This window comes from Cajanus cajan, chromosome 6 (genome assembly GCF_000230855.2).
Source record: "Cajanus cajan strain Asha chromosome 6, NIPB_CcT2T_4, whole genome shotgun sequence".
NCBI classification, from domain to species: Eukaryota; Viridiplantae; Streptophyta; class Magnoliopsida; order Fabales; family Fabaceae; genus Cajanus; species Cajanus cajan.
This window is the reverse complement of record NC_138522.1, coordinates 10,283,798-10,355,886: the sequence shown is the minus strand read 5'-3', so window position 1 is coordinate 10,355,886 and position 72,089 is coordinate 10,283,798. Positions and strand designations below refer to the sequence as shown.

The 72,089-nt window shown below is 35.2% G+C and overlaps 1 protein-coding gene across 2 annotated transcripts; it reads left to right on the top strand.

Moving 5' to 3' along the window:
* The first annotated feature begins 20,519 nt into the window (after positions 1 to 20,519).
* Positions 20,520 to 62,208, top strand: LOC145958952 (uncharacterized). Of its 2 annotated transcripts, none has more exons than XM_083076701.1 (3): positions 20,520 to 21,129; positions 21,240 to 21,348; positions 59,107 to 62,208. In XM_083076701.1, the coding sequence occupies exon 3, from the start codon at positions 59,762 to 59,764 to the stop codon at positions 62,204 to 62,206; it is 2,445 nt and encodes an 814-aa protein (XP_082932827.1). In that variant the 5' UTR covers positions 20,520 to 21,129; positions 21,240 to 21,348; positions 59,107 to 59,761; the 3' UTR covers positions 62,207 to 62,208. The 2 variants fall into 2 exon arrangements, with proteins under 2 accessions (XP_082932827.1, XP_082932828.1); XM_083076702.1 differs by lacking the exon at positions 59,107 to 62,208 and adding an exon at positions 30,975 to 32,793 and having other exon boundaries at positions 20,548 to 21,129.
* The last annotated feature ends 9,881 nt before the right edge of the window (positions 62,209 to 72,089 follow it).

Sequence of the window (72,089 nt, the reverse complement as noted above, 5' to 3'; positions counted from 1 at the left end):
AATGGACCAAAAATTCCAATAAAGATAGTGGACAATGAAGAAGTGGAGAAAAGTGAAGATTAATAAGATGAAGAAGACATAAAAACACCTGTAATTAGAAACAAAAGCAACAAATGCACATAAATTAGCTTCCCGTTGATCATGTATGGAAACTATTGCACTTGATTATAAAAAAATAAAATTATGGAATTAAAACTCAATATATATATATATAATATGTGTGTAATATTTATATTTACTAATAATAAGTTTTTAAATAAAAATTTAATTTCAAATCTTATAAGTTTTACTTGTAAGATAGGAAAGTTAATGCCACAAATATTCACTTAACTTTTTTATATTTATATATATATATATATATATATATATATATATATTTTTTTTTTTTTTTTTGTTTTCATTTTGTATCTTTCACTTATATGGAAGTACTGAAAATTTATTTGCTAAGTCAAGTCTCCTCCAGACAGAATTCTAGCTACTTTTAGTGACAATTTTTAGATTACTATCTTCAATTAGGTCGGTTTTCAGATTACTACCTTCAATTAGGTCAGTTTTTCAGATTACTACCTCCAATTAGGTTGGTTTTCAGATTACTACCTATTAATTTATTATTTTTTGTTTTAAATACCTGACTAATTCTTTTTCTTCAATTTAGTACTTGATGTTGGTCCCCTCTGTCAAGTGATGACGTGGCAGACGTTCTGCCACGTCATCACCCAACAGTGTTTGCCACGTCATCACCATGTCCACGTGGTAGTCCCTTGAATGACGTGGCAGTCCATTTTCCACGTCATCATTTAACAGAGGAAACTAACGTCAGGTACTAAATTGAAAAAAAAAATTTGTCAGGTAATTTTAACAATTTTTTTTAAAAAGTAGTAATCTAAAAATCGAGATAATTCGAGATAGTTTAAACATATGTAAGCCAATAAAGTTCAAACTAATTAATGCTAATTTCTTTAATTTGGATCGGATTTATCAAAAAATTTTGGCAATTAAAAAATCAAACAAATGTGATCAATAACAGATTAATTTGAATTATATTAATTGTTTTTTTTTAAAGGTAGATATCTAATTTTTTCTAAAGAATAAAATATACACGGTTTCTTCTCAATATTAAATATAAATCTGTTATTAAAAGAGTAATGTAGAAATTTGAAAGAAATATTATAAACAAGGTTAAAAACCTCTTTTGGTCCCTTATAATATTTTTTTATTTCAATTTAGTCCCACTTTAATTTTAGGTCTCAATTTGGTCCCCAATAATTTAAATCATTGCAATTTGGGACTTCCGTCTAAATGATTTAAACGGAGTTAACTGGTGGCCACGTGGATGCCAGGTGGATGCCACGTAGATGCCACGTAGGTGGATCCCAAAATACTTGAATACACCTGGAACCAGATCGGCCCGTTCTGAAACCAGAATGGCCCGTTCTGGTTACACTATTGGTGTGTAAATTTTGTACCTGGAACGGGCAATGCAAAATTAACACACCAACAGTGTAACCAGAACGGGCCGTTCTGGTTCCAAAATTTTTGTAAAAAAAACCAAAATACAAAGCATTTCAAACACTAGATTTGGTAATATTGTTAATGGGTATTGATAACTTCAATTGCTAAACATTTGGACTATACAATGTATCATTAAGGACGATGTAGTGTATCACTAAGGACAATGGTAACAAGTTTTATTTCATTGTTAGTCAAACTGGAGTGAACCACTTACTACCAAATTGACACTATACAGTCAAGGATGATTTCCTTTCTCAATAATTTCTTTGAACTTTTTTAGTATATGTTATGTTCTGAATTTTTGTTTTCAGTTTCTGAACCATGTTTCTATCTTTGAATTTATGATATATTATGAATTTTTATTTTCAATTTTTGAATCACATTGCGGCATTTTAGTCAAGATTTTGAACTGGATAAGTTCAAATCAAAGAAGGATTTTGGGAGGTCTTATTTTATTTGATTCTTTTTTTTTTTAGTTTTATTCATAAATGAATATTAATTTATTGTATTTTTTTAAAAAAATACAATAAAAAGTATGAAGTTGGCGATCTGGAACGGGGCGTTCTGAATTCAGAACGACCCGTTCTAACAGCAGAACAGCCCGTTCTGGTTTCAGAACGGCCCGTTCTGCTTCACTCATGTTGTGTTAAATTTGCATCTGGAACGACCCGTTCCAGTTGCAAAATTAACACATAACATGTGCATGCAGAACGGACCGTTCTGGTTCCAGGTGTATTCATGACATTTAGCATCCACCTATGCATCTACGTGGCATCCACCTGACATCCACGTCAGTAGGAGTTAACCCCGTTTAAATCATTTGGACGGAAGTCCCAAATTACAATGATTTAAATTATTGGGGACCAAATTGAGACCTAAAATTAAAGTGGGACTAAACTAAAACAAAAAAATATTATCAGGGACCAAAATAGGTTTTTAACCTATAAACAACATACACTAACATTTATAAACAAATATTAGTCCAAAATTCTAAGTATCCATTAAAAATATAATGGAGTTGTCTAACATAAATCAAATTGTTCAACATCTTAACCAAACTAACAATTTAATTTGTAACTTTTATTTTACACTCTTTCCATTTGTAAGCACTAATCATTAATGAAATAAAATATATAATAATAAAAATATAATTTAGTAAATGTTTGATTTGATTATAATATTAATAAATTTGCAAAATAGAAATTTATTATCAAAACCAATTAAAATATGATTTCTTTGATTTAGATTAGATTCAATCCAATCAAATAATAATTCAAACAAATTTAATGATTTAGTTCAAATTATCGGACTTATCGGATTATATGAACATAAAGACAAAAGATAAGTGGAAATTTTTATCAAAATTTAAATGTTTAGCTAGTAAAACTATTTAATTTTGCATTAAATACACCAATGTTTACATTTTCAAAAGAGAAAAGTTAAATAACCTTTTAGTTATGATAAAATAGAAGGTTTTTAATTTTAGTCCTTGATTGATTGTTAAATATAATGGAAAAAGTCAAGAAAAATTATAAGACTAAAATAGAACAGGACTAAAACAAAAATAACAAAAATTTGGGAGGACTAAAAAAATAACTAAAATTAAGAGAATTAAAATAAAAATAATTATAATTAAGAGAACTAAAATTTAAATAATATTATTTTAAAAGGACTAAACTTTTATTTAAACTAAATTTATAAAGTTTAAACTTAAATTTTTACTTATACTGAGTAAAAATCTTAATTTTGGGTGATTAATTATCTAAAAAATTTAAGCCTTAAATATAAAATTTTATAGAAGTTGTGCAATAAAATTGCTATCACTTTCAAATTATGAAAAAAAATATAACAAATGGAGAAAACATAAAATATGTCACAAATGTCAATTAACGAGTAGTATAACACATGAGCATATAAAATAGTAAGAAAAAATTGTGTGTTAAATGTAATATATAAGAACTATGAGTGTGATATATAAACGATCGATGTTATAATGAAATTTTTTTCATTCTTCATTTGATTTATTTATTATTTCATACACACGCGTTATGATTCATTTTACTATCTTTACTTTATTTTATGTTGATTTTTTATACTTATTTGTTATATTTATTTTTTGTACATTTGTAATGCTGATTGTGTCATTATATGACTTTTACAAAGTTGTGAATTTAATTTTTATAAAAAAAAATTTTCTTACTCATCAATGCATTTGTTATAAATATTTTTCTTATTTTAGTACATTTATTGTATTTAAATATTAAATTTCATAAATTTTACTAAAATAAATATTTAGTCTCTATAAAGTAATGTTAATTTTACTTGATCCTTCTAACTTACTCATTTTTATTTTGGCACTCTCAAATTTTGGCATTTTCATTTAGGCACTCTCAAATTTTAGTTGATTTTATTTTAGTCTCTATAATTTTTTTTTTTAATTTAACAGTCAATCTAACATTAAGGGCAAAAATGAAGTAATTTTTTTTACAAAGATGAAAATGAAAAAATAATTTTTAAAAGGACTAAAATAAAAAATGCCCTATTATATAAGGACTAAAAGGTTATTTAAACAAAAAATTTAAAACAATTTAATTAATTTGGTTTGAAATTATCGAATTTATCAGATTATTTAAATCGATAAACATCATTATTATCGAAACCTGACAAATTCTAATCTTGCCCAGAAAAATGGTTTGGATTTTGTTAAGTCAGACGAAGATGAAAGCAATTTCCAGCAAGGTTTTGAATGAGACAAATATAATACATGTTGTTATTTTTAACAAATGTGTTAGTGTTTCAAATATAAGTACAAGCGAGTTAAAGAATAGAGAATATGCATGAGTTACTGTCCACATCAGAACCAAGAGATAAGCCAAGCACTGGATAAAGGCTGATCAAATAGAGGGAAATACATCAGACGAAGATACCCACAAACATAGACACGAAAGAAATAAAGAAAAAAGGACATGAGCAACCAAGTTGAAGGGCAAAAGCTAATAACACGATCAAACGGAATCAAGTCTAGCACAAGAAGGGAAATAATAAAGCCTCAAATGATACAAGACCATGGACGTGGGACAAAACTAAGTCACAGCCAACCAGACGGAGACTTGAATAACACAGATGAAGATCAAGAATGCTGGATTGCGTTTGTAGATACAACGAGACGAACCACCTAGCATCCATACTCTTAGAAGAACACATGAAGACATCAAAATAGAAGAAGAAAGATAAGAAAAATGGATGGGCGCTTATCCACAAATCAAAACTGCGTGTGTCAGAGCAAGTACACCTACCAGTCATCAAAAGACAACGCCTCTATAGCTACAATACTGGGAAAGTACAGAGATATCTTAATGCCAGACATAGAAACAAATAAATGGTACAAAAGACCTCGTGGAACGCAGGTTCAGCAAGCAAACATTTAATGCAAGATCAACGATATTAAATGCAAGAATCCATGGTGCTTGTGCAAACTAAACAAGAATCAGATGATGGCTAGTCAAGCATCAAAATTAGGTCTGATCTAAGACAGAAGAATATTCAACAAACACGAGATGAGGACTACTATAGGTAAGAGGAAATTGAGTATCAGAAGAAGTGCCAAAAACAAAATCAAACATGGAACAAGGAAAGCTGTGTCAAACATCAGATGAAACCAGAAGATCAACTCTGGTAAAAGAACAGTTACGGCAAGGCATGTCATGAGAACCAATAGATGTGTGTCAAGAGCAACCTCTAGTGCAACATGAAGAAATGGACCAAGCATGAGACGAAGATAAGAAGAAAGACAACAACACATACGACCACTAGTGGAAAAAAGGCTTTTAAAATCGATTATTTTTAACTTTTAAAATCGGTTTCGTAACCGATTTTAAAAGAGCCGATTTTAAAAGTTAGACTTTTAAAATCGGTTAAATAACTGATTTTCAAAGTTAACTTTTAAGATTGGTTGTTTTATAACCGATCTTAAAACTCCGGGCTCCGAAAAAAATTAAATTGGAACGGGCCGTTCCAAAACTGGAACGGGCTGTTCTAGGTTGTGAAAAAAACTACTTGAAGAACGGACATCAAAACTATAACACCCCAGTTTTATTTCATTTTTATTTTATTAAATTGAGGGTATTTTGGTAAATTTTATAAATGTATAGGGGTGATTTAGTAGCTTGGAATGGGCTGTTCCGGAATTGGAACGGGTCGTTCCAAACTACCAAAATATATGCAAGTTTGTTGCCTAGAACGGGCCGTTCTCAAGTTGGAACAGGCCGTTCTGGACTATTAAAAACTGCCTTTAACTCTAAGTGGGAACGGGCTTGGAACGGACTTGAAGCGGGCTATGGCAGTTGTGACTAATAAATGCAACTAGAACGGGCCGTTCTGGTTTGAGAACGGGCCGTTCTGGGTGTGATTTTTACCCATGATTCAAGGGTGCAGAACGGGCCTTTCCGGCGAAGCTGGATGCCTATAAATTGAGCTCTCTGCCACTCCCAAAAAAACACACCTCTCATTTTCTGATTTCTTTTCTTCTACTCTCTCTTCTTTTCCCTCTACTTTATGCTTCAGACCGAGGGGAACCCAGCGAGGGAGACCAACCAGATCTCGTATAAATTCAGCTTCTACATATCCAGGTACGGGGGAAAAAGGAATTATTTATATGAAGAGTTACATGAGGGAATTGGGTAGAGGAAGAGTCCTTAGGATTATGAGTAATTTTATAATTATTTCTGTTTGGAGAATTATTGATTTTATGTGATTCTGTATGAATTTAGGATTATGAATATATATTTTATTTGTAAAAATGATGCTCTGGGAGAGAGAACGAAATTATAGAAAAGTGTCTGTAAGTTAGGTTTTAGAAAAATTGGATTATTTCTGTTTGGGAAATTGATGATCCCATTAGATTCTGTATGTGTTGAGGATTAGAAATATATATTTAATCTGTAAGAATGATGATCTGAGAGGGAGAACGAAACTGTAGAAAAGTGCATGTGAGCTAGGTTTTGGAACAATTGGGGGTTTTACCGTTATGTTGAAATTAGATTAAATTGGTAATTCTGTTGAGTATTATATTAATATTATTGTTATATTATTGATAAAAAGTGATGATCTAGATGTGAATTGCTTGATGTGTATGAAATCCATTATTTTGGACTTATTTGATGTGTGTATGGTATTGAGCTATGAGATGAGATGTTGTATGCATGAGATTATGATTGTGGTTCCTCATACTAATGACTAGGGATGGAACGGCCCCTGGGTAAGTGATGCTACAGGGAGGGCGTGACCCAGGCATGGTGTGGGATGAGTAAGACAGTTAACACGTATCACTTATGTCAAATATGGCAGCCCGGGCATAGGTTAATTGTAATAGATTGTGTGGATTGTGGTGTGATTGTGGTTCCTCACATCAATGAGCAAGGATGGCACGACCCCTGGGTAAGTGATGCTACAGGGAGGGCGTGACCTTGGCATGGTGTGGGATGAGTGAGGCAATTAACCCGTATCACTTATGTCAGTTGTGGCGTGGCCTTGGCATAGTGTTAATTGTAAGATTTTGTGAATTATGAATGTGAAAATGATAATGTTAATTGCAAGATTTGAGATAAATGGGTGTGATTGTGAATTATGAAGTGAAAATGAAGCATGATTGATAGAGTTATGATATATAGAAATGCTTGTTGATATGTTAGTGCAATGATTGATTAAGTTTGTTGTTTACTTATAATATAATTGTTAACTTTTCTGGAGATCAGAAAAGTAATGGCAGGAGGTAGGAACGATCGTGCAATCGCTGATGCTCTACAAGCGATGGCTCAGACTCTTGGTAATTTGAACCAACGACCAGAGGTAGATTGGCTGGAGAGATTTCAGCGAAATAATCCACCTAGCTTCCGTGGGGGTTATAATCCTGATGGAGCTGCTGACTGGATATTCGAAGTTGAAAAGATATTTCAAGCTATGAGATGTCCTTTGGTACAGAAGGTGACTTTGGCTGCCTTCATGCTTTCTGGAGAGGCTGGAATCTGGTGGCAAGATGCTTTGCAAAGAATGATAGCTGCGGGTACCCAAGTGAACTGGGAGAATTTCAAGCGGCTATTCTTGGAGAAATACTTTCCCCGGGATGTGAGACATAAGAAACAGGTAGAATTCCTTGAGTTGAAGCAAGGAGAAAATTTTATGGCTGAGTATGTGACTAAGTTTGAAGACTTGGTCAGATTTTGTCCTATGTATGATGGTGTGGGCAATGAGGAGGAAAAATGTGTGAAGTTTGTGAGTGGTCTTCGCCCTGAGATTAAACAAGTTTTCAATTATCAAGGGATCACTCACTATCATGAATTGGTAAACAAGTGCCGAGTATATGATGAGGACAACCGTGCTAGGGTAACTCATTATAAGAGTGGAGGACCCATGAGAAATAATAAGTTTGGTTCATCTAGTAAGGGTAAGCCTTACACCAAGTCTGTTGGAGATTCGAGTTCTAAAGTGAATAACCAAGGTTCTTTGCAACAAAGGAGTCAAGCTCCAATGACTAGCCAAACTTCTAGAGGGGGAAGTATGGGTTCTGTTCCACACATAAATTGCTTCAAATGTGGGCAGCCAGGTCATAGGGCTGTTGAGTGTCGGACGCAAAGAGTTATAACATGCTTCAAATGTCAAGCGAAGGGACACAAAGCTAGTGAATGCCCCTAGAATAGGAAAGAAACAACAGACGTTGGAGGGAGCGCTAGCAAACCTAGAACGACAGGAAAGGTGTTTGCCTTGAGTGGTGCTGAAGCTACTCAATCCGAAGACTTAATCAAGGGTATGTGTTTCATCAATGGAACTCCTCTAATTGTTTTGTATGATTCTGGTGCGACTCACTCTTTCATATCACATGCGTGTGTGTCCAAATTAAAATTACCTGTTTCTTCCTTGTCTTTTGAATTAATTGTAGAAACACCAACTAGTGGTTTAGTGTCTACTTCTGATGTCTGTTTAAAATGTCCTTTGATTATTGAGGGTAGAGATTTCATGGTTGACTTAATTTGTTTGCCTCTAAGTCAGCTAGATGTTATTCTGGGTATGGACTGATTATCTTCCAATCATGTCCTTTTGAATTGTGCCGATAAATCTATTGTTTTTGGTGAGCCTGTTGAGAAAGTGAGTAAAGATTATTTGACTGCCAACCAAGTTAAGGTATCTTTGCAAAAGAATGCCCAAGTGTACATGTTGTTAGCTTCTTTGAATTCTGAGAGTAATATTTTGGTGAATGAACTGCCTATTGTGTGTGACTTTTCGGACGTCTTCTCTGATGATATGTCTAGCTTACCACCTACAAGAGAAGTAGAGTTTTGGATAGACTTAGTACCAGGAACAGGACCTATTTCTATTGCACCTTATAGGATGTCACCCGTAGAGTTAGTGGAGCTTAAGAAACAAATAGAAGACTTGTTGGAGAAGGGGTTTGTGAGGCCTAGTGTATCACCTTGGGGAGCACCCGTACTATTAGTTAAGAAGAAGGATGGTAGCATGAGATTGTGTGTAGATTATCGCCAGTTGAACAAGGTGACCATTAAGAATAAATATCCATTGCCTAGGATAGATGATCTTATGGACCAGTTGGTGGGTGCTTGTGTATTTAGTAAAATTGATCTTAGATCGGGGTACCATCAGATTAGAGTTAAGGGTGAGGATGTACCTAAGACAACATTTAAGACTCGTTATGGACACTATGAGTATCTAGTAATGCCTTTTGGTGTGACGAATGCTCCTGCAATTTTTATGGATCACATGAACCGAATTTTTCATCCGTACTTGGATAAATTTGTAGTTGTCTTCATAGATGACATACTAGTTTATTCCAAGACTAAAGAGGAACATGAGGAACACTTAAAGGTAGTACTTTAAACCTTGAGGGAGAGACAACTTTATGCCAAGTTGTCTAAGTGTGACTTTTGGCTAGAGGATGTGAGTTTCTTAGGACATGTGATTTCGAGTAGGGGTATAGCAGTAGATCCATCTAAAGTTGAGGCGGTGCTTAAGTGGGAAACACCTAAGTCAGTTAGTGAGATTAGGAGCTTCCTTGGCTTGGCTGGATACTATAGAAGATTCATAGAGGGATTCTCTAAGTTAGCATTACCCTTGACAAGTTTAACTAGGAAAGGAGTTGTGTTTGTATGGGATAGTAAATGTGAGAATAGTTTTCGAGCCCTTAAGGAGAAGTTGACTAGTGTACCCGTTTTAGTGTTGCCTGACCTTAGTAAGACTTTTGTGGTTTATTGTGACGCTTCTAAGATGGGTTTGGGTGGAGTGTTAATGCAAGAAGGAAAGGTCGTATCTTATGCATCTAGGCAATTGAAAATACATGAGAAGAATTACCCCACCCATGATCTTGAATTAGCAGCTGTGGTATTCACACTTAAGATTTGGAGACATTATTTGTATGGTTCAAAATTTGAGGTGTTTAGTGATCATAAGAGTCTTAGGTATTTGTTTGACCAAAAGGAATTAAATATGAGGCAAAGGAGATGGTTAGAGTTCCTTAAGGATTATGATTTTGATCTTAGTTATCATCCGGACAAAGCCAATGTGGTGGCTGATGCTTTAAGTAGGAAATCTTTGCATTTGTCTTCTCTTATGATTAGGGAGATGGACCTTTTGGCTCAATTTAGAGACTTGAGTTTGACTTGTGAGGTGACCCCTAGTAGTGTGAGACTAGGTATGACTCGGGTGACTAGTGAGTTATTGAGGAAAATTGGAGAAGCACAGTTAGTGGATTCATTTCTAGTGGCTAGACGTGATGCTATAGGACAAGGTGTTGAAGGAGAATTTACCTTGGGTGTAGATGGAGTATTAAGATTTAAAGAACGAGTGTGCGTGCCTAGTGACCCTACACTTGGACGTTTGATCCTAGAGGAAGGTCATAGGAACAAGCTTAGTTTTCACCCAGGAGCAACTAAGATGTATCAAGACCTTAGGAAGATATTTTGGTGGCCTAGGATGAAGAAAGATATAGCTGAATTTGTGAGTGCCTGTTTAGTGTGTCAGAAGGCTAAGATAGAACATTAGAAACCTTCAGGATTACTTCAGCCTTTGAGTATATCCGAGTGGAAGTGGGATAGCATTTCTATGGATTTTGTAGTTGCTTTGCCTAGGACTAGGAGAGGGCATGATTCCATTTGGGTTATAGTTGATAGGTTGACTAAGAGTGCACATTTCTTACCTATTAACATTAGGTATTCTCTAGAGAGATTTGCTGGACTGTATATTGATGAGATTGTGAGATTGCATGGGATACCATCTAGCATAGTTTCAGACAGAGACCCTAGATTCACCTCTAGGTTTTGGGAGAGCCTACAACGAGCTTTGGGGACCCAACTTAGACTTAGTTCAACTTACCACCCTCAAAATGATGGTCAGATTGAGAGGACTATTCAATCTTTAGAAGATTTGCTTAGAGCCTATGTGTTGGACCAAGGGGGTAGTTGGGATAGTCTTTTACCTTTGATAGAGTTTACCTATAATAATAGTTACCACTCTAGTATAGGAATGGCACCTTATGAAGCCTCGTATGGTAGGAGATGTAGGACCCCTTTGTGTTGGTGCGAGCCTGGTGATAATGTTATCTTAGGACCTGAGATTGTGCAACAAACCACTGATAAGGTTAGGTTGATACAAGAGAGGATGAGGACAGCTCAGAGTAGACATAAAAGTTATGATGACAGGAGAAGGAAGGACTTGGAATTTCAAGAAGGTGACCATGTGTTCTTGAAAGTCACTCCGTGGACTGGGGTTGGCAGGGCATTGAAATCCAGAAAACTTACTCCTCGATTTATTGGTCCTTTCCAAATTCTAAAAAGAGTCAGTAGTGTTGCCTACCAAATTGCTTTGGTGAAAGTTATTTGGGGAGGAGCTACATCTGAAAGTGCTACTTGGGAGCTAGAGGAGAAGATGAAAGTGTCATATCCATTTTTATTTGCTTCAAGTAATTTCGAGGACGAAATTTCAAAAAGGAGGGGAGAATTGTAACACCCCAGTTTTATTTCATTTTTATTTTATTAAATTGAGGGTATTTTGGTAAATTTTATAAATGTATAGGGGTGATTTAGTAGCTAGGAACGGGCTGTTCCAGAATTGGAACGGGCCGTTCCAAACTACCAAAATATATGCGAGTTCGTTGCCCAGAACGGGCCGTTCTCAAGTTGGAACGGGCCGTTCTGGACTATTAAAAATTGCCTTTAACTCTAAGTGGGAACGGGCTTGGAACGGGCTATGGCAATTGTGAGTAATAAATGCAACCAGAACGGGCCGTTCTGGTTTGAGAACAGCCATTCTAGGTGTGATTTTTACCCATGATTCAAGGGTTCAGAACGGGCCGTTCCGGCGAAGCTGGATGCCTATAAATTGAGCTCTCTACCACTCCCAAAAAAGCACACCTCTCATTTTCTGATTTCTTTTCTTCTGCTCTCTCTTCTTTTCCCTCTACTTTCTGCTTCAGACCGAGGGGAACCCAGCGAGGGAGACCAACCAGATCTCATATAAATTCAGCTTCTACATATCCAGGTACGGGGGAAAAGGGAATTATTTATATGAAGAGTTACATGAGGGAATTGGGTAGAGGAAGAGTCCTTAGGATTATGAGTAAGTTTATAATTATTTCTGTTTGGAGAATTATTGATTTTATGTGATTCTGTATGAATTTAGGATTATGAATATATATTTTATTTGTAAAAATGATGCTCTAGGAGAAAGAACGAAATTATAGAAAAGTGTCTGTAAGTTAGGTTTTAGAAAAATTGGATTATTTTTGTTTGAGAAATTGATGATCCCATTAGATTCTGTATGTGTTGAGGATTAGAAATATATATTTAATTTGTAAGAATGATGATCTGAGAGGGAGAACGAAACTGTAGAAAAGTGTCTGTGAGCTAGGTTTTGGAACAATTGGGGGTTTTACCGTTATGTTGAAATTAGATTAAATTGGTAATTCCGTTGAGTATTATATTAGTATTATTGTTATATTACTTGATAAAAATTGATGATTTAGATGTGAATTGCTTAATGTGTATGAAATCCATTATTTTGGACTTATTTGATGTGTGTATGGTATTGAGCTATGAGATGAGATGTTGTATGCATGAGATTATGATTGTGGTTCCTCATACTAATGACTAGGGATGGCACGGCCCCTGGGTAAGTGATGCTACAGGGAGGGCGTGACCCTGACATGGTGTGGGATGAGTGAGGCAATTAACCCGTATCACTTATGTCAGTTGTGGCGTGGCCTTGGCATAGTGTTAATTGTAAGATTTTGTGAATTATGAATGTGAAAATGGTAATGTTAATTGCAAGATTTGAGATAAATGGGTGTGATTGCAAATTATGAAGTGAAAATGAAGCATGATTGATAGAGTTATGATATATAGAAATGCTTGTAAATATTTCATTATGTAATGAGATTACATTGTTGTGTGTTTGTATGTGCTTTACATATGGATGTTTTCTTTTCTTATCGTACAAATTGTGGATGTTTTGAATTGTGGGGATGCGCTGATATTGTGACATCGGGGCAGAGGATTTTTAGAACATAGGTTTTTATATGGATTTGGAATTGTAAATGTTATTTAAAAAAAAACAATTTGTAAACTCTTGCGTTTCATTTTTATTATTGTGGTTATTGAAGAATAATTTTGAAGATTCTCATATGAACCCTTTTACCGAAATTGAAAAAAAAAATTTATTTGTAAGTTTTCATTATTACAATATATGTGTTGGGGTAGTAAGGGTGTCACAAAAACGGCCCGTTCTGTTAGCAGTACGGGCCTTTCTGCTTGTAGAATGGGTCGTTCTCCTTGTAGAACGGGCCGTTCCAGATTCAAAATTTACCCAAAATGAACCTACAACGAAAATAGAGACAAGAGAAGAGCATGAGAAAACAAAAAGAGACACAAGAAGAGCATGAGAAGACGAAAACGAAAATGAAAACGACAACGAAATTTATCTTATTGGAGACTTTAGAAAATGAGAGCGCGAGAGAGTAAAAAAAGGAATGGAGGGAAAGATTAAAGAGAATGAGAATGAAGGGAAATATAAAAGGTTTCAGACGATACTTTTAAAATCAGTTATTTAAGAACTGATTTTGTATACTACATACAAAATCGGTTCTGAAATAGTCGATTTTAAAAGTAGCACTTTTAAAATCGGTCATGAAATAATCGATCTTAAAAGTGTTCATATTATTTACAAAATTGTTACCGCATCACTTTTAAGAACTAATCAAATAAGATCCCCTAACAGTAGACAATTAAATTTTGAAAAAATAAACAGATGATCATTGTTGTAATGTTACCGAAGAAAGCACTTACTTGAGGCTTTCTTTTTGATAACCAAAGTTAGTTGCAACTTTGATAACTCTATGATAAGTTTGCTTCATTGCTTCTTGCCCAAAGAAACAACAAATTTGAAGACATAGGTTGATATAAAATAGTGTGTGGCCAATGCTTACTAAAGTGTGAAAGGAAAATTAACAATACAATTTCCAATAGTCACATGTCAAATTTCATCTTGCGTTAGTCATATATCATTCTTAATGTGTGTCATGCACCCAATAATTGTCAAAACATATACACATGCAGAGTTTTATTTCTGGCTCCTTATATTACACCAACAATGTGTGGTTGGATTAGTAAGAACTAGAGCTTTAACATCTCACAAAAGAAGTACCTATTTTCACATAGTTTCCACTCTCTTCAAAATATAACTATAAAGTTGTGCTTGAATTTGTTCTCACTTTGCTCCATGTCTAACTGCTTTTTTGTTTTTCCTTTTGCTAGGAGGTAGTAAATGATCATATTTTATACTTATGTGGGTTTTGAAGTGCGAAAATGTTTAGAATTTATGATATATGTTATCTTTTGGTGATTCATTTGACCATTTTGAAACAAAATTATGTTCATTCTCTTATTCTCTTTCTATCCTCTTAAGCATAAATTTATTTTCTTTATTTCCATTTCCTTTGTAAGATCGAAACTTATAATAAGTTGCATGTTATAATAAAAAATTTCTTTAATTGAATCAAATCAAGTTTCTCTTGTAATTGACATATTTCTTTGAATTGATAACAAATAATTGAATTTAAATCTCCAAGCAAATTTGATTGGTTGGGGGCAGGGATTAGTAATTGTTTAGTGGTGTCTTGCGAAGGAATACAATATATATTATGAGGACGATTTGCAAGAGATCAGTGAGTATAAGGCAAAGGGTTGGTGAGAGATTAATGGTGGAACTCAATAGATATATATAGCGACGAATTTGTGATGATAGTTTGCGAGATTAGCGAGCATAAGGCGTTGGATATTTGCAAAGGATTGGTAAGGGATTATCGAACAAATTTTGTGAGAAACTAACGAGGATATATATGACAAAGAAACAATTAAACGATATTTTGCGGTTGAATAACGCCAAAGTAAAGACAACTATCTTATGAGAACTTTGTGAAACATTAGCAAGAAAATAGTGAAGGCATTTAATGAGAACAATGTTTTAAAAATTGGATCGACCATCAAATTAGTGAAAGTACTAGATTAATGTATCAATAATAAAATTAATATATTACCAATTAAATCGTATGACCCAATTTTTATAAAAAAATTAAAAAATATTTATATCATATATATTTCATACCTATACATTATAATAACATTTATTTCATGTCTTAAAGAAATTCCTAAAAAAGTTATAGTTAATGTAATATTGACCTAATAATCAAATTATAGACAGATTAAATTACATAAATTAATATAATTAAACATATAAATTTAAATTGAAAATATACTATATAAATTATTTAAGTCAATTATATAATAATAAAATATATTGATTTAGTGATCACTAAAGTGTTAAATAATCACATTTATTTGGATTTAATTTCCATCTTATTAAAAATTAACTTTTGTGTGTGTATGTGTTTTTTTCATATGAAGAAATATAGGAGAGTATTTCACTATAAAAAAATAAATCAAAAGCATTAGGTATGTGTGATAAAAAAATAATATAATATATATTACATTTATATTTCTTAACCTTCTAATTTATAATGTTTAGAAATAAATTACTATAATAATGAGATTCTTTGATTATAGAGATTATATAAATAGATATTAAATACAATAAAAATGGTAATTTAACAAGAATAATAAAAACAAAAATATGAAATAATAATGATAGAGATTAAATGGAAATCAAGAATAAATCTCGTATGAAAATGTAGATCAAATTTGAGATGAACATTTGGACAACACTCCTTCTTAAGTTTGGAGCGTATATGTGACACTATTTATTCCACATACATAATTACACAATAAATAGAAATTAAAATATTTCACTACAAGAAAATTGCGAATTAGAGAGGGAACGATCCTTCGCAAATCCCTCGCTAAACAAAATGGCGAGGGACTAGCTAGGGACTTGCGAAAGACTATTCCCTCGCTAAATTCAAGTCGCTAATTGGTGATAGATGCATATCCCTTGCAATTCCCTCGCTACATTCCCTCGCTTTTCCCTCGCAAACAGCTTCGCTAGTCCGTCGCAAATTTGTGCCACTAATTCAACTTGTGCATACTATCTTAAAGAAACCCAAACTAATCAATGTCTTACAAAAAGAAAAGCCAAATAACGAGTCATCCTAAATAGTAATCAACGTAAGCTAGTAAAGTCATCATCTCGTCCTTGATCCACCCTATGTTGGTTGGTTGATGGTGTTGTTGATGGTTGAACTGCCTGAATTATTTGCCTCATCATCTATGGTAATTGTGTTTGCAAAAAAGAGGTCAATGCATTATTTATAATTGTAGTGACCCGTTCTTCTGTCATAGGAGTAAGATTTGTAGAGGAACCTACAACCTCTGGAGATGAAGCTTGGGTAGAGCTACTAGTTCCAAGATCCAAGCTATGTCCCATGCCATGAACTCTTTTCTTCTTGTTTTCACCTGCAGCTTTTAACCAAAGATCATAATCAATTACAGGATGAGATGAAGTGTCTTCTCCATATGTTTGTGTCATTGATTCTTCATATGTTTCCTACAAATAATAAACAAAAAAAAATAAGTGAAATAACAAGAGGTTAAAAAAGTACATAATCAATCTTAAAATATAAAATAACATACAATAAATTTCTTTTCCCTAGTTGAGACAAATTCACCATCATTTTTTTATGAACATTGTTATACACTTCACGATAAGAAATAGGACGATTCTGTTGTGCCTCCTGTAAAAAGATTACAGTACAAATTGTAAGTAATGAAATTTACCAAAGAAACTCATTAATTTTCAAAACCTTCAACTTTCACAACTTGTTAAAGAATTAAAAAAAAAAAACTGCACTTAAAAAAAATCCATGGGTAAAGAAAATTTTTAAGACATCATTAATAACACAATTTTAATTGTAACAAATTTCAAATATTAGCTAAATTAATAAATCTAAAAAACAAGTAACTTTTACCATGGATTATCTAAGTAAAACAATTATATTAGAATAGGAATAAAGCAAACATCACTCATTAATTATTGATAAAATTCAATATGATTTGATTACCATAGTTTTCTTGTGTTGCCCGAAGCTTCTTGACCCTCCTGTGTGCACCATTGCTTCAGGTTGGGAAACCCTGTTTTGTCTTCCAGTAACAGATTTCTTTTACCATTCTGGTGTCTTCCAAATGTCGATCAACCCATTCCATATTTTCAGCTTTCATCCCTCTAGGCTTGTGAGCCTTTAAATCCTCATAATTTCTTGAGTTTGCTACTTTTATTACTTTATCCCTGTCTTTACACAATTGATCAGAATACCTATCCATGCATGTTTTTTCCCAAACTTCCCTCACCATTACACGATCATATTCTGATGCAAAACGATATTTTTCCTGCAATAATACAACTGAACTAAAAAAAATAGTTGTTTATATAATGATATAATATATAATACTATTAGATTAATTACTTACCTTAAAATCATTAAATAACATTTCTTTCATTTCAGGACAATAACTTTTCCAACAATTTGCAGCATAAGGCATCCTTGACATTACCTCAGAAATGATATAATAAGTCACAAATTGTTGAGCAAACCTCTTCCTATAATTCAATTCAAACCACAAATAGTTCAATAACATGAATTTAAAGTATTAATCATATTCATAAATTTAATTTGCAAGGGATTTATTCTCTAAATTTGTGAGGGAGTTAATAACAATTTGCGAGGGTCCTGTTCTCTAAATTTGCGAGGGATTAGCGAAAAAACTTTTCCCTCACTAATTTGCGAAGGCTTTGCGAGGCATTTGCGAGGGCTATACTTATAACTCATTGGCGAGGGATTTGCGACACAAAAACTCCCTCGCTAGATGAAAAATCCATTTTTTTATTTTGTCTCATAATTTGGCGAGGGATTTGCAAGGAATTTGCGAGGGCCTAAGTTCCTCGCTAAATAAGCACTAACATCAGCGACGAATTTGCGAGGAAATAAGGGTTGGTCGCAAAATATTCCTATTTAGCGAGGGAATTTGAGCGAGGGATATAAACCTAAACTATTTGCTCGCTAATTAGCAAGGGATTATAGAGGAAATGTTTCCCTCGCTAGTCCCTCGCTAATTAGCGAGCAAATAGCTTGGGTATATCCCTCGCTAAATTCTCTCGCTAATCCGTGAAATTCTTGTAGTGTTTTAGAAATAAAATCAAAATCTCAATTATCATAAGTAGAGGATTCACATTTGTAATTCATAAACACAAATCCAAAACGAAAATTACAAAAGAAGGAAACTAAGATTTTCATAATAGTTCAATGAAAACAATATCCTAAACTAGTCCTAACTAAGCCCGATGTCACATATCCTATCAAAGCATATCCATTGAAGCCTAAGCCTCATCATCAACATCCTCAAGTTGATGATCATCTACAACACAAGGACAATATACATAGAACAAATAGGGGAGTGAGAAATGTCTTACTCAGGTTCAGGTGCAAAAATACAGGTTAGATAGTAACACACACAACAATCATAACAAGCTCAATCCATACACAAACATTATGGCATACATATACACTCATCATACAATAATGCCATAGACTCGACTCATAAATGTATGTATGTGGTGACATACAAAATTTGCACGGATATCATCACTGGCATGTTGATACAGCAATACCTGGGGCACATATATCACTAGTCCTATGGCGCACCTAGAATTTCACATGGATACACTGGTATGTGGCCTCAACGACACACCTAGAATAGCTCATTACACTAGCATGCGACCTAAATAGCACATATGCATATGATACATGTTACACATTCACTGTTCATTGACTCAACATTTCACTTATAACAAATTCTCATATCTTATATCACGTTATCTCATATTATCATGTCATAGGTCACACGTTCACTTTTCACATTTTCACATCATATTTGCATAGCCTCATACAAGGAACTTCTCATAGCCATATACATCAGAATAACACATAAACCATCCTAGGAAATTATCCAACATCATACACATTCAATTCGTAATTCATAACATATGAAGCATAAAGGTCATAGTGATTTCATGCAATTTTTTTTTACAACCAGCCAATTAATATAATATTTCAATCGGTCAAAACACTCCAAATATTATCCAAAACACAAATACATCATCAATTTTACATATAATGCCTTAAAATTCATCCAAAGATCATATCCCTAATTTCATTTCATAGGTTTTTTACATGAACTCACAAAACACTCTAATTCATATCAAAACTTGTCTACTTTCGAAATTAATCACATATTCACATTCAGGAACCATCAAGGAACATAACATAAAACTCAAACATGAAAACAGAAAACATTCAAAAATATCTGTTTTTAAGAGCATGCATCAAGCAAGGGATTAAGTGGTCAATCCGATTACCCCACATATATCTCCACACCCCAAGTGAAATTTCTCACTCCTTCCTTATCTTGATGAGTAGAGGACGAAGCACAAGCGAAATCTGATTAGTCTTTTTCTCCGAGGTCTCCTTGTTCTTCAAAGCCTAAGAGAGAAAAAAGTGAGAGTCAGGAGATGATTTACGTAAAAATGAATTAACTCCCCTTGTAACTTCTCCTAACCACTTCTTCTCAATTAATAAATTAAAAAAATTAATAATAAAATATAATTTAATAACTGTTTAAGATGTGTTTCCTTCATTCTTATAGAACAATTAATATATTTAAAATATATCTTTCACTTTTAATCAAATAATATAAACATTATAAGATAAAATACATTTCATAAAATTACTTTCATAATACTAATTAAAATTATAAATCCTAAAATCATGTGTCGACATATATAAAAATATAATTTATATAATAAATTAAATAATATTCAAATTTTTAAATAAATATATTAAATATCAATATAATTTCTAAAACATAATTTACGAAATATGGAATATTACATATATATCATAGACATCCATCTTGAAACAAATGTAAGATTTCTTTAACTCTCTAGAAGACTTGGTAAAAACATCTAGCTGATTATTAGAATTGACGAATGATTTCTGCTGGAGCATACTTGCTTTGAGAGTGAAATATGAAAAGATTGGTAAATAGTGAGATTTGGGGCAAACAAGTATCGGTGTTTGATTGGTCCATGGGGATAACCCTCTTGACATAAACAAACGTTAGCATAATTTTGACATTTGAATTTGGAAAAACGGAGGGAGCCTCGGAGTGCCTTTTGCAGGTATCTCCTCTCTCACCAGAATATTCGATCGGAACTCTCGTTCGGCCCACCAAATACGAGAAGATTACTAGTGTGCCCTTCAGACAGGTACAGTAACTTCATAAGAATAATAAAAATAAAATATGAAATAATAATGATAGACATCAAATGAAAATCAAAAATAAATCTAATATAAAAATATGGATCAAATTTGAAATGAAAATCTATATAAGGAACATATAAATATCCATCTTGAAACAAATGTAAGATTTCTTTAACGTTATTGGAGATTTGGTAAAAATATTTGCTAACTAATCATTAGAATCGATAAAAGAGGTGAAGATTTCCTCTAAAAGCATACGTGATTTGAGAGTGAAATTTGAAAAGATTGGTAAATAGTGAGATTTGGGGCGAACAAGTATCGGTGTTTGATTGGTCGACGGGGATAACCCAGTTTCGAAGTTCCTAGCAACAGCAAAGCAGTTTTTGACGAAACAACAACGTCTCTCTTGACATAAACAAACGTTAGCATAATTTTGAAATTTGAATTTGGAAAAACCGAGGGAGGCTCTCATGTTGTTGCTAGCAAGTAGCAAACATGGGTCCATCCAGCCCCACAAACCCCCCCTTTAGTATCATTTTAAACAAAATCATACTTTTCTCCACTGTCATAGCCGTTTATCAATAGAGCCTCCATTTTCCACGTCAGCCAAAATTTGAGTTTTTCCCGCCCCAAGCAGAACCAGACAACACAACCTTATATTATAAATCCAAACGACATGACATCATAATCACTCACACACATTTCATCTCAACTTCTTTGTGATCCACGCAATTCAGAGTCAGATATGGAAGAACCCGTCATGGAAAAACCCTCCTCTGCTGCTTCCGCAGGTATACATTCTCATAGTCATATCCAACTTTCTATATATTTATATATTTTTTCATAGTATATAGTATATCACATTAACAATTTAAGTGGGTTGTGTTCTGTTATGCATCAGGGAACACCGCCAGACCCAGGCTTCAGAAGTACGCGCTCCGCTCTGTCACTAAATCCAAGGAAGAGAAGTCAGATACACCCAATTGCTCCAATCTTTCCCAAACCAAGAGGTAATTGCCTTGGTGTCAAAATGCATTCCTGGTAATAGTGTTTTCACTTCATCACTTACTAAAATTAGAGTGTTTATAAAAAAGTGGATTATGGAATTACAACTGCTATACTTTACAGAGTAAAAATACATTTAAGTTTATACTTTATTATGATCTATCTCATTAGTAGATGCTGGATTTCCAACTTATGTAAAATTTGTATAATTGTTTTTTATAACAGCATTTAATCACAAATTGATATATATAATAATTATGTAGACTTTTACTATAACTACTTAAATATTATATCTATGCTTTATGATTTTTTAACAATATAAATATTTAGTTGAAATCTATTAATTAAAATTAACAAAATTTTATTAGTCTTTCTTTATTTAATCAGTTTCATTCTTGATTATATTTTAATTTTGAATGAATTTAAACTAATAATAATAATCTATACCTATTATAAAAGGAATAAATTTTAGTAACCATTCTTTTCGTCTCCATTTTTGTACTGGACACTATTATCCTTAAATTTAACAAAAAAATTTCAGATTTTTTAAGATTAGCTTTAACTAAAATAGTTTCATTTTTAGGTGAGGACCTTAAAGCTTTATAATTAAAATCAATTTTGGTTACCTTATAATAAATTCTAAAAATTATCTGTATTGGTCATGATTTGATGGCATCCTTACTAGCATTGGTAGAGAGATGATGACCAATGTGAAGGAAGTCTTGACTCCTTGGATTAAATTCTTTAAGATTGACGTCTTTGATGGAGGAAATGATGAAAATGGTGGTTGGATAAAAGGTGTTTGATGAAAGGCTTGAGAAGACACTATAGGGTTTGGCTCACTCCATGGATGATGAAGGCCACTTCCAAGGTTTCTCTCAAGGTGAAGATAGGTAGGGTTTGACCAAATATTAGCCAAGATAAGGAAAGTATTAAGGCACAAGGCTCACTCAATATTATAAATTTCAAAGTATTTACAAGGAGGCTAGCCTAGGGTATTTATAGAAGGGAGAATGCATTTAGGGTTACATTTGAGAGTGCATGGCCAAGTAATACAAGCCAAATGCACTTCAAATGAAACCTAAATTAACCCTAGATGCTACTTGGTGACCAATGATGGAATCTTTGGGTTTGGTTAAGCTACATCTAGGTTCATGATAAGACTATGCAACCTAGGTGCCCTCCACTTGGGGCCTAAGCCTTGCCAAGTCCAAGAATAAATCCAATGCCACCAAAAAACATGTCTAGGCCTAGTTTCCAACCTTAATAAAATACCCTAACTATAAATTAAAATCCTATAATCTAAGGCACCCCATAATTCAAGGATAAAATAGGAAATACAAGTAAAAATAAATCCTATGACTAAGACACCCCAAAATACAAGGGTAAAATAGGAAATATAAAATAAATCCTATGTCTAAGGTACCCAAAATACAAGGGTAAAATAGGAAATTAAAGACAAGGATAAAATAGGAATAATAAATTTAATGCTAACAAGGCTTAGGAGAATGATTAATAGTCATAAGAAGCATGTCTCTATGGGTATTAGCTTCTCTATCTTCTTCCAATCTCCTAGCCATGGACCTAGTGATGAGTCCTACATAAAACTCCAAGGATGGTCCTCCATCATGATTCTTCATCTAATATCTCATCTGGAGTTTTAATGTATAATTTTAACGCATTATTGGTTTTTTCATTTCTTATGTTCACTAAAAAATTTGGATAACAATTAAAAAATGCAGGGTCATCATGAAAATTTCTTTCTAATATTGCTATTATTGAATCGAAAAATTGTTTCATCCTAAGGTCTAAGTAACAATAAGATACGACTATTAAATCCTAACCTATAATTAGGTTTTGCTGCTACTTGAATTAAGAATACAACACTACTAGAAAAATTAAAATTAGAGAGGGAACAAAATCCGTCACTAAATATTATAAAATTCGTCACAAAACAAATTAGTGACGGAATTTGTGACTAAACTGATTCCGTCACAAAAATTGGTGTCACAAAATATTTAGTGACGGATAATTTCAGTCTATCACAATCAGTGACGGAATTAAGGCATCACAAATTCCGTCACTAATTTCTAATATTAAATGTTCATAAATTAATAAAATTTCGTCACAAATTGTGACGAACTTAGTAAGAGACTCTTTTCCGTCACAAATTTGTGACGTATTAAATCCGTCACAAATTTGTGAGGGATTAAATCTATAACAAATTTGTGATGAAATTTGTGCCTCTTATTAACACCACAAGTTGAGAGGGATGTTGGCCTCTCAAGAGGGGTGTATTTCACAATATTTCACTTTTTTATCGTGTTTTATCTTTAATTGCACAATTTCTAGAAAACTTCCCAGAAGGTCACCCATCCCTATATTACTCCAAGTCAAGCACGCTTAACTGTGAAGTTCTGATGAGATAAGCTATCAAAATGTATATGCATGTTGTTAGTATAACTTGTATAAATTAATTCATTTAATTAATCCTCAACTATACAATCTCATACTTGTACTATAATAATAATATATAATAATTTTATATTACAAATAATAATAATAATAATAATAATAATAATAATATATTTAATTAATCTTTATTTATATATACTTACTTTTATAATTAACAATATACTTATTTCTATTTAAAATTATAATTTAGATGATTTATTTTTATAATTCATAATGATAATATAATTTATAAAATTATAAGTATTTATTTATCACATACTTATAAATTAAATTTTAACATTTTAAATAAATTATTAAATAATTTAATATATTTATTTATCTTAAATCAATGATATAAAATTTAAAAAATGTATTTATCCTTGTTTTATTTTCTAATTATCAACCATTAATAAAATACTAACTTAAAATCTTATCTAATTATATCATAATATTTTCACATCAAATTTAAAACCAGATATTAGTTATACAGGAATATTATGATGATATAGTAAATTCCCAGTAAGATTTTAGTTAAATAATTTAAAATAATTAATGTTTCAATTATATTGTTAATTAGGAAATAATTAATGTTAAAGCTAATTATTTTTTTCTATATTAATTATTAGTAAAATTTAACAACTTTTAATTTAATAATTGGATCAATGAAATTCAACACACACCATGAGTTATTGAGTGGAATTACTTTACCAAGAGTTATTTCGTAAATTATTTGATTCCTTCACTCTCTTTCTCTCTCTCTCTCTCTATCTCTCTCTCACAAAGAGAGAGGAGGATTATACCAATACTGGTGTAACTTTTACTAAGTATTACACATTACTCAATATCTTTATATTAAATGTGAATTTTGTAAATTCAACCATTAGATTACTATAAAAATATAATAATATGAAACAATTATATTACGAATAATAATAATAATATATTTAATTAATCTTTATTTATATATACTTACTTTTATAATTAACAATCTACTTATTTCTATTTAAAATTATAATTTAAATTATATTTTTAATAATTTATAATGATAATATAATTTATAAAATTATAAATATTTATTTATTACATACTTATAAATTAAATTTTAACATTTTAAATAAATTATTAAATAATTTAATATATTTATTTATCTTAAATCAAAGATATAAAATTTAAAAAATGTATTTATCCTTGTTTTATTTTCTAATTATCAACCATTAATAAAATACTAACTTAAAATCTTATCTAATTATATCATAATATTTTCGCATCAAATTTAAAATCAGATATTAGTTATACAAAAATTTTAAGATCATATAGTAAATTGTCAATAAGATTTTAGTTAAATAATTTAAAATAATTAATGTTTCAATTATATTGTTAATTAGCAAATAATTTATTTCAAAGCTAATTATTTTTTTTCTATATTAATTATTAGTAAAACTTAATAACTTTTAATTTAACAATTGGATCGATGAAATTCACACACGTCATGATTTATTGAGCGGAATAACTTTACCAAGAGTTATTTTTTAAATTATTTGATTCCTCCACTCTCTCTTTATCTCTCTATCTCCCTCTCTCTCAGAGAGAGAGAGGAGGGATATGCTAACACCGGTGTAACTTTTATTAAGTATTACACATCGCTTAATAACTTTTTATTAAATGTGAATTTTGTAAATTCAACTGTTAGATTACTATAAAAATATAATAATATATAATAATGGTATCAGAGCGGTTACGTTCTGGCCACTAAAAGAGATCTAGAGACTCTTATAGAGAATCTAGATAGCGTTAACAAAACCCAAAATATTATCCTTTCTAGGATAAGACTTTTGGAGGACAAGATAGATCAGGTTTTTGAAATCCTGAAAACAAAAACTCATCCAATAAACGGAGATTTAGAAAAAATCTCTAAACAACTTTCTAAGCTCAGTCTTGGAACTAATACTTCTACCATTACCAGTTCTAACAAATATATTCTAGCCAAGCCTAGAAAATGACAAACAGAACTCAAACACAAACCCTTCCTTTTACAGGAACCTCACAAACCCTTACAGGACATACTCCCATAGGAGAATCAATAAATAGACAACCTGGAATCTTAGATAGATTTCTTAGAAGAACAAATTCAAACACACGCCAGCTAGAAGAGATAGTTGACATACAATCCAATATAGATATTGGGACAAATTCTAGGATAGATTCTCTAAATCCTAGACAACTATACAATCTAAATTGGCTCAGTTCAGACAGAACTAGTCTTTATAGATACTGTTGTTTAGATGACTTTCATTTACCCGACGACCAACATGAGATTATTAGATTAATCTTTGAACCAGTTGGTAGACAGCTTCTAAGTACCCAGAGGAGATATGTTCACTTAGGACTTATCACTATAGGGATTAGAACCCTAACCAGATCCTTTGTAGGAGCCAAAGCTTTCCTTGTCCTTTTTGACCGAAGGTTTAGGGATAACAATTCCCAGGCCATAATAGGGATAGTTGAAGTTGACCTCAACCAACCTGTTTCCCTTATATACATAGCTCCTAACTTTACAATGAATCTTGCAGATTTTATTCAAAATATAAATCTGGAAGTACAAACAAGAGGTTTTGGAGAAAATTTTGAAGGAAATAATCTCCACTTAGATATAACCTTTATAGGAAGAATAAGCGATCATATATCTCCCAGATATAGGATCAATACAAATCCATTAATTACCTCTCTAGGATCAAATGGAATACAATTTCTTCCACCACAAATCTTTGAATCTAGAAGAAACCAAGGAATTGAATGTCAAACCCATCTTAATTCCGGATCCACTAGAACTGCTATTACAGCACCACAAACAGCCATCATGACAAACCGAAGAAACAGCCTTTCTATTAGGTTTGCAGATTATGATGACATAATTGAACATAATCCCGAAGAAGAAGAAGAACCCCCTAGAAATTCTTTCATGAATTTATGGACAGGATATTCTCATATTCCGGATTACACCCAAAACAAAGAAGAGAGTTCCTTAGGGAAAAGCCGACTCTCAAAAAAACTGCTCCTTGCAGTAGAAAAATGGGAAAAACAAAAGGAAGTTGTTTCCCAAAGTTATAAAAATGAAATCTTTGATTCTGAAGATGAGGAAGATGATTTTATTTTTAGACAAAGACTTTTCTCACAACTTAGTGAAGAATGAGAAGAAGAACAAATTATCCTCAAAGAAATCGAGGAAGATTCTGATCTAGAGAACTGGTTGGAAAATGATAAAAATTTCAAAAATAAATTAGTTTTTGAAAAAGAAGAAACTAATTCTGTAGTTTCTGAACCAGTTTCCGAAATCCAATCTTACAAAGGTTTAATGGGAGATAGTTACAATGGTAGTAGTGTTACAAACCAAATCCACCATTTTGACTACAGCACCGAAGACTACAATCTAGGATTTATCCCTAGAGAACAAATAGTTACTCCTACAGATTTCTCCATAGGAGATAACATAAAATCAAAAGGGAAAAGATTGCCTATAGAACCCAATTTTATTATGCCATCTCTTCTCTTAAACATAGGAAGTGTTCACCCCCAACTCTTACCTAGTTACATGGAATAGTGGACTTCAGCTGTTATAAGAGATTATAGGATTCATCATGAAAATCATGTTTCCAATAGTCAAGATATGATTGCCCGAGCAGAAACTTATCCTGGAGATATAGCTAGAGCTTGTTGGGAATCATTCAAACAAACTTTTCCTGACCAGGTCAAAACCAATTTGATCGACCCAGGACCAAACATTTACAATTTTTGTAGTGTTATACAAAGAATCTTTACAGCCCAGTCTGTAAACGACGGTAACACAATTAGACAAAGAATTTATCTAGGAAATCTCGAAAGACTTTCCATAAGTTACTTTGGAAAAATAAAAGAATTTACCCAAGATTATCTAATGTATGCTTCCATAGCTGGAGGTTTTACATATAAAAATTTAGGAGAAAAACTATTCCTAAAACTTCCTGGTAAATTAGGTCAAAAAATTAGAGATAGCTGGAAAGATGATCAGGTAGATCCTGTTATGAATAACCTAGCTGTCAGGATACAACACATCATGAAAGTGATGGAAGATACCTGCACAAATATTGCCATTAACAAACAGATAAAAATGGCAGACACTGATATCTGCAAACAGATATACACACCCCAACAATACCACAAAGAGGCCAGAAGAAGGAAACCTCAACAAAGGTATTCCCCTACCCCTAGAACAACCAACTCTAGGAAGAAACAACAAACTCGTAGGTACTCTATTAGAGCATCTAGTGCTAGAAAACCTACCTTGAATAAAGACAGACATGTTAGAAAGATAAAAAACAACAAAACATATACTAAGCAACTAGAGTGTTTTGCTTGTCACCAGGCTGGTCATTATTCCCGTGACTGTCCTAACAAAGCTAATCTCTTCACTAGAGATGTTGAACTAATAAAAAGTTGCAGGATGAACCTCATCCCCGTAGATGAAACAATTTCTATAGATTCTGAAATATACTCAGTAGTTAGCTGGTCTGACTATATTTCAGAAGAAGATGAGAACAATAAAGATTACAAAATTATAAATGATTTTACAAAAAATGAGTATAATCATTTATATCCTTCCATAAATGAAAAATACAACAAATATGGCGAAATTCTTGATGATCTAGGATATAGTCTGATGAATATCAATGAAGAACAAAATATTTGTAACCATGAAATACAATTTTTTGCAGGTCCAGAACACATTGAGTGTTACCATTGCAAAAGATTTTTTCATAAAACTTTAAGGGCACACTGCCCTCTGTGTTACAAAAATCTTTGTAAAACTTGTTTAGAAGTTTTTCATAAAATAAAATTTCCTGAGAATGATAATAAGGAAACAAACAATTTAGACAACAAATTGATCAATAATCGCTTATCTGTTTTAGAAACTAGACTAAACCAGATCGAAAAAACAGTTGATTTTCTTTATGAAAATTATGAAAACCAAAACAAAATTTCTCATTATGAAGAAGGCCAAACTTGTGGCTTGATGGCTTTACAAAACAAAGATTGTATACCAATCATTTGTAATAAAAACCCTAACACTAGTCTTCATATTTTACTAAAAATCAATTTTCCAAAAATTGATAAACAAGACAAAACTGAAATGGTTATCCAAGCCCTTGTTGATACAGGAGCATGTTTTACATGTTTATGCGAAAGTATTGTTCCAAAACAAAATGTTTTTCAAAGTGAAAAAAACTACAAAGACAAGAACAATGTCTGGAGATATCATCATCAATAATAAAGAAACAAAGAATTTCACATTTCAGCTTTCTACAAATTGTGATATTTTTGGTTGAAAAATATTTATGACAAAAGCAGACGTTATTAATCTTCGCCCTGCTAATGAAAAAATGATTTTAGGCCTTGATTTTATAATCGCAAAAAATAGGTCTATAACAATAACAAAAGATTACTTGATTATTTCTAATCAAGCACAAATGTCACCGATCTTAGATGAACTTTCATCAGAGTTGCGAACTGAGCGTGGTGATACCCCTCAAAAAACTACTGAATGTCTTTGTGAAATTTCAGGAAGTTGTAAAATAAAAGAAGCCGAACAAATGATAGCTGATAACTACAAAAACTCTGAATTTTCTGAAGAAATTGATAATTCTTATGAGTTGGCTTTAATAAATCTAGATATTGATTGTTATAACTGCATTAGAATTAATAAGGTTATAACATTTGATAACATACAACAAATCATTGACAGGTTAAACAAATCCAGTATAATAGGAGAAGATCCTACAAAGTATTGGGAAAAAGACCCTGTTATTTGCAATCTTGATATAATAAACCCTGATCTTATCATCAAAACAAAAGATATTCCTTACGGGAATTTCGAACAAGATGAATGTAGGTCTCATATAAAAGCCTTATTAGATCTGAAAGTTATTGTACCCAGTACAAGCCCTCATAGGAGTCCGACTTTTATAGTAAACAAACACTCCGAACAAAAAAGAGGTAAGACTAGAATGGTATACAACTATAAACGTCTAAATGATAATACTCATATAGATGGTTATACTATACCCTCAAAAGAAGTCTTGATAAATAGAATTCAGAAAGAAAAATGGTTTTCTAAGTTCGACTTGAAATCAGGATTTCATCAAGTTAAGATGCATCCTGACTCTATAAAATGGACTGCATTTTCTTGTTCTGAGGGACTTTTCGAATGGAAAGTCATGCCTTTCGGACTAAAAAATGCACCACAAATTTTCCAAAGAAAAATGGATAATATTTTTGGAGAATATAAAAATTTTACTTGTACATATATAGATGATGTACTAGTATTTTCCAAAACAAAAGAAGAACATTTTCTTCACTTGAAACAAGTATTACACCTTTTTGAAAAATTTGGTTTAATTATTTCAAAATCTAAAATGGAAATATGTAAGACTCATATCTCCTTTTTAGGAACAGAAATTGGGAATGGTAAAATAAAACTCCAACCCCACATCTCACAAAAAATTCTTGCTTTTCCCGATAAAATGGAAGATGTGAAAACTCTCCGAGCATTTTTGGGATTACTTAACTATGCAAGAAATTTTATAAAAGATCTAGGAAAATTTACTGCCCCTTTATATAATAAAACAAGTTTAACCGGACAAAGGAATTTTAATTATGAAGATATAAAGTTGGTTAAGCGGATAAAAGAAATGGTAAAAACCCTCCCTTCTTTATCCTTACCTCTCGATTCAGACTACCTAGTAGTTGAATGTGATGGTTGCGAAATGGGATGGGGTGGTATTCTCAAAAAAGAAAAAGAACAAATTTGAAAATATTTCTGAAGAACAAATATGTAGATATGCTTCTGGGAAATATCATACAAAACCACAAATATATTCTACCTCAACAAATTACGAGGTGAATGCTGTCATCAATAGTCTAAAATATTTTGAACTATTTTTGATAAATAAAAAAGAAATTACCATTAGAACTGACCGTGAAGCAATTGTGGCTTATGGTAATTCACAAATAAATTCTGATAAAAAACCTCATAAAAGATGACTTTTATTCCAAGAGTTTATCTATCATAATGGGGTAAAAATAAATTTTGAACACATCAAAGGAATAAAAAACATTGCTGCTGACATTCTTTCTCGTTTTGCAGGAATGGTAGACAATGAAACCATCTAAGGTTTCATACCCTGGCGTGCGACAAAAAATGAAGTTTGGTAACCAAGAGTTGCCAATACTAACAAATGAATTTCTCTACCCTGGTAGGGAAAATACAAATGAAAAATTCAATTGTATAATTGATAACATTTGGAATATCCCCAGATGTACTGAAACAAATGAACAACTAATTTGTTCAATTAAAAAAGGCATCATTTGTGCCCTGTATAAATTTTGTATAACAGACAACCAAGGAGTTCCACTCCTAAACAAAGCCTCTCCGTCAGGAAAAGGATATACATTTTTTGTCTTGTTATCTGGCCCCTACAAGGGTGTCTATACAAATTTTACCGACTTGTGCACTGCCAAGGAAGGTTTACAAAATCCTCGTTACAAAGGCTTTTACTCTCGAGAAGAGGCAGAAAAGGCTTTGGAACTAGACATCACTGATTTGACAAAAATAAAAAAGGCTCTAAATCCAGAACTTGAAATAAATGTCATTCATGCAAGTTTGCGAAAACCTCAGCCAAATTCGTTTAAGGAGGTTGTGAGACAAAACCCCAATTCTCCTCAAGAATTGAACCTGAAGAAGTTTTTGGTTTTACAAAATTTTTTATTAAAAGAACACAGAGATCCTCACTCTGTTACAGGTTTATATGTAGCCGTTAAGAGTTACTTCAACCAAAGGTTCGCCTGTATAGAAGAATCTCCCATATGCAAGGAAATCAAAAATGGAAGATGTCCTTGTAAAATCAAGTTTTTGTTCAGAAAGGCAAAACTTGATCTAGAAAACTTCAGGCCCGTCATCTTCGAAGACTTGCCTATAAACATTAAAACATTACTGGACTATGGATGTTTGGATTCTGTTCTCATCCATCCCACCGAAAAGTTCGATGGTTTCGACCCTTCAATCAATGAAGCCATTAACTCAATACAAGAAATCTTCATGTGCCACTTTACTGTGAAGATTGTTACTTGTCCAAGTAATTTTTCAACAAATCAGTATCCAACTCATGTAATGAAGCTGCTTACTGAAGGACACAAAGAATATCCAGGAGTTTTATACCATGATGGGTATGAATCGTGGGATGTTCAAGGCAATTCACATTATCAGTATTGCTTATACAGAGCTCAAATAATGGGATACAATTGGTTCTTCTCAACCACTAATGAAGAAGAATTCAACCTGATTAAAGAGTCTCACAACACAAAGTTGTTCCTCCCTGGAGAAAACGGAAAGTTCTTTATCCCTTTCCCAACAGAAAACAACAACAAACTTGTGCAATTTTTCCAAAGGGAAAAAAGACACAAAGAAATCTATGAAGATGGTGGATTTTTTGGGCAACAAACACCTACGGACACACAATCTATGGCCGGATCTTCTGAAATGCAAGATGTCGGAGAAGACGAAGAAATTCTAGTCTCTAAATGAGAACTACGATAAAGTTGGACAGAAAAACATTGGAATACAGTTGTCCCAGCAAAGAACAAAACCTTATCTTCAGAGAATCTACTTTAGATAAGTTCTATCTGTAATTTATGCTTTTTGTCTATTCAAATACCCTGTGACACAGTAAATGTATGGAAAACCTGACCATACTTGACTAAAGGGGTACTTGAGTCTTTTTTCTTCTTTTGTCTTTTAGTAATATGTTTTATCTATATAAGGACTCTCTCCATCAGAGAAAAACAGAGACGACTAAGAAAACCCAAGAGAAAACCTCTGATAAGTGTGTAGAGAGAATTTGCAAGTTTCCTTTCCAGTTTGTAATTTCCTCTTTCATCAATAAAGCTTTGTAAGTATTTGTCTTTAAGATGGTAGGCTAAAACCATCATTGGTAGTTCTTAGAATGCCTTAGTTATTTTCTTTAACATATGCGAATATGATTTAGAACTCTGAACTCTTTTGTGAAAACCTGAGATTTGTAAGCCTGAGAAATCAGGTGTGCCCTTGATATCTGTTTGAAAGAATAAGAAAATTTTTTTTAAGGAATTTGTCTAGAGGGTAAGCTGAGGCCATTGTAAGACCCTTGGTGTGGGCTGTTGGTAAGTCCTCAAAGTTCCCAGAAGATCCAGAAAATTATTATTAAGATAATTCTTTTTCTCTCAAAACTTTCATAATCTCAAATTCACACATAAATGAGTTCTGGTTGTTCATCATATTTTATATTGTTAAAAATTATAACTTATTATGCATTTCTAAGAACTATCATATATCTCTTATTGTCTTCCGCTCTATCTGCTCTGAGTTTTATTTAAGGCTTGTTTGGCTTGTTTAAAAATCCCTAACTAGGAGGCTCTGCCACCTTTACTGGGGTATTGCAATTTTATGATATTGTATTATAGGAATGGGCATGTTTGGATTTATTTATGTGAACATCCTTTTTCCCATATTCATGTAAAATTTTGTATACATTCAGTTTCTATTTCCGTACCAGTTATTTATAGCTTTTATCTTTTATAAAAAAAAAAAAAAAAGCCCTTGGGCTTCTTTTCAACTAAACTTTTACTGGTACCAGTTTTTGCTGGTATCAGAGCGGTTACGTTCTGGCCACTAAGAGAGATCTAGAGACTCTTATAGAGAATCTAGATAGCGTTAACAAAACCCAAAATATTATCCTTTCTAGGATAAGACTTTTGGAGGACAAGATAGATCAGGTTTTTGAAATCCTAAAAACAAAAACTCATCCAATAAACGGAGATTTAGAAAAAATCTCTAAACAACTTTCTAAGCTCAGTCTTGGAACTAATACTTCTACCATTACCAGTTCTAACAAATATATTCTAGCCAAGCCTAGAAAATGACAAACAGAACTCAAACACAAACCCTTCCTTTTACAGGAACCTCACAAACCCTTACAGGACATACTCCCATAGGAGAATCAATAAATAGACAACCTGGAATCTTAGATAGATTTCTTAGAAGAACAAATTCAAACACACGCCAGCTAGAAGAGATAGTTGACATACAATCCAATATAGATATTGGGACAAATTCTAAGATAGATTCTTTAAATCCTAGACAACTATACAATCTAAATTGGCTCAGTTCAGACAGAACTAGTCTTTATAGATACCGTCGTTTAGATGACTTTCATTTACCCGACGACCAACATGAGATTATTAGATTAATCTTTGAACCAGTTGGTAGACAGCTTCTAAGTACCCAGAGGAGATATGTTCACTTAGGACTTATCACTATAGGGATTAGAACCCTAACCAGATCCTTTGTAGGAGCCAAAGTTTTCCTTGTCCTTTTTGACCGAAGGTTTAGGGATAACAATTCCCAGGCCATAATAGGGATAGTTGAAGTTGACCTCAACCAACCTGTTTCCCTTATATACATAGCTCCTAACTTTACAATGAATCTTGCAGATTTTATTCAAAATATAAATCTGGAAGTACAAACAAGAGGTTTTGGAGAAAATTTTGAAGGAAATAATCTCCACTTAGATATAACCTTTATAGGAAGAATAAGCGATCATATATCTCCCAGATATAGGATCAATACAAATCCATTAATTACCTCTCTAGGATCAAATGGAATACAATTTCTTCCACCACAAATCTTTGAATCTAGAAGAAACCAAGGAATTGAATGTCAAACCCATCTTAATTCCGGATCCACTAGAACTATTATTACAGCACCACAAACAGCCATCATGACAAACCGAAGAAACAGCCTTTCTATTAGGTTTGTAGATTATGATGACATAGTTGAACATAATCCCGAAGAAGAAGAAGAACCCTAAACCCTAAAACCATCATTGGTAGTTCTTAGAATGCCTTAGTTATTTTTTTTAACATATGCGAATATGATTTAGAACTCTGAACTCTTTTGTGAAAACCTGGGATTTGTAAGCCTGAGAAATCAGGTGTGCCCTTGATATCTGTTTGAAAGAATAAGAAAAATTTTCTTTAAGGAATTTGTCTGGAGGGTAAGCTGAGGCCATTGTAAGACCCTTGGTGTGGGCTGTTGGTAAGTCCTCAAAGTTCCCAGAAGATCCAGAAAATTATTATTAAAATAATTCTTTTTCTCTCAAAACTTTCATAATCTCAAATTCACACATAAATGAGTTCTGGTTGTTCATCATATTTTATATTATGTTAAAAATTATAACTTATTATGCATTTCTGAGAACTATCATATATCTCTTATTGTCTTCCGCTCTATCTGCTCTGAGTTTTATTTAAAGCTTGTTTGGCTTGTTTAAAAATCCCTAACTAGGAGGCTCTGCCACCTTTACTGGGGTATTGCAATTTTATGATATTGTATTATAGGAATGGGCATGTTTGGATTTATTTATGTGAACATCCTTTTCCCCATATTCATATAAAATTTTATATACATTCAGTTTCTATTTCCGTACCAGTTATTTCTAGCTTTTATCCTTTATAAAAAAAAAAAGAGCCCCTGGGCTTCTTTTCAACTAAACTTTTACTGGTACCAGTTTTTGCTAAACCCTAAACCCTAAACCCTAAACCCTAAAATCATTTTTTCATTAGCAGGGCGAAGATTAATAACGTCTGCTTTTGTCATAAATATTTTTGAACCAAAAATATCACAATTTGTAGAAAGCTGAATTGTGAAATTCTTTGTTTCTTTATTATTGATGATGATATCTCCAGACATTGTTCTTGTCTTTGTAGTTTTTTCACTTTGAAAAACATTTTGTTTTGGAACAATACTTTCGCATAAACATGTAAAAGATGCTCCTGTATCAACAAGGGCTTGGATAACCATTTCAGTTTTGTCTTGTTTATCAATTTTTGGAAAATTGATTTTTAGTAAAATATGAAGACTAGTGTTAGGGTTTTTATTACAAATGATTGGTATACAATCTTTGTTTTGTAAAGCCATCAAGCCACTAGATTGGCCTTCTTCATAATGAGAAATTTTGTTTTGGTTTTCATAATTTTCATAAAGAAAATCAACTATTTTTTCGATCTGGTTTAGTCTAGTTTCTAAAACAGATAAGCGATTATTGATCAATTTGTTGTCTAAATTGTTTGTTTCCTTATTATCATTCTCAGGAAATTTTATTTTATGAAAAACTTCTAAACAAGTTTTACAAAGATTTTTGTAACACAGAGGGCAGTGTGCCCTTAAAGTTTTATGAAAAAATCTTTTGCAATGGTAACACTCAATGTCTTTTGGACCTGCAAAAAATTGTATTTCATGGTTACAAATATTTTGTTCTTCATTGATATTCATCAAACTATATCCTAGATCATCAAGAATTTCGCCATATTTGTTGTATTTTTCATTTATGGAAGGATATAAATGATTATACTCATTTTTTGTAAAATCATTTATAATTTTGTAATCTTTATTGTTCTCATCTTCTTTTGAAGTATAGTCAGACCAGCTAACTACTGAGTATATTTCAGAATCTGTAGAAACTGTTTCGTCTATGAGGATGAGGTTCATCCTGCAACTTTTTATTAGTTCAACATCTCTAGTGAAGAGATTAGCTTTGTTAGGACAGTCACGGGAATAATGACCAGCCTGGTGACAAGCAAAACACTATAGTTGCTTAGTATATGTTTTGTTGTTTTTTATCTTTCTAACATGTCTGTCTTTATTCAAGGTAGGTTTTCTAGCACTAGATGCTCTAATAGAGTACCTACGAGTTTGTTGTTTCTTCCTAGAGTTGGTTGTTCTAGGGGTAGGGGAATACCTTTGTTGAGGTTTCTTTCTTCTGGCCTCTTTGTGGTATTGTTGGGGGGTGTATATCTGTTTGCAGATATCAGTGTCTGCCATTTTTATCTGTTTGTTAATGGCAATATTTGTGCAGGTATCTTCCATCACTTTCATGATGTGTTGTATCCTGATAGCTAGGTTATTCATGACAGGATCTACCTGATCATCTTTCCAGCTATCTCTAATTTTTTGACCTAATTTACCAGGAAGTTTTAGGAATAGTTTTTCTCCTAAATTTTTAACTGTAAAACCTCCAGCTATGGAAGCATACATTAGATAATCTTGGGTAAATTCTTTTATTTTTCCAAAGTAACTTATGGAAAGTCTTTCGAGATTTCCTAGATAAATTCTTTGTCTAATTGTGTTACCATCGTTTACAGACTGGGCTGTAAAGATTCTTTGTATAACACTACAAAAATTGTAAATGTTTGGTCCTGGGTCGATCAAATTGGTTTTGACCTGGTCAGGAAAAGTTTGTTTGAATGATTCCCAACAAGCTCTAGCTATATCTCCAAGATAAGTTTCTACTCGGGCAATCATATCTTGACTATTGGAAACATGATTTTAATGATAAATCCTATAATCTCTTATAACAGCTGAAGTCCACTGTTCTATGTAATTAGGTAAGAGTTGGGGGTCAACACTTCCTATGTTTAAGAGAAGAGATGGCATAATAAAATTGGGTTCTATAGGCAATCTTTTCCCTTTTGATTTTATGTTATCTCCTATGGAGAAATCTGTAGGAGTAACTATTTGTTCTCTAGGGATAAATCCTAGATTGTAGTCTTCGGTACTGTAGTCAAAATGGTGGATTTGGTTTGTAACACTACTACCATTGTAACTATCTCCCATTAAACCTTTGTAAGATTGGATTTCGGAAACTGGTTCAGAAACTACAGAATTAGTTTCTTCTTTTTCAAAAACTAATTTATTTTTGAAATTTTTATCATTTTCCAACCAGTTCTCTAGATCAGAATCTTCCTCGATTTCTTTGAGGATAATTTGTTCTTCTTCACATTCTTCACTAAGTTGTGAGAAAAGTCTTTGTCTAAAAATAAAATCATCTTCCTCATCTTCAGAATCAGAGATTTCATTTTTATAACTTTGGGAAACAACTTCCTTTTGTTTTTCCCATTTTTCTACTGCAAGGAGCAGTTTTTTTGAGAGTCGGCTTTTCCCTAAGGAACTCTCTTCTTTGTTTTGGGTGTAATCCGGAATATAAGAATATCCTGTCCATAAATTCATGAAAGAATTTCTAGGGGGTTCTTCTTCTTCTTCGGGATTATGTTCAACTATGTCATCACAATCTACAAACCTAATAGAAAGGCTGTTTCTTTGGTTTGTCATGATGGCTGTTTGTGGTGCTGTAATAATAGTTCTAGTGGATCCGGAATTAAGATGGGTTTGCCATTCAATTCCTTGGTTTCTTCTAGATTCAAAGATTTGTGGTGGAAGAAATTGTATTCCATTTGATCCTAGAGAGGTAATTAATGGATTTGTATTGATCCTATATCTGGGAGATATATGATCGCTTATTCTTCCTATAAAGGTTATATCTAAGTGGAGATTATTTCCTTCAAAATTTTCTCCAAAACCTCTTGTTTGTACTTCCAGATTTATATTTTGAATAAAATCTGCAAGATTCATTGTAAAGTTAGGAGCTATGTATATAAGGGAAACAGGTTGGTTGAGGTCAACTTCAACTATCCCTATTATGGCCTGGGAATTGTTATCCCTAAACCTTCGGTCAAAAAGGACAAGGAAAGCTTTGGCTCCTACAAAGGATCTGGTTAGGGTTCTAATCCCTATAGTGATAAGTCCTAAGTGAACATATCTCCTCTGGGTACTTAGAAGCTGTCTACCAACTGGTTCAAAGATTAATCTAATAATCTCATGTTGGTCGTCGGGTAAATGAAAGTCATCTAAACAACAGTATCTATAAAGACTAGTTCTGTCTGAACTGAGCCAATTTAGATTGTATAGTTGTCTAGGATTTAGAGAATCTATCCTAGAATTTGTCCCAATATCTATATTGGATTGTATGTCAACTATCTCTTCTAGCTGGCGTGTGTTTGAATTTGTTCTTCTAAGAAATCTATCTAAGATTCCAGGTTGTCTATTTATTGATTCTCCTATGGGAGTATGTCCTGTAAGGGTTTGTGAGGTTCCTGTAAAAGGAAGGGTTTGTGTTTGAGTTCTGTTTGTCATTTTCTAGGCTTGGCTAGAATATATTTGTTAGAACTGGTAATGGTAGAAGTATTAGTTCCAAGACTGAGCTTAGAAAGTTGTTTAGAGATTTTTTCTAAATCTCCGTTTATTGGATGATCTTTTTAGTTGTACAGTAAATTTTCTAGAAAACTATGAATCTATGCTTTAATATTTTGAAACAACTGTAGCAATAAGACCCGTGAGTGACCGTAAGACTAATTTGACGATGTTGTCTTCAAGTTCTAAAGCTAGTTCATAAGGATTCCTTTTTGTAATTAATTTATAAAAAAAAGAAGAGTTTTTTAAACCCAGATTCATTGGACAGGTATTAATTTAATATTAATTTATGGGATATTATGGAACCAAATGAGGGTAATGATACTAGATACTAGTACACCATGAGTAATTTCCTCCGCTCCCTTTCTCGTCGTCTTACTGTCAAGGCATCCTCTTCCTCCTCTTCTCCTTCAAAAAATATGCTCACTGAGCAAAATCAAACCATGGAGGAAATTCCCAAAATACCCCAGGATGAGTTATATATTCCTGACGAAAAACATGTTCGCAGTTCTAATTACATTATCAAGACTGCTGAAAATAATATACCATTAGACCCCCAAGCTGGTGAGGAGTTCCATCTTCTTACCAAACAATCTATTACAGAACATTCTAGGAAGTACAAGTACCTCCATATAGGGTGTGTCCAAGTTGCTGTTAAGCCCTTAACCATGGAAGGTCTTAATGCTTCAATTCTTATGTGTCTTATAGATACAAGGCACAATGATTTCCATGACTCCCTTATAGGAATCGTCGAAACAAGTTTAGGACATGGTCCTGTTTATTTCAATTATTTTCCAAATAAAACTGTGAGTCTTTTAGATAGAAATGTCTTAGACTCATTGTTTTTAAACATTAGACTGCATGGGTTAAACATGAAAGAAGGTTCTATCCCTGCAGCCCTCCTTTATAAGATCCAATACAAAGTCATGAACACTTGTAATTCAAGGGTTCTTCTTAAAAAAAACGATAGGGAAACCACCTTGTTTGTCACAGACATGACAAAAGCCAATGTTGCTGTTCCCAAACTCATAAAATGGGATGAAGTAGAACTTCCTACAGCTTGGCAACTTGAAAGAGCCACACCAACCCTACCTAGACAAGCCCCTGAATTCCAAGAAATTAGGCAGTCTGAGGCTGGCAAGGTAGAGATTATTTTCGATAGGAGAAATTCTTTCTCCTCAAGAAAAGAAGCTACTAGATCAGAATACACTTCTGCTAGAAGATCCTTTTCTGTATCATCACAATCTAGTACAAAGACTATTCCTTGAATAATTATTCCTAATACAAATCTTCGAGGAATAGAAACAAATTCAACCATTCCAAGAGTTGTTTACCAAACCAATGAGGAGGATGACCAAAAGTCTATCCAATCTCCAACCTATTCTTCCCTCAATGATCATTATGATACAATCTGAATTCCAAATTGATAAGGAGGCCCTCCGTAAAGATTTTTCCTCGGAGGAAAATCAACCCCAAAGATCTTGGTTTTTGAAAAATTACCAAGGTTCAAAAAGAATACAGATTCAGGAGATTTATTATAATTTCTTGAACCATGTCAAACTTAATATACCATTTCTTGATTGGTTTCATGCTTATACCATTAAGAAAAATATAGATTATCCTTTTAGAGATGACCTTATTGGATAGTATTCCACAAATGTTGTTTGGCATCTCAAAGACGGAGAAAAGGTCCAATATGAACTTCCTCCCAAAACCCAATATCAACTTCCTCAAATTAGGGATGACAAAAATAACCCTGTGCTTGCTGCACCATTCAAAACCAAGGATGTGGATGAAAATTTGACTCCTAAAGACATTAAAAGTCTTATGGAGCAAGTTAACTATACAAACAAGTATCTTCAGGTTTTAGGTGACAAATTAGCTGCCCATAAATCTGAATCAAGCCAATCACTGGCTAACCAAGCCCCAAGTTCAAAACATTTAGAAAAACCTCTATTTCAGCCTTTTAAGCTTAGTCAAAAGGCTAAACAAAATTTGCACAAAGCCAAGGCAAAAGCTAATATGGATTCTGATGCTAGTGAATTATTAAGTAAAATTAATAATTTACTTAAAGCAACTACCATTCCTGAGTCTCCCCAAGGTACTGAAGAAGCCTCTTCTAGACCTAAAATAAGGATGCCAGCAAGAACTATAGGTGTTTTAAACCAAGGATCAGATCACGATTCTGATTCTAGTAACCCTCAATCCATTCAGATTAATCCTATTATGACCACCTCTAGAAACCAATGGAAAGGTCTAACAAAACCTTATCCCTCTACAGCCTTAGATTTGGCCATAGAAGATAAGGACCTCAATAATAGTAGTTTTAATGCCAACAATGTTTATGAATGGAATATTGATGGTAAATCTGAATACAATATCATGCATGTGTTACAACATATGACCATGGTTTGTACTGCCTATCAAACAACCCATGAGAATTCTGAGGAAGCTATAGCAAACATTATAGTATCAGGATTTATAAGGCAACTTAAAGGTTGGTGGGATCATTATCTCACTGAAGCACAAAAATTAGGGATTGTCGCCACCGGCCCGAAACGGGCTTTCGGCATTCGCGAAGGATGGTTGGACTCTTTTATTTGTTTAAAAATATGGATTGCTAGAATGACTTATTCTCAAACTGAGACCTCGTCAAACGAGCAATTTTATTAAAAGGCTCACCAATCCATGTTAATCCCAAGCGGGACCCTCCATGGATTAGCGGTTTTCATAAAAAGGAAGGGTTCATGGAGTCGCCACCAATGTTTTACTCAAAACATTGGAAAAAGAGGTTTAAGGCAATCGATTCAAAAATCGACTTCGGCCATTACAACCAGAGTCGGGTAAGGGAGTCGGTTACGCGTGGGGAAGGTGTTAGCACCCCACAGCGCCCCTTTCAGGTTCCCTATGACAGATTATTTAAAAATAATAGTGCGAAATTACTAAATTACCCCTATTTATTCTAAGCAATTATAAATTAACTATCTACATGATGACAGTTTAAATATGTACACACAGAAAGCGGTAAAAGAAGGGACTTTAAAGAGATAAACCTTTGAAGCGTGCTTTCTTATATATCTTGATAGAAATTGGGAAGCGTTTTGGCGTTCCCTCCCTCTACAAGACCGCTCGCTCCCTCCTATAAAATTTTAACTATGGAAATCCGGAGGATTTCCCTTCGACTAGGTTCGAGACTCAAGCAAATGGCTCGTGACTCAAGAACTTCGTCGGATCAACTCTCCGAGTGATTTCTAGGCAGAGCACTGCTCAAAAAAACCCAGAATACTCAAGAAGAGGGTTAAAACTCAGTCCCAAAGTGTAGAATGACGTCCAATTGACGTCATATTTATAGGGATGAGGCGCAATACGGCCTCTGGGGGTCAATACGGTCCGTATTGAAGTTTTGAACTACAATACGGCCGTATTGAATTCATCAATACGGCCGTATTGAAGTTCAAAAAACCTCAATACGGCCGTATTGAAGTTCAGTGCAGCCGTATTGAAGTTCAGTGCAGCCGTATTGAATTCAATGCAGCCGTATTGAAGTTCAGAAACTTCAATACGGCCGTATTGAGTTCAGTGCGGCCGTATTGTAGTTTAAAATGTTCAATACGGCCGTACTGAACTTTTGGGAGGTCGTATTGGGCTTCATTCCCTCCACTTTCTTATTTTTTGCTACTCTAAGACCTCTAAACCTACAGATTGTCATCCTAGGGTCTTCCAGGGTCTTCCAGGAGTCCTTCCGGCTGACTTTCCTTTGATCTTCGAGAGTCTTCGAGTCTTATTTCCGACCCGGACAATTTTAGGGGTCTACAGGGATCTTTTCAGCTATTAAAATTGATGACAATGGTGAACCAATCTTCAATAATGGTGAGACCATTCCAGATGCTGTCAATATCTTAATTTTTACCATAGCCCAACATTTTATAGGAGATCCATCTTTATGGAAAGATAGATCTGCTGAACTATTGTCCAATCTCAAGTGTAAAACCCTAGGAGATTTCAAGTGGTATAAGGATACATTCCTCACTAGGGTTTTTACCAGAGAAGATAGTCAACAACCATTCTAGAAAGAGAAATTTTTAGCCGGTCTTCCAAGATCTTTAGGAGACAAGGTTAGGGATAAGATTAGGTCTTTAACACCTGATAACATTATTCCCTATGACCATCTGAGTTATGGCCAATTAATTTCTTTTGTACAAAAAATAGCCTTGGAAATTTGTCAAAATGATAAGCTTCAGAGGCAACTAGCAAAAGAAAGAACCCAAAATAGGAAAGAATTAGGCACTTTTTGTGAACAGTTTGGTTTACCAGGGTGCTTTAAACAAAAACCCAAAAAATTTGTTAGGCATGAGCAACCTACCCACTACAAACAACAACGACGGTTTAGGAATCCTAAAAGAAGAAATCAAGCATCCACTAGGGAACCTAAAACATAATCAAAACCCCCACCAGGGAAGAAGAAATCCATAGTCTGTTACAATTGCAAAAAACCTGGTCATATCAGTAAATACTGTAGACTCAAAAGAAGAATTAGCAATCTCAATTTAGAACCAAAATTAGAAGAACAAATTAGCAGTCTTCTAGTTGCAACTTCTGAAGAAGAATCCACGAATGACTATTCTAATGAAGATATTCATAATATTCAGCAGGATGATGAAGTTTCATCATCTGATAGTAGTGATGCCCCAACCATAAATGTTTTAACAAAAGAACAAGATCTTTTGTTTGAAGCAATCAATTCTATTCCTGCACAATACTGGGTATCGAGGGCACACCTGACGAATCAGACTTACAAATCCCTGGTTTTCACAAACTCCTTAAATGATGCAAGAAAGTAAAGAAATCAAATGAAGAAAGAAAGATTTTATAAATAGAAAAGCTTACAACGAAATATCTCAGAGCTTCTCCATCTGAACTCTCTCTCTAAGATGTTATCAAAATGAAAGGGTACCTCACAACATGGACGAGGCCTCCTTTTAAACACTAAAAATTTACTGTTTCAACAGTACAAGTAACTTGACTTGAACTATTAACTACAGTGTCGGTATCTTGACTGGAACTGTTCATTCAGGCCATGATTTGCTACAGTGCCGGTATCTTGACTGGAACTGTTGATCACTTTAGACCAGGTAGATATCTACATACAATGCCGGGTTGAAATGATATCGGTAAATAGCCACATTGATATGCGGTGCAGGGTTTTCACAATATGTAATGTGAATATGTCCACCATTAAATAAATATATCATGATTAATACTTTAAACAAATTGAAGATTGTCAGATTTCTACTAGGTTTATACCAAAGCAGTCATCTTCATTTTGATAGAATTCATCTAGAGAAGTTGTAGACTCTGATGAACTAGGTAAAGAGGATTTTGAAGTTTCGCCTTCATTCTTGAGTAGAGCTAAAATTTCTTCAAGATTTTTGGAAAAACTTTCTTTTGTTTTTGCAGCAACCAGTGACGCTGTAATTTTTACTTTCAGATTGAGGAACAATGATGTTTCTGGGTCAGCTGGTTTTAGCAACTTTGTGTTGGAGGCAAACCAATTTTTTACTTCTTGTGGGTTTGCCCTACTTGCATCAAATTGAGTCCACCATTTGACATAAGAGTTTCTTTGCAATGGAGGAGGTTGCAATGGATGTTGTGCTTTTCCAAACTTGTATTGCCATGAATGTATCCATGATAGTGAAAAGCTTGAAAATAATTGAAGATCTGCTAGGATCCATGTATTTTGATTGTCATACATGGATTTAAAGATCTTAAATCCTTCATCTGCTGGGGTTGGGAGGATTTCTTCAATTGGACCAAAGAAGTCCCACCATTGGAGAAACCAACTGCGGAACTTATATTGGACATTTCGTTTGAAATATACATGAATGACGGTTGGTCTTATTTTGATACCAGAATGTTTTATTCCAGGCATCAATATAATCCCAGTAATTATACCCAATAGGGTCAAAAAGCATTGAAAATTTCCAAGTAGTACTCGGGTTTTGGCCAAACTGGCTTGGGGTTAAAACCTTTAAAATTTGGAAGGTTGTATGAGTTACATTAGAAGGATCTTTGGGATCCTTATAATGCTTGATTGCTACAGAATCTGTATCAACCAGGATAAACTCATAAAACTTTCGTGTTTTGTTAAGGGCTAGAGGTTTAAAATGAAAGCCCTCAGGAAAAATCTTTTGTGGAATTTTATTTGGGTTTTTATCCCAAAATTCAGATTCCATTTGAGTAATCACCCAAAATTTATTCTTGGGAATGTAATGTGATTGGGATTTTTGCGATCTGGATTGGGTTGCAATTTGATTTTGAAAGGTGGATTGGATCTATTTTTCTGGTATTTTTCCAATAAGGAGATCCAAAGCCTTTGATTCTTTTTCATCTTCTTCTTCTGGCATGATGTCAGCCCAAGTCTTGTTTGGAATTGAGGTAAGACTTTGGTTTTGAAGATTCATGAGGGTTGAGATTGAAATTGGTATAGCATAATCTAGCTTGGTTTGTTTTTGAGGTTGATTGGTGTGCTGAGTAGATGACTCTGCAACTTGATTTGGTTGAGTCAGTGACTCTAAAAGTTTGAGAACCGGAGAGGATGGTTCCATAGGTTGTTCCGTCCTGGAAGAGGCCGACTGTTTTCCTCTACCTCGACCTCTGGCCGAGGCCAAAATTGCCTTTTTAGGCATTTGTTGTATTCTGTAAATATTCACGAGTTAAATAGTCAGGTAGAGAGTTAGAAGTGCCTTTGAGATATTCAATGTCAAAATCAAAAACACTTAAAATTGCTTGCCATCTAGCAAAAATTTGCTTTGATGCAAGGTTTTTGACATCCTTTTGCAAAATTTCTTTGGCTAATTTGCAATCAACCCTAATTAAAATTTTTTTATTTAAGAGATCATATTGAAATTTTGAAACACACAAAACAATTGCTAAAACTTCTTTTTTAACAGTTGAATAATTCTGCTGTGCAGGATTCCAATGTTTGGAGGTATAGGCAACTATATGTTCTACTTCTCCTAGTTTTTGTTTAAGAATTCCTCCATAACCAAGATCAAAAGCATCTGTTTCTACGACCTTGAAGGCTTGAGGAATAGGTAAGGAAAGACAAGGAAGGTTTTTAACCAATTGTTTGACATGTTTAACTGAAGTAGTATGATCTTTACTCCAAGAAGGAGGATTTTTCTTTAATCGATCATGCAGAGGTTTGATAATATTGTTTAAATTGGGAATGAAGTCTCCCACATAATTTAAACATCCTAAAAATCTTTGGAGTTGAGTTTTATCAGTGATTTTGTCAGGGAATTTATCAGCAAATTCTATGGATCTACTGATAGGAGTAATTTTCCCCTGATGGATAATGTGACCCAAAAACCGGATCTTTGTTTGGAAAAGGCTAATTTTTGAGCTTGAGATTGCCAAGCCATTTTGCCTAATAGTTCGGACAAAGATGTTTACATGTTTGAAATGTTGATCAATAGATTGGGAAAAATTAAGACATCATCAATATAGACGATGGCAAAACTTGTATAAGGATTAAAAATGTCATTCATAATCTTTTGAAATTCTGAAGGAGCATTTTTTAATTCGAATGGAATAACATTCCATTCATACTGTCCAAAGGGAACTGTGAATGCGGTCTTGTACCTTTCTTTTTCTTGTATCTGAATCTGCCAATATCCAGATTTCATATCAAATTTTGAAAAGATTTTGGCAGAATGAAGACGATTGAGAAGATTTTTTTTGATTGGAATATGATACCTAATCCATTGAAGTGCCTGGTTGAGAGGCTTGTAGTTTATGACTAGTCTAGGGGTTCGTCGTTCAAGTTTAGCTTGTTTATTGACATAAAAAGCTGCACAGGACCAAGGGCTTTTACTAGGTCTGATGAGATTTTTGTTTAAAAGATCATTGATTTCCTATTGACAATATTGGAGTAATTGCTCATTCATTTGAATGGGTTTGGCTTTGGTTGGGATATGACTTTCTTTGAAATCTTTTTCATAAGGAAGACTAACAACATGTTGCTTTCTATCCCAAAAAGCATGAGGAAGGTCAGAACAAACAGAGTTTTGGATTATAAGCAAAAGATCTTTGATCTTGTTTTAGATATGATTTTGCTCAAGTTGTTTCTCAATAGTCTTAAAGGAAATTTCTTCCTTCAGATAATTGATCTGGTTGGATTTTTGTTCTACCAGGTTGATAGTTTTACTAATGGGTTTCTTAATAAATCTAAAGATAATAGATTTATCACCTTTGTGAGAAGTTATTCCTTCATCAGTAATTTCTAAGGGAAATAAAGCCCTAATGAAAGGAGTTCCCAGAATAACTTCATTTCTAAGGTCTTTGACCAGTAAAAAAGAGGTTTCAATTTGTTGGCCTTGGTTCTCTATGATGGCTTTTGAAAGCTTGTATCTAATATGTAGTTTAGATCCATTAGCAGTGCTAAGCTTTTCAGATGTTTTTTCGAAATATTTGGTTGGTATGAGCCCTTCTAAGATACAATTGGAGTCTGCTCCTGTATCAAAAAGAGCTATGGTTTCTAAGACAAAATCTTCAACAATAATCTTGATATTGATGAAGAACTTTTGAATGGTTAATCGGTTTATAAGACCTAAGAAATCATTCCAATCAACTTCATTATGCTCTAAATTTGGTTCTGAAAGAGGTTTTTCTTGGTCAGAATCATCTTGTAGTTGGGAAAGAATACTTTGATGAAGGACTTGTTGATCCTTAATGGTTCTAATTTCCCTTTTAAGATTGTTAATCTCAACTTAGAGATCTTGGATAGTAGCTGGTTTGGTAGAAGTTTTCTCTAACTTCTTGAGGATAGGATTTAAGTCGTACTTATTGGTTACAACAGAATTCCTAGGTTGCTTTTCTAAAGTTTGTTTGAGTTTATTCAAAAAATTTCTTTTTTCTTCCAGGTCAGGAATAGAATTGATTGCTTTAATTCTATATATATACATATATATATAGGCAGTAAGTCCAGGAGTCTATACGCTGACCGTAGATCACCATAAATAATTACCTGATGTTTGTATTTAAAAAAAAGAGTTTTCTTGGGTAAAATCAGTTTATAATCTTTAACTCGGGAATAACCTTATATGATGATTTTGTGTTAAAAATGGCTTAGATCCTGTTATAACTTCTTTACTAAACCAGATGACGGCAATGATATTATGAGGAATATTGTTATTATTTGTTTACATCATCTCTCCCTTCCAATTATGTTTAATTCTCTTGTTTCCAAGTTCACCTGCAAATCGTCCAACCCTGGATCTTCATCGCTCTGTGAACAACAATCAAAACCCTAATCTTCAAGCATTTTTGATGAAGAATTTTGTTTTGAAAACCACAATCAGGAACTTGATGACTGGAAACTCCCAAAACTCTCTGCTAATGAGATCTATAAACTTGACGGTAGATGGTTTAAACAGGCTGATTATATTGTTAAAACCACTGAAAAACAAATTCCCCTCTCTAATGAGGAAGAACAATTCCATCTGCTTGATGAACAATCTCTTAAAGAACAGGCCAAAAAATACAACTACCTTCATATAGGTTGTATTCAAGTAGCCATAAAACCTTTAGGCATCGAAGGCCTAGACAGCTCAATTCTCTGTTGTCTCCGTGATCTTAGACACCTTAGGTTCAATCAATCCCTCATAGGAACTGTTGAAACTTCCTTAGCTAAGGGTCCAATCTTTTTCAACTGTTTCCCCAGTCGTACCATCAGCCTCAAAGATTGCAATATCCTTGATGCTCTCTATCTTCAAATCCAAACCAGGGGTCTCCATATGAAACCTGGATCTATTCCTTTGGCACTTATCTATAGGATTCAGTACAAGGTTATGAATTCTATCAGCTCAAAAGTTTACAAACCTCCAAAAGTAGGTACGATAACCCTTTTCCTTACGGACTTTAGCAAAGCTAATGTTGTTGTCCCTGTTTCCACCAACTGGGAAGATGTTACTCTCCCCGAAATTTGAACCGTAACCAAGGCGGTTACTCCTGCTCCTCGACCAACTCCTGAGATACAGGAAATCAATCAACACCCCGCTGGAGAAGCTACTATCACTTTTAATAGGCGTAATTCTTTCAGCTCCTCCAGATCTTTTAGATCCAATTCTATTAGATCTGACAATTTTAGGTCTGCTAGGAAATTCTTTTCTGCAGCCCATTCAACGTTTAACCTCCAAGGCTTAGACAATTCATCTTCCATTCCTAGAACCATTTATAATAGGACTGAGGAAGAAGCCTCAACCGAGATCCATTCTCCTACCCAATCCGAAATACAGTATGGTCAACTATGAATAGTTACACCATAGACAAGCCTACCCTTCATAAGGAATTCTACTCTGATGACTGGACATCTCAAAGGAAATGGTTTCTTAGCAACTTTAAGGGTGACCCGAGGACAAAAATCATAGATTCATTCTATACTTTCCTTGACAACGTCCAAACCCATGTCTGTTTCTTTGATTGGTTTAATGTCAACCTTCTTAGGAATAAGATTGATCCTCCTTGGACAATCACTATCACAAAAGACCTTTCTGTTAATACCCTTACTATTTGGCACCGAAAGGATGGTAGATTAGTCAAGTCCGACCTTCCCCCGTGTAGCAGTTATTTCATCCCCAACTTAGAGGAAAAGTATCTGGCTTTTCCCTTTAAGTATAAATCTGACGAAACCATAGGTGCCCAAGACATTAAAGCTCTTATGGAACAAAACAATTATACCAACAAGTTCCTCCAAGTTTTAGGAGAAAACCTTGTAGGAAAAGCTTCACCCTCTGGTATTAAGGATAATGAGGCCTAATCGATTACCAAACCTTTGTTCAAACCTTTTAGTTTGACTAACCAGACTAGAAGCAAGTTTAGAGCCATCCACCAAAATTGGACGAGGTCTTTAGAAGACTCCAATAAGGATAACTCTATTATCATCCCTGAGACTCCTAACACTTCTCAAGTAGGATCAGTTAAGACAGGACCAACCACTAGGAGTGTTTCCCAGAAAGACCAATCTCTCAGGATTAACAATTTAGGAACTTCTTCCCTAGGTTCTGATTCGGATGATATAACAGTAAGTCTGCTCTTCAGGTTAATCCTGTTATCAACAAGGCTCTCAACTGGAAGCAACCTTCCAAACTCTACTACCATCGAGCAATTTCCCCTGATCTCTTGCTCGAAGAAAAGAATGATCAAAGTTTTTGGTCATTCAGTGCCACTAACATCTATGAATGGAACATAGATGGTTTAACTAAGTATAATATTCTTGATACTCTCCAACACATGACTATGGTTTCTACGGCATATCAAACTACTTTGGATAGTGCTGATGAAGCTATTGTGGAAATCCTGACATCTAGATTTTCTGGACAACTCAAAGGCTGGTGGGACAATTATTTTTTTGAGGCAGAGAAACAAGAAATCCTTACTACAGTCAAAATTGATGCCGAGGGCAACATCATTACTGTTAAAGGTGAATCCATCCCTGATGTTGTTAATACCCTCATTATGGCTATTGTCAAACATTTCATAGGAGATCCTAGTATCTGGAAAGACTGATCTGGAGAACTCTTATCCAACCTTAAGTGTCGAACCTTACGAGATTTTAGGTGGTATAAGGACACCTTCCTCACTAGAGTCTACACCCGAGACGATAGTAATCAATCTTTCTGGAAAGAAAAGTTCCTAGCTGGACTTCCGAAATCCCTAGGAGACAAAGTTAATGGCGACATCCCTTACGACCAGTTAAGTTATGGTAATCTTATAGCTTATGTCCAAAGGGTAGCCCTTAAAATCTGCCAGGATGACAATATCTAGAAACAATTAGCCAAAGAAAAGGCTCAAAATCGCAAAGATTTGGGAAATTTTTGCCAGCAATTTGGTCTTCCTTGTTCTAAGAACCCCATTAAGACCAAACCCAGGAAATCCTCTCAGTATCAGTTGAGTAAGTACCAAAAGCCTAGAACGAAAATCTCTAGATTTAAAACTAGGCAATCTAGTACCAAACATAGTAGGCCTGCCACTACTAAACTCGCCCTTCAGGGCCCCAATCTTGCCAACAATTCTAGGGAAACCAGAACTTGTTTTAAATGTGGCCGACAAGGTCACTTAGCCAAATACTGTAGGATCTCCTCTAAGGTTAGAGAACTCAACCTTGATCCTACAATCCATGACCAACTTAACAATCTTTTAATAAATTCTTCTGATAGCGACGAAGAAGAAGAAGAACAGATGTCTTCCAATGACATTCAAGTAGATGATGATCTTTCCTCTTCCAGCGACGAAAGCTCTAACTCTCCTCTCATCAATGTCATTCACAATGATGAGCAAAATCTTTTGCTTGATGCTTCAAAAACTATTCAAGATCCTCATGAAAGGGATGAGTATCTTGAAAAACTCAAGCAAATCCTTCACAAGCCTAAACAGACTCGTTCCGATAATAGGTTTGTTAACAAAAAGTTTGATCTTACCCAAACTCTCAAACGTCTTGAAAAATCTTCAGCCAAACTAGTTACTATACAGGAACTCCAGGCTGAAATCAGTACACTTAAATCTGAGGTTCGTGACCTCAAAAAGAAGCAACAGTTGCATGATGCTTTTATATCTCAAATAACTTAAGCCTTTTCTAATGATATGGTGCAACATAACCATGACAATCTCAGTCAGAAGCACGATTCTGATCAAAACTCTGCTGATGATGATAATCTCTTCACTGCCCTTATCAATCAGTGTAGCATTAAAAAAATTTATATTGATGTTACCATTTTGATTGAAGATTTTGTCTTAAAAACAATCGCTCTGTTTGATAGTAGAGCTGATTCCAATTGTATTTTGGAAGGACTTATTCCAACCAAATACTTCCATAAAACTTTCGAGAAGCTCAGTACTGCTAGTGGTTCACGCCTTGAAATCTAGTATAAGCTTCCTTCGGCAATCATCAAGAATGATAACCTCCAGGTTGAAACCCCGTTTCTCTTAGTTAAAAATTTAAAAAACGAAGTGATCTTAGGAACACCATTCATTAAATCCATTTTCCCCATCAATATTTCTAGTGAAGGTATCTCTACCCAGTATTTAGGGAAAACCATTATGTTCAAATTCCTCAACAAACCTCTCCATCGGAGTATCAATCAAATTGATCATAAGCTTAATCAGATCAATTTCCTCAAAGAAGAAATTTCCTTCAAACATATTGAAAGGCAGATTTCTCATTCTAATATCAAACAACGTATTATGAGCCTTCATGATCGTTTTCAAAATATCATATGTTCTGATCTTCCTAATGCTTTTTTGGGAAAGAAAAAGGCATATGGTAAATCTTCCTTATGAAAAGGACTTTACTGATCGACAAATCCCGACTAAATCTCGGCCTATCCAGATGAGTCATGAACTTGTCACTCACTGTTAAAAAGAAATCAAAGATCTCCTATCCAAAGGATTAATTAGCAAGAGCAAGAGTCCTTGGTCTTGCGCAGCTTTCTATGTCAATAAAGCTTCTGAAATCGAGCGTGGTGCTCCACGGTTGGTTATCAACTATAAACCTTTAAATCAATCCCTTCAATGGATTAGATATCCTATTTGTAATAAGAAGGACCTTCTTGCCCGACTCCATTCGGCAAAAATCTTTTCCAAATTTGACATGAAATCTGGATTTTGGCAGATCCAAATCAATCCCAGTGATCGCTATAAGACAGCTTTCACTGTACTATTTGGGCAATACGAATGGAACGTAATGCCTTTCGGTCTTAAAAATGCTCCATCAGAGTTTCAAAATATAATGAATGATATTTTCAATCCTTATTCTAATTTCTGCATTGTCTATATAGATGATGTTCTTGTCTTTTCAAACTCCATTGATCAGCATTTCAAACATCTTGAAATATTTTTCAAAGTCATTAAACGAAATGGTCTTTTCGTTTCTAAAACCAAAATCTGTCTCTTTTAGACAAAAATTAAATTCCTTGGTCATACTATCTTTCAAGGTACTATCTGGCCTATTTGTCGAGTCATTGAATTTGTCCCCAATCAAATTCTTGACAAAACGCAACTTCAAAGATTTTTAGGTTGCTTAAATTATGTTGTTGATTTCTTCCCTCAGCTCAGCAACATTACTAAACCTCTCCATGAAAGGCTTAAGAAATCTCCCTCTCTGTGGAATGATGTTCACACTAATATTGTCAAACAAATCAAACTCCAGGTTAAGGTTTTACCTTGCTTTTACTTACCAAATCCCTGTCTCCCTAAGATCGTTGAAACCGACGCCTCTGACATTGGTTATGGTGGTGTTCTCAAACAACGCATGCATGACACTAAAAATTGCATTGCTTTTACATCAAAGCATTGGAACAGGGCACAACAAAATTATTCTACCATTAAAAAGGAAGTTTTAGCCATTGTTCTATGCATTTCAAAATTTCAATCTGATTTATTAAATAAATTTTTTTTGGTTAGGGTTGATTGTAAATCAGCCAAAGAAATTTTACAAAAAGATGTTAAAAATTTAGCATCAAAACAAATTTTCACCAGATGGCAAGCTATCTTAAGTGTATTTGATTTTGAAATTGAATATATCAAAGGCACCTCAAACACTTTACCTGAATATCTTACCTGTGAATTTCTTCAGGGACAAAGATAATGAGATGATGCCGAAATTACGGCTCAAAACAGCCTCTTCTAGAGGAAGAGGGAAAGGAGTCACCCTGGGCAGACCCTCTCGCTTAGGAAAATTAGTATCCTCAGCTGAGGATGTTCAATCTTTCAAAGCCTCCTCGGAGACTTCTAAAAAAGGGTCATTTACCCAAAAGATAACAAAATTTGGGTCATCTACCCATCCAATAACCAAATCTGGGTCATCTACCCAAGCTGGGTCATCTACTCAGCAAGCCAGCCTTGTAATCAAGCCATCTGACTATGCGATGGCGCTACCAACTCTTCATGCCCTTCAGAATGTTGGGCTTACCAGCCTTCCTTCCAAATCATGGAAACAAATATTTTCAGAAGAACCTGATAACCTCTTCTGGGGACAAAGCTTGAAATCCATTATTTCAGAAATAGCCAACTCCAAAATAACCCTACAACCAAAAGAATTGGTTGAGCAGCATCAACCAATCCCCCAAAAATAGCCTTCTTCCTATCAACAAAAAGAAGGAAGATTCTATCCAACAATCCAAATGGAGCCCGAATTCTGGGATCCAAATCCAAACAAAATTTGCGAAAAAGTCTTTCCACCAACTTTTCTTTTCAAACCCCTTAGTCCTAATAAGACAAGGAAATTTTATGAATTTATCTTGGTGGATTCAAAATTTGTTTCAATAAAACACAATTTTGATAAAGTGATAACCAACTTATCACCCATTCAACTCTTCAAATTCTTAAAATTTTCTTTTAAAGATTTTGAAATAAAACCAAACCAAGTCAGAAAATTTTCCCAGCCTTTTGACCCAATTGGATATAATTACTGGGATTATATTAATGCCTGGACAAATGTTTTCTGGTTCTAGAATAAAAATCATAAGCATTCTTGGCTGATCTACTTCAAAAGGAATGTCCGATACTTCTTCCCTCAATGGTTCGCCGAATGGTGGGAATTTTTCGGACCAATCCAAAATATCCTTCCCCAAGAAATCAAGGAAGGATATAACCAATTCAAATCAAGATTTGAAGAAGGGACCAGCCCGTTCCATTCCTCTCTTCATTTCTTTTCAAAATTTTCACCAGCTTGGATTTTTGCCTGGCAACACCAGTACAAGAAGAACTCCAAGCTTCTTCCAATCCTGGGCAAAAAATCCTCTATCAAATGGTGGGATCAGTTTGATTCATCCCGAGCAAATACCCAAGGAGTGGCTTTATGGTTTCAAAAGAATCCCAAGAGCCTCAAGGCAACCGACCCAGAAACCTGCCAGTTTCTCAATCGGAAGGCCAAAATCGTAGCAGCACTTGTAGCATCAACCAGTGATGAAGCTTTGACTGCAAATCTTCACCAAATTCTTGATCTCCTACAGACAGACTCAGAATCAAGTTCGTCCAAAGGAAAAGCAAAAAAGGAAGTTTCCTCTCCTTCTTCATCCGGATCATATTTCCCGAATGAAGACGACTGCTTCGGTATTAATTTCGAGGAAGTAGATACTGAGGAAGATTGACCCAATCACTGTTCATTTTGTGAAGTGTATTGTTCACTGTAGCAAAAGCAGAAGTGTACTGTTCAATGTAGCAGAAATTTTCATTTTACTGTTGTAATAGTAAACACTGTTTATTTTTCGCTATAAATATCAATCTCTGCCCATGATGTTAGGCGGATTCGAATTTGAGATAGAGCTAGAGTTAGAGTGAGAACCTCCTCCGTCTCTCTTGCCTTTGTAATTCTCTTAATCAATACAACACTTTTGTATTAATCAATTTTTCTCTTCTCTACCCTCTCGCCCCTCTCGTCGGCTCTGCCGCACTAGGGTTATTACTGTTTATTTATATGCTTTAAGTTTACTTTCACTTTTAATTTTTTGCACTTTATTTTATTTTCACTTCCACTGCACACACTTGAATGGTAGTCTGACTACTGCCTACTTCCTTCCGCCTTTCCCGTGATCCTCTAGAGATATGTGAGCGAGCTTAGGGGAGGATCACGGGAAAGGAAAAAGGAAGTAGGCAGTAGTTAGACTACCAATCAAGTGTGTGCAGTGGAAGTGAAAATAAAATAAAGTGCACAAAATTAAAAGCAAAAGTAAACTTAAAGCATATAAATAAACAGTTATAACCCTAGTGCGGCAGAGCCGACGAATAGGGCGAGAGGGCAGAGAAGAGAAAAATTGATTAATACAAAAGTGTTGTATTGATTAAGAGAATTACAAAGGCAAGAGAGAAGGAGGAGGTTCTCACTCTAACTCTAGCTCTATCTCAAATTCGAATCCGCCTAACATCATGGGTAGAGATTGATATTTATAGCAAAAAATAAACAATGTTTACTATTACAACAGTAAAATGAAAATTTCTGCTACAGTGAACAGTACACTTCTGCTTTTGCTACAGTGAACAGTACACTTCACAAAATGAACAGTGATTGGGTCAATCTTCCTCAGTATCTACTTCCTCGAAATTAATACCGAAGCAGTTGTCTTCATTCTGGAAATATGATCCGGATGAAGAAGGAGAGGAAACTTCCTTTTTTGCTTTTCCTTTGGACGAACTTGATTCTGAGTCCGTCTGTAGGAGATCAAGAATTTGGTGAAGATTTGCAGTCAAAGCTTCATCACTGGTTGATGCTACAAGTGCTGCTACGATTTTGGCCTTCCGATTGAGAAACTGGCAGGTTTCTGGGTCGGTTGCCTTGAGGCTCTTGGGATTCTTTTGAAACCATAAAGCCACTCCTTGGGTATTTGCTCGGGATGAATCAAACTGATCCCACCATTTGATAGAGGATTTTTTGCCCAGGATTGGAAGAAGCTTGGAGTTCTTCTTGTACTGGTGTTGCCAGGCAAAAATCCAAGCTGGTGAAAATTTTGAAAAGAAATGAAGAGAGGAATGGAACGGGCTGGTCCCTTCTTCAAATCTTGATTTGAATTGGTTATATCCTTCCTTGATTTCTTGGGGAAGGATATTTTGGATTGGTCCGAAAAATTCCCAACATTGTGCGAACCATTGAGGGTAGAAGTATCGGACATTCCTTTTGAAGTAGATCAGCCAAGAATGCTTATAATTTTTATTCTGGAACCAGAAAACATTTGTCCAAGCATTAATATAATCCCAGTAATTATATCCAATTAGGTCATAAGGTGATGGAATCATGCTTTGGAGTGCAAGAGGTGACATACTCAAAGATCCAAGAGGAGTTGGCTAGACATGAAGGTTTGGGCCAGTCAGGGCCCAATGGGCCTTATGGGCTTGGGAAGGCCCAAGTTGAACTTTTCATGGGCCATAGTTTGTTATAGCTATTTTCATATGTTTTGTATACATCATGTTAGTATAGGTATCATATATTTTGGTCTTGTATTTTGGACCACATAGAGTAGCATTTTAGGTTTTAGGCTAGTTGGGCCTAGTTTTGGGCTTCATGGGCCTTTGGGCTTTTGGTACCCAATATTGGGCTCATTTTCATTCTTGTAATTTTTCCTTTCCATTGTAATTGTTTGACCAATGTAATTAGGTCATTAGAATAGGAAAATACAAGGAATACTAAAGTATGCTAATTAGGTTAAATTAGGTTTAATTTGGAAGTCATTTAAGTTACATTTGAGTCACATGTTTAGCACCATGGGTGGCTGAACATGTGCCACTCAAATTAACCCTAAATGACTCTCAAATCACACCTAAATGCACCTTGGTACCTAAATTTTCAGACTTACACATGTGCACCAAAGTTTGAATTCAAAATTCAAATTTGAATTCAAACTTTAGGCGCCATTTTGTGAGGCTTTAGTTTAGGCACCTATGGGTCACAATTCCGTGCATACTTAAGCCATTATTTCACCTTTTGTATTCACTTTGAACCTTATATGAAATTTGAGAGCCAAGAGCCGAATTTCCTTTTCAAAGTCCTCTAGAGAATTCATCTCAAAAACCTAGGGAGTTCATCTTCTTCCTACTCTTTGAAGTGAGTCTTCCATTGATCTTTGAGCTTGGATGCTTCCATCCAAGGCTTGAACCTTCATCCATCCGAGTTCCTTCATCAATTAAGTTCCATTTCATTCGGTAATATCTCCTTGAAGAGGATCCGTGGCTAGGAGGAGCTAAGGAGAAGAACATTCATCACTTCTCACTAACCTCTTCCATCAATTTTGGTATCAAGAGCAAGGTTCTTCAAGGAGATAAGTGCTTCATCTTTTTGTGTCCGAATTTGTGTTGTTCATTGTGTTCTTCTTGTCTTCTTTGAGTTTCTATTCGGATCTAAGTGTTTTGAATCAAATTTGTTCCATAGATCCATTGTTGATTGTTCTTGATTTTCTTCCACAATCAATGTTTTAGGAACTATTTGCTTGTGCTTATTTTGAGTTTATTTTGAGTCTCTCCATTCCTTGTATGTGTTCGTGATTGGACCTCATGCATTGCATTTAGATTTTGGTTTTGAATCTATGTTTTGTCTTAGAAGTTTGTGTTTAGTCTTTATATGTTGCAAATTCCTTGAATAGCATGTTTAACCTAGTTTTATTTTGAATTTGTGTCTACATATTGCTCTCGGTTTTGCTTCTCTTTTGCCTACCTATATGTGCTTTTTCTTTTACCTTATTGTGTTCATGATTTTCTATTAGTCCTAGCAAGTTTCCTTAGAGTTAGGTTTCCTTTGTGTTCTTAAGTTTTCAAATCACATTCCATTGAAAAATCTTATAAAAAAATTTTGTGACTCAAAATTTCAAGTGCTTAATCTTACTTCTAGTGCACTATCTTTTGGATTCAAATTTTAAAAAGTAAATAGGCTGAAAACAGAGACAAAAACAGAGCCTAAATCAAAAGAAAAGTACAAAGATTCAAAAACAGAGCCTAAAAACTAGTGCACTAGTTTTCTTGTTTTCACTTGAAATTTGATATAATTTGTAGTCTCGGTTTCTATAGCTTGGAATCATAAAAAAATTTGAAACAAAAGGCAAACACCTTCTCTGGAGTCTTAATTTGAGACTAGAAAAAGAAAGAATTAAAAAAAAATTTATAAGACATTTTAAATTGAAAAAGCCGTGAGGTGTGTATTGATAGAAAATCATTTGATTCCTTGTTTTTGTTTTGACTACTACTTTTGCTATACTTATCCAATTGCTTTCAAATTTTTGTTGTTGTGTTCATCTACTCTAGTACCTATCTAGAAACATTCATAATTGAGTGCTAGCTTTATTTGGAGTCTTATTTTCCAGTTTTACTTGTTGAACCTCTTTGAGTCTTGTCATATACACCTATTACTCTCAATTTTGGTATAAGCCTTTCAAATTGTGCTTCTATTGCTTGTCTAGTTTTATTTCAATAATTTCCCTGTGCTGGAAGTGGCCTCAAATCCTTGCTCAAGGATCAAGCATTGCTCAACAAAGAGTAGGAAAAGTTTGGACACTAAGACCTAAAAATTTGACCTAATTTAGTGACCAAAACTTCTCCTAAACTCCCTTCACTTGAGTGACCATTCCTTTCACCTTGTGAGGCAGCCACCATTAACCTCTTTTGTTGTGATTCTTTGCAGGTCCAGGAGCATCAAATTTGAAGGATTAGTGGCGGATTAAGACACTTAAACAAGTGTTAGAAAAGTTGAACACAAAACTGTCACTAATTGGTCACCAAAACCGCCATTTATTGCTTTCTAGGCTAGTTTAAATTTTGCAATCTCTCTTGTATTTTAAAACCAATTTGTAAAGCTTGGAGGGAGTATTAAGAAGCTGGTCAGGTATATCTAAATCCTTGTTAGCATCCTCACGTGTAGTGCTAGTGGAAGTGGCTTGGAAATTTCATATGTTTCAAGCTTCCACTTAGGATATCCGACTAGTTGCTTACATTGTTTCCTTTAAGTTCTTTGTCTTTTAATTGCTTTATTTTGCTGCCTTTAAACGTCTAGACTTGTGTAGTTTTACTTGCTCACGTTTAGTTTAGTCTCAAAAACAAACAAATTGTGAAAAAGCATTCAAAATTTTTGTGAAAAGTTTTGGGGAATTGGAAGTACTACAAAGGAGTTTAGTGATTTCCACTTGAAAAGGCTTGGTTATTAAGTGGCTCTTTGTAGCTCTCCTCCCTTGATAGTGCAACTTGTACACTTAGACTTCCAAGTGTTATTTTCATTCCTAGAAAATACCAAAAACATTTTATAACTTTTTGCATAGCATATAAAATCTTATTGCTTAATCATGAGTCAACATTCTCAAAGTAGTAGTGACTTTGAATCTCCTAAAAGTTTTAAAAGAATTGTCAAGGAGGTTGAGGCACTAAAACTTTGGAAGCATGATGAAATACTTCAAAAACAAAAAGAAAAACTTGAAAAGGAAGTACAAATCATGGCTTTAGAACAAGAGATTCAAAAGATTAAGCAACGAGAAGAAAAACTTTTGAAAAGATTAAATAAAAATAAAAGTCCAAAAGGTTCTTCTAGGAGCTCAACCAAGAGCTCCAATGATTCTCAAAGTCAAAATAATGATGGTAGTATACAAATGGATGCTTACTATCAACCCCCACCTAGGAGAGTCATTAAAGAACACAAAGTGAGGGAATCAAGGGTTGATCTCCCTTACTTTCATGGAAAAGATAATGTGGACACCTACTTGGATTGGGAGATGAAAGTGGAGCAAATCTTCACTTGTCATCAAGTAGGTGAGGAAAGAAAAGTTCCTTTAGCCACCTTAGCTTTTCAAGGACAAGCCATGTATTGGTGGACATCCTTGGAAAGAGAGAGAAGACTTCACAATGATCCTCCCATCATTTATTGGAATGAGTTGAGGAGTGCTATGAGAAGAAGGCACATACCTTCTTATTATAGTAGGGAGCTTATGGATAAGCTCCAAAGACTCCAACAAAAGAATATGAGTGTTGAGGAGTATAGACAAAAGATGGAGTTGTATCTCATGAGGGCTGGCATAAGGGAAGAGGAAAGATTGACCATTGCTAGGTTTTTAAGTGGTCTAAATTTTGATATAAGAGATAGAGTTGAGTTACTCCCTTATAGGGACCTTGATGATTTGGTCCAACTTTGTATAAGGGTGGAACAACAAAATTTAAGAAAAAATTCTTTAAAAGGAAAAACTCAAGCTAACTCTTATATCAAGAATGACTACAAGAGGGAGGGTCAATATGACTCTTCTAAAAGCTCTAGTAAAAGTCAAGAAAAAGAAAAAGAAAATGATAAAAATGTTGTCACTTCTAGTAGTAAAACTAGTGACATCAATTGCTTTAAATGTCTTGGGAGAGGCCATATAGCTTCTCAATGTCCAACTAAAAAGGTCATGATTTTGAGAGGACAAGACATTTATAGTAGTCTTGATGAATCTAGTTCTATCACTTCAAGTGGTAGTGAGACTAGTGAGGAAGATCCTAAAATTGAAAAGTTATATCCTGTTGATGGTGATCTTCTTATGGTCAAAAGGCTTCTTGGAAGTCAACCTTGTCCCACTTCACTATCACAAAGAGAGAACATCTTTCACACAAGATGTTTAGTTTCTAAAAAAACTTGTTCTCTCATTGTTGATAGTGGATCATGTTCTAATTGTTGTAGTACAAGGATGGTTAACAAGTTAGCCCTTACCACCATTCCTCACCCTCACCCTTATAAACTTCATTGGCTCAATGAAGGTGAGGAGTTGGAGGTGAATCAACAAGTGAAGGTCAAGTTTTCTATAGGGGATTATAAAGACAAAGTTTTATGTGATGTGATCCCTATGGAAGCTTGTCATATTTTGCTTGGTAGGCCATGGCAATTTGATAAACAAATTATACATGATGGCCTTACTAACAAAATAACTTTCACTCATAAAAATAAGGAAATTGTTTTTAATCCTTTAACACCACCCCAAGTGTTTGAGGATCAAAAGCAAATGAAAAGAAAAAGAAATAAAGAAAGAAAAGAAGGAAAGAGTGTGGAAGAAGGGGATTCCACTAAAACCTTTGTGACCAAGGAGAGTTATTTTATGACCAAACAAGACTTGAAAAGTACTCTCTTTATTCATAAAAGTTTTGACTCTTGTCCTAATGCTGCCACTTATCTTAGAGTTGAGAATGAAAAACAAAATACATTTCAAACCAAGAATTCTCAACTTAGAGATATAGTGAAGAAGGAGTGGACTATTCCTAGTGTTACTCCTTATACTACTTCCTTGATGGTGCACAAGAAAGGAAATATTTCTTTAAATTTAATAAAGCACCCAATTTTCAGTTTACATTGTTTAGTAGATACAACTTGTAATAATCTATATTCTATGTTTAATCTTATGGGAAGTTCTTACTCTTTTGAACTTAATTTGTTTCCTTCCCTACAAGATAAATATAGCTTATATGATTATGAGTATCTAGTAAACAATCAAATCCAAAATTGTCTAGGGCGTTTTCTAGTAATTTTTTCTTTATATTTTAGGAAAAGCCTAGGTTACCATTTAGGGTACTTTAGGCAAGATATAGTAGTGTTTAAAAATCATTCTTTTCATTGTTTTAGTTATAGTGTCCTTACATTTTTAAGGTTTACTTCTAGGTTATGCTTAGAAGAGGATCCTATTTTTAGGGAGTGTCGCCACCGGCCCGAAACGGGCTTTCGGCGTTCGCGATGGATGGTTGGACTCTTTTGTTTGTTTAAAAATATGGATTGCTAGAATGACTTATTCTCAAACTGAGACCTCGTCAAACGAGCAATTTTATTAAAAGGCTCACCAATCCATGTTAATCCCAAGCGGGACCCTCCATGGATTAGCGGTTTTCATAAAAAGGAAGGGTTCATGGAGTCGCCACCAATGTTTTACTCAAAACATTGGAAAAAGAAGCTTAAGGCAATCGATTCAAAAATCGACTTCGGCCATTACAACCAGAGTCGGGTAAGGGAGTCGGTTACGTGTGGGGAAGGTGTTAGCACCCCACAACGCCCCTTTTGGGTTCCCTATGACAGATTATTTCTAAAAATAATAGTGCAAAATTACTAAATTACCCCTATTTATTCTAAGCAATTATAAATTAACTATCTACATGATGACAGTTTAATATGCACACAGAAAGCAGTAAAAGAAGGGATTTTTAGAAAAGAAACCTCTTGAAGCGTGCTTTTTATATATCAAGTAAAACTGGGAAGCTTTTTGGCGTTCCCTCGCTCTACAAGCCCGCTCACTCCTTCCTAAAAATAATTTTTGACTATGGAAATCCGGAGGATTTCCCTTCGACTAAGTTCGAATCTCCAAGCTAAATGCTCGGAATTCCAGAACTTCGTCGGATCGACTCCCAGAGAGATTTCTAGGGCAGAACACTGCTCAAAAACCCCAGAATACTCAAGGAGGGAGTCAAAACTGTGTGTGAAAGTGTGAAATGACGTCCCATTGACGTCATATTTATAGGGAAGAGGCTCAATACGGTTTATGAGGGTCAATACGGTCAACATTGAAATTTTGAACTAATACGGCCGTATTGAATTCAATACGGCCGTATTGAAGTTCAAAAAACCTCAATACGGCCGTATTGAAGTTCAGTGCGGCCGTATTGAAGTTCAGTGCAACCGTATTGAATTCAATGCAGCCGTATTGAAGTCCAGAAACTTCAATACGGCCGTATTGAGTTCAGTGCGGCCGTATTGAAGTTCAAAATGTTCAATACGGCCGTACTGAACCTCTGGGAGGCCGTATTGGGCTTCTTTCCTCCCACTTTTCTTATTTTAGCTATCCTAAGACCTCTAGACCTATAGAGAACCCTCCTTGGGCCTTCTGGAAGTCCTTCTGGCTGATCTTCCTTCAGTCTTCGAGAGTCTTCAAGCTTTATTTCCGACCCGGACAATTTTAGGGGTCTACCGCTGCCCCCCCTTTACTTAGTCGGACGGCCTTTTGGTGTACCGGCTGACAAGTAAAGGAGTTGACCCAATTGTCCGGGTGATGTGCCAACCTTCTGACTTGTAGCGTCTTCCGGTGGAAAATTGTTGAGTAGCCTCTCCAGGTTGTTGCATACCTCGGCGCTTCTGACAACCTCAGTAGCTAAGTTTACCCTCTCCAGGGTCAACTTCACTCGACGCCCGAGCTGGAATTTGAACACCAACGTGCCTCTGACGACGCTGATGGTTGAGTACTGTCTCTCCAGACCCTGCCTCTCAACATGAGGTAGTTGAGTATTGCCTCTCCAGGCCTTGCCTCTTAACATTCAGCAGTTGAGTATTGCCTCTCCAGGCCCTGCCTCTTAACATTCAGCAGTTTGAGTTTACCCTCTCCAGGGTCTGCGTCTTAACATTCGGCAGTTGAGTTTACCCTCTCCAGGGTCTGCGTCTTAACATTCGGCAGTTGAGTTTTACCCTCTCCAGGGTCTGCGTCTTAACATTCGGCAGTTGAGTTTACCCTCTCCAGGGTCTGCGTCTTAACATTCGGCAGTTGAGTTTACCCTCTCCAGGGTCTGCGTCTTAACATTCGGCAGTTGAGTTTTACCCTCTCCAGGGTCTGCGTCTTAACATTCGGCAGTTGAGTTTACCCTCTCCAGGGTCTGCGTCTTAACATTCGGCAGTTGAGTTTACCCTCTCCAGGGTCTGCGTCTTAACATTCGGCAGTTGAGTTTACCCTCTCCAGGGTCTGCGTCTTAACATTCGGCAGTTGAGTTTGCCCTCTCCAGGGTCTGCGTCCGTGTCTTCTGATCACTTCGGCAATGTAAGTTTACCCTTTCCAGGGATTTGAGATGATTTTTTTTTTCTCCACAGTCCACGATGCTGCTTCGACGTTTTTTCTGATTTTGTGCCACTGAGGCTGGATAACGCAGGGATCCGTCTAGGGGATGTGCAGTCATTCATAGGTTCCTGTGCCCCAACTTGCATTGCATTGTTGGTACCCATGGGGAATTTCTGACTCCTTGGGGTGTAGACACAGATGCTCTCTCTCTGAGTTGAGCGATGCCTTATGTTTGGCTGACGTCCTTTTGACGTAGGTGGAGTATCCCGGTTGTCCTTATTCGGGCGACTCTTTTTGTTTTCCTGGTTTTGTTGCCTCTGTGTAGGCTATTATCCGCTGGGGATTTTGTCATTGATTTTGATTAGCCTCTTCTGTTAGGCAGATCATCTTGACGTTTGATGTTTGGCTGAAAAGCCAGATTCCGCTTGGGGAATTGTTATTGATCTTTTGGATTTTTGCTTTTTGTAGGAATGCCTCTGAGTAGGCGAGTGGGGATTTAAAGTTTATATATCCCAGAGTATTATTTAGAAAGCCTCTTCAGGCTTAGCTTCACTCATCGCTTGAGTTGGAAAGCTACCTTCCACTGAGGAAGTCTAAGTCCTTTGACTAGATATACTGCTTGGGTGATCGTGCTTCCATTGGGAATTTTGTCGATCTTGCTTTGATAGCTTTCACTGGGGAATTTGGCCCGTGAGTGGAAGCTGAGATATCTCTGGGGAGTATTATTTTGGCGAGCCTCTCCAGGCTCAATTATTCTGATAGAGTATTATTTAGGCGAGCCTCTCCAGGCTCAGTTATTCTGAGAGAGTATTATTTCGGCGAGCCTCTCCAGGCTCAATTATTCTGTACGATGAGTTGCTTTTCTTGTTCAGCCTAAGAATGCAAGCTGAGATGTCTTTTGGTGAGTATTATTTTGGCAAGCCTCTCCAGGCTCAGTTTTGTTGGATTTTCTGTATTTTGCCTTTTTGTTGGCTTTTTCTGTGTTTTTGCCTTTTTTGCTGGTTTCGGCTTTTTCTGTATTTTTTTTGTTGATTTTGGCTTTTTCTGTATAGAAATGTCTCTGAGGAGTATTATTTTGGCAAGCCTCTTCAGGCTCAGTTATTCTGAGAGAGTATTATTTCGGCGAGCCTCTCCAGGCTCAATTATTTTGTGGGAGTTATTCTGAAGGAGTATTATTTCGGCAAGCCTCTCCAGGCTTAGTTATTCTGAAGGAGTATTATTTCGGCAAGCCTCTCCAGGCTCAATTATTCTGTATGGTGAGAGAGTATTGTTTCTGCAAGCCTCTCCAGGCTTAATTATTCTGAGGAAGTATTTTTTCAGCAAGCCTCTCCAGGCTCAATTATTCTGTACAAACTGAGGAGTATTGTTTGTATCCTTGCCTTTTTTCGTTTTCGGCTTTTGTTGACTGCTGTCATACACAAGCAATTTTCTATTTTTTCTATTTTTATGCAATTGCCTCATGATAAGGTCTTTGAATGTGTGCGTGATGCACAAAATGCAAGTTTAATTATTTTATTAATTTGTTGTTTTTTAGAAAAAATGAATGGCTCCCCCTATCCTCTTCTTCTTGGAGGAATTTTGTCATTGACGTGAGGGAGGATTTCTGTTATTGCCAATACGGCCGTTATTCATTTCAGTATGCCCGTATTGTATTGAAAATTTGTTCATAACCCTGTTTTTAGTACGGGTGTACTGAACATGATACGGGCGCATTGTTTTTTCTGAAGTTTATATTTTTTGTTTTTTTTGTTTTTTTTTTTTGTTTTTTTTGTTTTTTTTTTTTTTCAATAAACAGAGAATAAGTGATCTTCCATTACACCTATCATCTGTATGCATGTGTGCAGTATGATGCACCTAATTCTATTTGATTTATCTTTTTCAAAAGAATTAACCGATGCGTTTCTCTGTTTGGATTTTTGCCATTCCTCTAAACGGGCTGTGTGCTGCCGATTTCTGTAATCGAGGAATGATGCATGTTATATTGAGATTTGGTGTCATCAACCAAATGATTTTCCTTTCCTTTAGAAGATGTGTCAACCCTCCTATTGACTACTATATCTCCATGTTTCCACTAGATTATTCAAAAATCGTTTGGGACAAGAGAGAAAAGAAGGAAAGGATATTTTTTTCGAAAGTTTGTGTTTTAGAGGGGATTTATTTTTGTTTTGAAAAATTGTTTTTGTAAGAATGGCTGGCCAAGGTAGGCTTATTGTGTTTAGCTTGTTTGATTAAACACTTATGAAGTTAAGCACGTCTTGGTTATTAACATTTGTGATTTGATAACTTGGATAGCTTTTCTTGAGCCCCTTTGTTGAATTCAGTTGGTGGTACCATCATGGATTTATTCTGTTTTTTGATTGCCCTACTTTTGCCTAAAACACCCATTTGTGGAGTTTTAGCGGGCTTTTGTTTTTGTTCATTATTTTGTAACCCTAATTTTTGCCTAGGTCACCCTTTTGTGGGATTCCTAGCGGGTCTTTTGCTCTTATTTTTGCGCAGCCCCCTTTTTGGGTTTCCTGCCGAGCTTCTTTTATTTTTAGGATTTTTGTCCTGAATGGATTTCTTTTTATCCATGACGGCACTTATTGAGGCCAAGGAAAGGTGCTCCAAGTTGTCGTGCACACTTCCACACAAAATGATGTGGGTTTATTGATTATTAAGACGATTTTAACCTCACTTACGTTCATTCAAACAGGGTTAAATAATGTGGCTTAGAATTTTATTGCAAGCAAGAAAAGAAGCAATAAGAAATAATGATGAATGATTTTATTATAATCATAGTGGAAACATGTGCCCTATCGAGGCTCGGGGGTCGGGCTGTCCCCGAGGAGTAATCTCTAATAGTCATCAGGTTTACACATCCCTATCGGAAGGAGGAGAACACTTGATGACGACGACCGGCCTTGACGCTTGTGAACCGGCCTTCCTAAAGATCTGGCTTAAAGAACGTCGAGAAGGATCTTAATTCCTCTTCGTTCTTTGATCTTTAACAGGGTTGTATCCTAACCCTTGTTTCCCCGGATTATCCTTGATAATGGGTAGCTCCGGGATTCCTTGGGAGTCCTTGCCTAATCCTTGTCCTGGCAAGTATCCGTTCTTGGTGAGCATATGGGCTACCTTCTTCATTTCTCGGGGAAATGTTTCAACATTGGCACTTTCCAATGCTTGGAAGGCGGTCTCTAGATTTTCTTCCTCGGATTCTTTATTTTCCTTTCCTTTATTCTTGGGAGCTTTTATCATGAAGATCATTGGGAGTGTAGATCCTGCCACTCCTAGTCATGCCCCCAAGTCCAGCGATGTTAGAGAAATCGCTGTTGGCAGAAAAATGGATGTCATATATCCATGGCACAGCCTCATTTGATTCATAGGGAAAAGGCCTTGGAGTAGTGATCCTTAACGGTGTCGGACCTTCCCCTTTGTTTGTCTTGATTACCAACAACGAAGTTGTCGTGTGCTCGCTTGGCGCAGTTGTTGGTTTGCATTTGATAACAAATGGTGTGCGATCCACTCTTTGATTATACGCATCGATTAATTCTTTCTTTTTATTAATGTTTATTATTAAATTACTTGGAGAGATGTATGCAAATGAATGACTATGAAATGCAAGGGCAATTGAGAGATTTCATAAATCAAAAACTTGATTTCATTGATCATAAAAAGTGTACAACTTATCATACGATGCTTTGAAGCAATTTTTTACAATATGAGAAAAGCCGGTAAAAACCCACAGGCGGGTTCATATTTCTTCTCCATTCGTCTTCGGCTTCCTCTACATGGCGTGCCATTGCTTCAACTTGCGTATGGACCGCTTGGCTCATATCATCACTGATCTTCTGAGCGTCCTTCGCTTTTTGAATGTGATAGTTGATCATGGCCTGCAACTCATTGAGCTCATCTTCGGCTCGATCCTTCTCCTCTCGGAGTCTAGCCATTTGTGCTAGTCCTTCCCTTTCCCTCTTGCGGAAGTTGGAAAGGCTTGCGGTTTGTTGTTGAGCAACTTCCCGCCATTGTTGTGCGTCGGATCGAGTCAAGAGCAGATCGTCTTGCATGTCCTTGATCAACTGTGCCTGCCTTGCATACTCGGCTTCAAGGCGTGCTATCTTTGCGTTAATTTCTTGGAGTTGACTACTCGGTTCAACCTTTGGCATTTTGGATGCCCGAGTAGCCTCCTCATTGAGGTTAGCACATTCATCCTTGAGCCGCTCTATCTCGTGGTCTTTCTTCTTGCATTGCCTTTGTAGACCATCGATGACGAAACTGGATTCTTCATTTTTTTCTTCAAGAACTCTCATTTGAGCTCCCATAATTTCCAGCTTCTTGGTCAAGGCGTCGACTTGTTCTTGCATTATCCTCCTTGTAGTTGCGGTTGCGCAAGAGGTGGATGGTTGGGACACCCCTCTCTCGCTCCTCCATATCTCGTAGTCGGTGGAGGCGGATACCCGAGGCTTTCCAAGCTCTCGATCTCCCTCATAGATTGGTTTCTCCCACGCTCTAATGACAGCGTGCATATCCCTCAGATGCTCGGAATCAAAGGAGAAACACAACCCTCCAAGCTCCTCTTGAACAGGAACAATCTGAGTCCTCATAAGTTGCCTCATAGCCAATCTAGGTGAGTAGGCTATGCAACCTCTAAGGCCCATCAATGGTATGCTTGGATAGCTACCGCATCTCATCAATATATTGCTCGGACGGAACCAAGGACAAACCCATGTGAAGTGTTCAATACTCCACTGTTCCATCTCTTCCTTCCACTCGGAAGCATATCGGTGGCATACGGGGATCTTCGAAAAACTCCTCAGCGGATCAGGCAAGGTCCCCATGTGACTAGAGGCATAGAAGTGTGTGATGCCCCATACATACAACAAGGAGGTACAGCATCGGATAGTCTTCCCTTGCTTCTGCTGAGATAGGTTAACAGAAAGCAAGGTGTCGGCAAGAATGGCAGGCACGGGACTCTTCATGTGTACGTCCCAAGCGAAGAAAGCGTCCATAGCAGCATGGTCCACTGTGTTAGCGTGAAAGGGGAATAAGATCGTCCCAAACACGGCTAACGCTAAAGTCTTGTTGAAAGCTAACCAATCTCCCTCACCAGCCAAGGAAGAGAGGTGGTCTTCAATCATTGCGAGCTTCCAACCCTTGATACTGCCGTTCCCCACTAAAGCGGATGATCGTGATGGCAGTTTGACTTGAGTTGCGACCCTCTCTACGGCCACATGATTTTCATGGAAGATATAGACCCCGGCTGATTTGGGCCATCGAAGCATGAGCTCGTACTCCTCGAGAGTAGGAACTAAGTCAAACTGAGGGAACTCGAAACAATGCAGATCGAGACTCCAAAAATGGACCAATGCTCTCAGAAAAGCTGGATCCACACAAATCTTCATCAAGTCGAGGACTCGTCCATAAGATTTTTCGAACTCCAAACGAGCCTCTCGCGGCATTAAGGAACAAAGGTGATCCAACCTCTCGGCACGGTACAATAAGAAGTCCACTTTCTTCAATTGCCCTTGTATTCCCCTAGATCCCTCCATAATCTACAATAAAATGCATGATATGAGATGATGACGTTGAATATGCATGCATTGTGTTTATTCAACTAAGCATTATCATGTTTTTAGGATGTCCCTAAGATGATGCATGATATTGCTTGGTTTGGGTAAATAACCCTTTTTTCCTTTTTTTGGGTATTTTGTTTTTTGTATTTTTTTTGGGTGAAAAGGGAAACTACCTACATGAATGTGATGAAGGTAGATGTTAACACCATGCAATGGAAGATTCTTATTCCTATTTATTCTTATTTTTTTTTTTTTTAAAAGAATAGGAATGTTGTATGTTTAAAGAAATGCAATGTATGCTCAAACAATTTCACATAAACAATGCACAAACAAATTCACTCATCCACGAACAGTCACGAGCGAATCACGAGGTAGGGGTATCCTGCAGAAAAGTGCATATTCAAGGTGGATCTAACTGTTCTCACCGGTCTGAGGCCCCCAAGGTGCCCCCATTATAGGGACCCAATTCCTCTCGTCGTAAGTCGATGGAAAGCTCCAACGCACTGTCGGACTCGAGTTCATGGTTATCACCTTGAGTGATGCTTTCCGACAACGGTCTACGGGCACCTATAGACCCATTCGACAACCGGCCGTACTGACATCCACTCCCTATGGCTTACCACTCATGCCCCCGGGTATAGAGGGAACTGTTGTGTGCAAAGGTTTGTGTGCAGTTTGTATTTCAAACAATTGCGGAAATTTAAACAAACAACAGTTATTAAAGCCAAATAGATAAACATGTTATCATACACGCGAGGGGTAATGAAGTAATTTTAACTATTATTTGTTAAAAATAGTCTGTCACTAAATGGGACTGACTCTCTAGACTTCCCCAGTGGAGTCGCCATCTGTCGCCACCGGCCCGAAACGGGCTTTCGGCGTTCGCGATGGATGGTTGGACTCTTTTGTTTGTTTAAAAATATGGATTGCTAGAATGACTTATTCTCAAACTGAGACCTCGTCAAACGAGCAATTTTATTAAAAGGCTCACCAATCCATGTTAATCCCAAGCGGGACCCTCCATGGATTAGCGGTTTTCATAAAAAGGAAGGGTTCATGGAGTCGCCACCAATGTTTTACTCAAAACATTGGAAAAAGAAGCTTAAGGCAATCGATTCAAAAATCGACTTCGGCCATTACAACCAGAGTCGGGTAAGGGAGTCGGTTACGTGTGGGGAAGGTGTTAGCACCCCACAACGCCCCTTTCGGGTTCCCTATGACAGATTATTTCTAAAAATAATAGTGCAAAATTACTAAATTACCCCTATTTATTCTAAGCAATTATAAATTAACTATCTACATGATGACAGTTTAATATGCACACAGAAAGCAGTAAAAGAAGGGATTTTTAGAAAAGAAACCTCTTGAAGCGTGCTTTTTATATATCAAGTAAAACTGGGAAGCTTTTTGGCGTTCCCTCGCTCTACAAGCCCGCTCACTCCTTCCTAAAAATAATTTTTGACTATGGAAATCCGGAGGATTTCCCTTCGACTAAGTTCGAATCTCCAAGCTAAATGCTCGGAATTCCAGAACTTCGTCGGATCGACTCCCAGAGAGATTTCTAGGGCAGAACACTGCTCAAAAACCCCAGAATACTCAAGGAGGGAGTCAAAACTGTGTGTGAAAGTGTGAAATGACGTCCCATTGACGTCATATTTATAGGGAAGAGGCTCAATACGGTTTATGAGGGTCAATACGGTCAACATTGAAATTTTGAACTAATACGGCCGTATTGAATTCAATACGGCCGTATTGAAGTTCAAAAAACCTCAATACGGCCGTATTGAAGTTCAGTGCGGCCGTATTGAAGTTCAGTGCAGCCGTATTGAATTCAATGCAGCCGTATTGAAGTCCAGAAACTTCAATACGGCCGTATTGAGTTCAGTGCGGCCGTATTGAAGTTCAAAATGTTCAATACGGCCGTACTGAACCTCTGGGAGGCCGTATTGGGCTTCTTTCCTCCCACTTTTCTTATTTTAGCTATCCTAAGACCTCTAGACCTATAGAGAACCCTCCTTGGGCCTTCTGGAAGTCCTTCTGGCTGATCTTCCTTCAGTCTTCGAGAGTCTTCAAGCTTTATTTCCGACCCGGACAATTTTAGGGGTCTACAGGGAGTCTAATTTTGATAGTTTATTTTTTCTTAGGCTAGATAGAAGGACTCTTCCTAGGATTTATGAAAGTTTCATCTCTTATCCATTGTATGTTGTACATGTAGGTGTTGAGTTTTCTTCCATTCATCCTCGAGATTTGAGGACAAATCCTTTTCAAGAGGGAGGGGATGATGGAATCATGCTTTG

Excerpts from the sequence above, each read along its gene's own strand:
- LOC145958952 (XM_083076701.1), top strand. The coding sequence starts at position 59,762 with ATGAGTCAACATTCTCAAAGTAGTAGTGACTTTGAATCTCCTAAAAGT.